Raw genomic sequence first — 72089 nt, forward strand, 5'->3', positions numbered from 1 at the left:
CTCACCAGTCACCACTCTCTACTGTATCCCCTCTTTTTCTTTTTCTTCATTTGGTAAAGTGAAAACTCACAAAAACTTCTCTTCTCAAACAAAAATTGGTGAGCTTTTTCTTCAATTCTATTGTATTTATGTATATCTTATTTACCAAGTTAATCACTTTGCTTTTTTTCTTGAACAACAAGAATGGATAATATCACCATTTTTGTCTCAATCTGAGTTTTGGTTCTTGTTACTGTTTTCTCATCGATTCTTGGAGAAATTGATTAAAGGAATGGGGACTTCTTGATTTAGAATTAGTGGGTACAAGTAAGTGTAATTGTTTTTACAAGAAGTGGGTTTTTTTTCCCACTTTTGGAGAAACAGACTGAGGGAATGGGTTCTTGTTAGCTCAAATCTTCCATAATATGGATTTTTTTTTGTGTGTGTTTCGGACACCCTTTTCTTGGTTTGTGCTACCTGCTCAGCTTACTTTATTTATTACTGTAATTTTTATCCATTTTTGGTGAAACAGATTAAGGGAATATATAGTTATTTGGTCATAACTTGCATAATATGGAAAATCTTTTTGGGTTTCAGACACCCTTTTTCTTTCTTTATTTTCTGGGTTTAGAATTAAACTGATGTGAAAGAAACAAAATTGACCCAATTAGTTTGTAGTTTTGAAGTCTCCTCGATTGATGTTTGGGAGTCTTTTGTTTGCTGTTAGTTTCTTAAGAGATGGGAGGTAAAGTTTGCAGCATTTACGATGCTGACTTCCTAAACGATGAGCTTCACTAGCATTTTCTTGGAAAAGAATTCATCCGTTAGTTTATGGAAAAGTCTGTCTTCTTCTTTTGGTGTGGATTCCAATGAAACCCTAAGATGGGGGACCAGAACTTTCCAAACAAGTACCAACTACCCCTCTCTCTACTCTTAAGAAAAATATGTGTTTTTATTTTTCCTTTTCATAGATATATTAGCTGAAGAGATAATGGAAAAAAAACATACAAATTATGAAGTATTTCATGTCTGTAAAAAGGGTGTCAGTAAATCTGTCACAATCAAGAAAACAGAATAATTAAACTTGCATATTTATTAGACTGAGTCGTCGGCAAGCATTTGTTTGTGCCATTTGTATGTGGGGTTGATGAACCATTTAATGTTTGGTTATTTATTTGGTTTCATTGATTAGGTGATGAAACAAGTTGCTGAAAATGATGTTGTGGAGTTAACAGATGGGAGAAACATTTGTGGACTTGGACTGGAAGGGATTGAGCTCTGTTTCTGTATTTGAATAGTTATCCTTGTCTACTTATAGTTTTCTCACTGTCTTAATCAGCTTCGTACTAGTTACTGGAATCATACAGCTCTGTCAAAGAGGTGAATCTCATTTTCTGCCTTGAAATAATTGAAGTTCATGTAGTAGTTAGTAGTATGTGTGTGAGCTGCTTTAGAGTACGAGACGGAGTAATTACAATACCCTTTTCTTTCTTTTCATTTCTCTCTCTTTTTTAAAAAAAATTCTCCCTTTAGTAAATGGTTTGGGAAGTAATTGGTTGAGAAGCTGCTGTTTGTTAGATTATGGCTATATGAGTGGGAACTAGCAGAGGAATAGTTTCAGACATACTATTTATTGTCTGTATCATGGTGAGTCTCTTGATTTCAAGAATTCAAGTAGTATATGTTATGCGGCTTGGGTGTTTGACTGTTGATTTGTGGGACAGTACTTTGTCATAATTTAGTTCATTTTGCTCTGAGCTGTTCAATTAGTCTGGAAAAGAAGTTGGATTAGGAGAGATAATAATATCCTGCAAGTGAGAAAGAGAATTAGTTACAGTTTTAGAGGTAGAACAGCAAATTTGTGAACCAGCCAAGCTCTACATCATTGGGTGAGCCTTGATGGGATGGTCTCCATTTCTTTTCTTCTTGTCCTGAATTTGTGTACTTGCACTTTGCTTCTTGCTTCCCTGTTGTCCGACAAAATGCTTGTTTTGCCTTTTGTGAAATTACGTACTTGTTAAACTAGGAATAAATATCAGTTAACTTTGAGTGTAAATATTTGGCAGATTCAAGTCTTAATTACTGTTTTGCATTCCATGAGTCTGGAAATTTGGTAAAGCCATCGCATAGTTTCTTTCCCAAGATGGAGTGGAATGTTAAGTGGGACTGGGGAAATCTCGTAATGTTTGGTTCAAAGGCCTCTAAAAGTCCAAAAGAACTACAATTAACAGATTGGGGAGTTGAAGAAGAGGGAGAACTTGATGGGGGATCTTTCAATCTGTCAAGTGGCGGTAGTGGCACGGGTGGTTATGGTTCTGATGTGAAGTGTGGTTCTTCCATCAAAAGCTCAATATCAGCTTCTACCGACTCTTCACCAAAGGAGGGCTTTAAAGCATCCAACTTTGCTTTTGAGGCATTTAATGCCTCTCCTGAGGATCCTAGTAAGAAATTGGAATCCTCCAAAGCTGAGGTCTCTAGAAACTCACCACCCATGGAGGCTTCAGTAGGCTCTGTTGAACCAGTGATAGGTCTAAAACTTGGTAAGCGGACATGTGAAACCTTTGGTGGTGGAAGCAGTGCTAAGGTTTCATCCTTCCCCCCGAACCCCACATCATCTGCTGCTGCAACAAAGAAAGCAAAATCATCTAGTCAGAATGCACCAATTCCTCACTGTCAGGTTGAAGGTTGCAACCTTGATCTTTCTTCAGCTAAAGAATATTATCGGAAGCATAGAGTTTGTGACAGTCATTCCAAAAGCCCAAAGGTTATTGTAGCAGGTGTAGCACGCCGCTTTTGTCAACAGTGTAGCAGGTAAATGTTTGATGAATCTAAGGTTTCTTTGTATTAGATCTTTGATGTCCTTAGAATGCACCATCTGCCCCTTTAGCAATAACTTCTATATGTAGCACTAGTTCATCTCTCATTCTTTCTATTTTTAATCTTTAAATTAAGGTTCCATAGCGTGTCTGAATTTGATGAAAAGAAGCGAAGCTGTCGTAGGAGGCTCTCTGATCACAATGCACGGCGCCGCAAACCTCACCAGGAAACTATCCAATTCAATTCAGCGAGGCTTTCTTCGTTGTTTTATGGTATGTTGTTTATATTGGGAATTGTCCTTTCCCTTCTTGCAATGTGGCTTTGAGTGCTCAAATGACATGCTTCAGTAATAGTTATTGAGATTAGAGAATAAGTTAACATTTTGTCTGACTAATTGACAAAAATCTATTCCTAATGTTTCTTTGCTGGTGTACACCAGTTGTGTACTGGCATTAATTTTAATAATCCAGATACATTTAAGATGCAAACATCACTTTTATCTAAAACAATAACGTGTACATAAAGTTGATAAGAATTAGTTGTGATTGAGCAATTGTCTTCTGGAAAGTGGGTTTTTTATTGGACCATCTGCTTATCCATAAAGTCGTTGGTGTGAATTTACTAATTATCATCTTATGTGGTTTTGTGTTTACAGATAGCAGGCAACCCATGAATCTTGTGCACAACCAAGCACAACTCATTCACTCCAGAGCTGCTGCAAACTCTACCTGGGAGAGCACTCAAGACTCTAAGTTCAGTATCACAAGAGGGTTTACTCCAAAGCCTGAAAGAACTAGCAGCACAACTGGGAAGTCACTACTGGAGGGGATCCAGTTTTCACGGGCTGTGGGTGCACAGAGTAATGCATCTAGCTTGCTCTTGCCCTCCAAGGGCACCGCAGCCGAGGTTTTTAATCGAGGTTTGTTTCACTCTATTGCGAATGCAAAGCCGTTGTTCATTGCAATCTTTGAATTTTGTGTGATTGTGCAAAGAAGATCTCTACTGTTGCCTGCCTCTATTTGTATCTTTTTTAAAAGCAGTTATATCAATTTAGTTGCTTACTGGATTAATCAGTAGTTACAGACTCCCAAATGCAGCAGTTCTTATTAAAGTATATCTCCCTCCTAATTAGTACTCATCCTTTTCTTTTGATAAGGCCAATTTGTAGTCAACAATAGCTGCATTGTATTTGCATTATGGATTACAGAGTACGATCTTATCTAGAACCCAACAATAAATGTGCCATAGTCTACTTGTGCCTTTTCTGCATCTGGCCCATGTGTGATGAAGATGGTAGCAAGCCTTTTGGTTGAGAACTCAACTTTTACATCTAGAAGACCTTTATTTTTGCTTGAACTACAGTTTTAGATGTTCTGTAACACTTGTGAATTAGACTTTAAAGGCGTTTTCATCCAGGAGTCGATTATGAAATTATGCAAGAGTGCTATCAATGAGACTTCAATGTGGTTGAAGCAGAACTAGACTTGCTATACTAACTATGCATTGGGGGTTGGAGATCATGACTAAGTTTCTCTTCGTGTTTCATACTTGAATAAATTGAAAGACTAAGCTGACAACATACGGCCCATACCTAAAACTGAAAGACTTTGTTAGATATGGAAGATACAAAAAGTATCATATCCAATATATAACTGATAGTAGCAGTAGAATTGACTGATCTTCTTCAAAATGGAAGAAAAAAAAGGAGATTGAAAATTTGAAATGCTGCTATGCATGTCCTCTTGAATTTTGAAAAGTTGCTCTTTAATATGTTCACTACAAAGAATTGTAGAATTTAGGAAAGTAGGGAGGAACTTGAGTGGTAGGAAACTGATTGAAAGTGCAAGATAGTAGAATTCCATCTAAGTATGTTAGTTTTTCTTTTCTCTATCAGGTGCCAAGGAATCCATGTTCAATATGGTTACAGGACCGGAATTTCCTCGTGCTCTCTCTCTTCTGTCAACTAATTCCTGGGGTTCATCTGAGCCTGAGACTGTTTCACTCAACCATGCAAATCAAACCAGCATGCCTGAGCAGCAGATGATGCAGGCAATTCCACAGGGTGTGCCGCATATGTCCAGTCAATACTGGCAGCAGGCTGGACAGCATTCATCCGATACTCGTTACCATACATTGGCTGCTAATAGTAACAGTGGCGGTAGCTTTCAGGAAATGGGAGTGTTCAAAGCTCCATTCGACACAGACTTTTATCTCAATGCATTGAACTGAAGCCAACATCTGATGTGTTGGTGTATTTTCAGGATTTGGCGACCTTCCCATTTTGCCTGTTTGACATGTCAAAACTTGGATGAAGCAGAAGGTCTGTTTAGTACTGGTATATAATATATAGGTTGGGCTTTTAAACTATTAAGAAAGTCTAATATTATGAATTATGCAGTAAATTTTTGTTTTGCCAGTGACATGAATTCCCAAGAATTGTAATTTCTTGATTCTGCAACTTTGGAACATAACTGCACAGGTTCCACCTATGAATGACTTTTTCATCATGTTCTACAGTGTTCAATTATTATATTAACAGTATGTTCTATTTACGTTATTAGTCTTCATGACCTTACGTTCATTGAATGATGAATATGACTATTTTACCAAGTCATTTTTGTTTTGTTTTTAGGAAAACTAAGTCATTAGCTTATGGGATATGTTGCCAAGGATCCCGCGTCATTTTATTTCTCCTCTTCATTTTTTCTAAATTTTGCAGAATTAATTAGTTAAAATAAATCTCCAATTATGTTTAAAATAATTGACTATTTTTATGTATTTGCTTTCACAAGTTAGTTACAATTTCATAATTGTAGATCACGTTATATTTATTTATTTTTACTTTTTTGCCTTGAGTAAATTTTAGTCATGCATAAATTTTCTTCCTTTTTCTTTTCTTGATATAGGTTAAAAGTTTTATTTTTTCCCAATCGAGTAATCTTGAGAACCACAACTCATGTAAGGTAATAGATCCATTTTCTTGGAGTAACAAAGAATTTAAGGTTGATTGCTTATATTTAGCTTCTAAAACTAAAAATATATATTAGATTGACACTTGATTTTTTTTTTATTTAGCAGATAATATTTTATTAATTCCTTTAATTCGTAATACGATCAATTGTAATTTTTCCATTTTTGAATGTATGTTAGTACTTAGTAGGGCAGGCGCTTGGTATTCGGTTCAGAAATCATTTCAGGTTTGATAATTCGGTAATTGATAGTTAAAAGTAGATATCAAATATCAAAGTTTGAAATTTTGGTTCGGTAATCGTTAAATTAAATTTCGATTTGATATGATATTCGATAATACCATATTGAAGTTATAGCCGATTGTATAACAAAGTTAGTTTTATTTTTCCAATCATTTCGATTTTTTTATGTGGAGGCACGATATACTAAAAGATCAATAAGAAAGAACACATCAATAAAAATAAATTGATACAACTAAAAGACATGTATTTGGATTGTTTATATTCATTCTTTAACTTTCTTCTTTGGACTTGCACTAATGAGTAATGGACATATTAATACACGATCTTCACCAACATGGGTTGTGGTGCACTGGTAGGAGTGCTTCACACTTAACCAGTGGTCTCGAGTTTGAGCCTTGAGTATGAAGAAAATCTTGTTGGGAGAGCCACCCCAAATGGACCCTGCAGTGCGCCATCCGAATTTAATCGGAGCTCTAATGTGGGCTTCCAGACACCGGGTGGAAAACCAAATAAAAAATACATGATCTTCATTAAGTAAATAATTCGGTATTCGAAAAATATCAAATCCAAACTCGAATACCATAATTCTAAAATTTTACTCTGAAATACCCAATTACCGTATACAAAATTACCAAAAAATCCCGGCTCGGTAATTCGGTTTTCAGATCTAAATGTGAGCCTATCTAGTACAATATATTGAGAAGTGTGTTTACATATTTAAGAAAGCTATATGGTAGATCTAAAATTATGTGGTAGTAAAAATATTTTAGATCTAAAATTATGCGATTTTAAAAATATATGAAAATAATTAATCATGATTAAGACTTTATTTTAATTAATTGAATCTGAATCATTAATCATAAAATATGATGTGTCATCAATTCCAAGTAAGAACATTATAAAATAGAAAGAGAGAAAATATGACCCTTCACCCTTGTTTTGTTTTATCATGTAATGATTACATTTACCCCCTTCTTCTTTTTTTGCTGTAACAATTTTACAAATCCTTTAAGTTTATTCCCCAAAAAAATTAGCCAATGCTCCACCAAAGATTTAACTCAAATTCTGAACCCCTTCGTTGATTTTGGAATGCAGGAGTACTAAAGATTACTGCACATATTGTGATCAAGGAGCCGTTTAGAACGGTATCCAACCATACTACTGTTGACTCATCAAATCTACTAAAGAAGACTCATTTCTTATTGTAATCATAATCAATTTGGACACACCTTGACTAATGTTATTGAATACGAAAATTTCTATAATGGTAAAGGCCCAATCAATAATAGTTGTGTGACCCTCCATTGATTAATTGACACTTGGATAATGTGTCTACTTCTTTACCTTTTTACCATCTCACCCTTCTTTCCATTCATTTTCTTACTCCTAATAAATATTTTTTAACTTCATTTTCTTAAGATGTTGATATATTGAATAAAAGAATTAATAAACATTTTTTTTAAAAGCGTTTTTAGGACTGAGTATTTAAAATACTCATATCATTCAATATTTTTAATAATATCAAATTAACTCAAAAATATTTAGTGTTTTCTCAATTACTAGCACCTAAAATAAAATTAATTCAAATTTAGTTTTCCATATTTTTTTTAATTCTGTTTTAGTTCATATATTTATAGTTATGAATTTTTTGTTTTTTTGCACTTGAAAAAATATTCTGTTTTAGTTCATATATCAACTTCGTTCTGTGAAATCTTCAATTTATTTGTTTAATATATAAATATTAGCTATCAAATCAGTTTATATGTAATTTATAAGATTATTTTTGTTTTGATTTTTGATCTTATTTTGAAATTACACATACTTTTTCTTTCACCATAACCATATTTAAATATAAGAATGACAACGAGATAGAACAGGACAGGGAGTGGCAGACGCATAAACATTTTTTAAAAATTTATACAGGTGAGACGGGTCATAGAACGAAATTTAAGTCTTTTAAATTAAAACTTACACTGCTTAATTTATTTTTAAAAATCAATCAGTTCCATATAATTTTAAATTAACTACTCATTATATTATAATATCATTCAGCCTTAATATTATTAGAATTCATTTTTCGTTTCTTTACGTACATTCAGTTATAATATGTTTTTCCCAACGTTTTCTATTAAGTATTTTAAAAAATTATAACTTAAATTAAGAAAAATAACGGATACTCTATGTTAAGAGAGTGACTATAAATATATGAACTAAAACAGAATTAAAATAACAATGACTATGAATATAATCATATATGAACTAAAACATAATTTAAAAAAATATGGAAAACTAAATTTGAATTAATTTATCTTTTTAGGTGCTAGTAATTGAGAAAACATTAAATATTTTCGAGTTAATTTGATATTATTACAAATATTGAATGATATGAGTATTTTAAATACTCAGTCCTAAAAACATTTTTAGTTATTGTGATAAAAAAAATATTTATTAATTCTTTTATTCAATATATCAACATCTTAAGAAAATAAAGTTAAAAAATATTTATTAGGAGTAAGAAAATAAGAATGAATGAAAAGAGGGTGAGTAGGAGAGAGATAGTAAAAAGGTAAAGAAGTAGACACATTATTAATCAATAGAGGATCACACAACTATTGTTGGTTGGACCTCTACCAATACCTAATACAAATATCAAGTAACTATGTCTACCTATTAGGCCAGCCCCGGGTGCTACGAAAGAAAACACATCTTTCTTAGGCTACGCTATAATTCAAAAGACCCCACGAAAGAAATGTTTCAAACAGGATGCAAGGATGTGATATCGATGAAATATGTTCATCCTTAACTAGATGTCTCGAACACATTAGAGTGAAGAAAATAAAAATCACCGAGCTTATATAACACAAATATGAATTAAACCTGTAAATATATTTCAGGGACCAAATTGACTTATGCCATTAAAAAAAGCAAGGCATAAAAGGAAAAAAAAATAATTTAAAAGTTATGCCGCGCAACTGACGATCTAATCTAACCAGCCTTGGTGATGAATCTGTCGCATCCCTTCCAGCAGGAAGGAATAAAGCGACTTCAAAAAGGTTGGTATAACGAAAGTAAAACTTGCAACTTTGAGTTGGAAACAAAATTTTGATCAATATAACTATCAGTGATATCTTACTTCATAATAATACACTTGATTAAAGGTAATATAAGATACGATAAGCAAATTTTAACAAGCACTTATCGAGGACTGATAGGCAAATAGCGACACATAATCAGAGGGAGTGTTCCCAAACATACAAATAGGAGCATCCTATAAGTGGATTAGCCTGCATTTGAGTCACCAGATCAATACTCGCCTCACCTATTGTTTGGTCAAAATGAGTTTATATATCTAGAATAAACAGTGGACAATAACTCCAACCCACTTAACTCAAAATCAATCATTTTATTTCTTCTACAATTATTTGTTACCAAATTAAAATGTGCTGGGATTATAAAATCTATAAGATAGAGATGACCCGTTGATGAATATTTATTTACCTCAAAACAACCCGCTAAGTCAGACTCGCTTATAATTTCACAGGCCAAATTTGACACCCCTATGTAAAAACATAACCTAGGGTCTTTTAAATTCTTAACAGTAGATCAATGTGATGTGACAAGCTACATTAGGCGCTCATGAGCAATAAGACTGCTCATATAAAACAAATTCTCTGCCCCACATTGTTTTGGGAGAAAACCAAAAGATCCTACACCATGGAACTTAGTGTGGTGCAACCCAGACATGTTTACTCTGACAGTCAGACACATACTGAATACATTTGAAACAAGATAAAAGACCAGGATAAACAGGCTACATTAGGCTTTTTATATTACCACCCAACACCAATGGATGACAACAACCCGTCTAACATTTTCATGCAGCAAATACCAGAAGAAATCCTATTGAATATTTTAACCAAATCAACCTCAATAGCATCCAGAATGAGCTGGTAGACACCTGATGAAACTCGACAAGTATCCATAAGGACCAGAAAATACCAATTTCAGTTTAAGTACAACTTTGACACCACATTAAGAAGGCACAGTAACTTGACAACCGCTGCAACAGGAAGATGACATGACTGACTTTCAGACACCCACACTGAGCAATGCTGGACGACAACTCTGGACCTTCTCAACCCTTAAACAAGCCCTAGTACTCACTGGAACAGTAGACAACTTTGAATTAATAGATGCTGGATAAAATAGATGCAAGCAAACACAAAAAGAAAAGGCTAAAGTAAACAAGAAGAATAAGTAACATATGAAATACCCAAACAGGTGAAAAGAAAGAAAACTAGACAAGATAGTACCCTTTTGGTGCTAGAGGGTATAATTCCAACACAGAATTTCATACTAAGAAAGTTTCTTGAGCATAATATGCATGAACTGTGCAATAAATACATAGATGGCTCACAAGCTATTGACAACTTTACGCAACAAATCATCATACAAATCAAACTTGTCACACAACAGACCTGATCATTCTCATCAGCTGATTGTGAAGGAGACTTCTTGGCTTCAGATGGTTTTTCCGCACCACAATTCTGTCTGTTACACTTGGTCCGAAAAGGATAGTTTATGTTGTTGCATTTCTCACATTTCCAGCTTCCATCTGGCGTATCTGGTTCTGAAAAAGGGAAGTTGTTAGAATGTTAATGATAATTAGTACAAGGCAGCATGCTAGAGACTGAAAACTTACTAGTATTCTTCACCGGTTTGGGAACCTGCTTAAATACAAATACATCAAGAAATCAGAACATAGTTTCAAAACTACTTCGAGATTTTTAAAAAGTAGGAAGGCAATGAAGAGGCCAACTTGAATTTCAAAATTAGATTTAATGTAAACTTAGCACATACAGACACTTTTAATAGCAAATCTTTTTTTTTTAAATGAGACACTCAACATTTTTAATCCAAGATAAACTGAGTTTTCATTCAAAATAGTTAGAAAGTTGGTGGTGGATATTAAAAAGGAAACAAAATCATCTATTATTATTAAGTGTAAATCCTGGAACGTGTCAGCAAGTCAAACCTGAGAACCAGGCTTTGGAGTGTTGCACTTCCTCATGTTACAAACTGTTCTAAAAGAAAAGTTGACATTTCCACACTTGGGACATGTCCAGTCATTATCACGTGTTCCATCTGGGAAATTTATAGAAAAGAAGGTAATAAGTACAAATGCCATGAAATTAATTCAGAATACACAAGTAGAATATATATACTGCAGAACTTTCACCTTTCTTTTGAGAATTATCATCAGGATAAAATCCTGGCCTCGGTGCCTGCAATAAGAATTAAAGTTACCCAAGTACTTCTTAACTGATCAGAAAACCATTATGCATAGTGTGATAAGCATGTCTCCAAGGGTGATCACATCTATTCTTTATTGAGAAATATCAAAAAAGTGAGTATTGAATCAAAGATGATGGCGAAGGGGAGATATTTTAGGTGGTGTTTAAAGAAACACAAAAGTAGTCAGTTAAAATGTAAAGAACTAAAACTTTAATGACGACTGTCTAGTATGGTAAAACAAGATAATTATGTCCAAGGAAAAGCTGAAACTTAATCCTACCATGGCAGCAGGGGCCATTGGCAATGCTAGACCATATCGGTCCATAAGTGGTGGCACACCATACATCCCACCTGTAAGCCAAAAAGGTACAGTCACAACATCATTATGGAACAACTGAAACTATATTGACTGCATAGTGCTGTTTGGATGAGTGACATTAACACAAAAATAGGAACGGACAAAATGAACACTATATTATGCAATATGTTAATGACCTGGAAACTGCACTACATTAACAAAATATAAACATGCAAACAGCATTCTTCATTACCATTTCCCATCCCACCAGTGTACGGAGGTGGAGCAGAGAGATGTACAGGGCGGTATGGGCTCCCCCCAGAAAGGCGGCTCCCAAAATTGTAATGATAAGCTGAACCTCCAGCAAAGGGAACGTCATAGGCTGGCATGGATGGTCCATTGAACAAAGAACCACCATATGGTGTTACGCCCATATACATTGAAGAGGGAGCACCAGACCCAACATATGCAGCTGAGGGTGAATAGCTCTGTGGAGCATGCATGGGCCTAACGGCAGATTTCTACAAAGGCAAAGTGCTATTACCAAGAGAAACTAAATCAAGGCTACTGAAAATCAGTAAAAGGATACAAGATTTGCAGGATTTGTCAAAATCTCTTATATCTATAATTTCAAGACAATTGATGGGAAATGAGAACACCGGATACGGTCAGACTAGAAAGTTAAACTGTCAAAGAGTTCATACTAGAGGAATATTCCACCAAATTCAGATATTTTTTGAAGGACACAAACACCATATAAATATGCTCGGTCAACATGAGTTGAGGAATATATTCTCTTAGATATTATGATTGCGTGGGCATGTAAAACTTCACATTATCTCTACATCCTTGACACCACTTTTATTCATTACATCATATTCTATGCATCCACAATAAAACTATTCCAGGATAACCCAAGATACATCTCAAAATTATACCCCAGCACTCCGTAACTCCATGCATAATTAAAGTTGAAACACCTCTAGTTAATGTCAACAACTGAAGAAAGTGACCACAATAGTTTCACATGTTCAATCACATAGAAGTTCTAGCATGATTGTTATAAGCTAATTTTTATACTAAGAAGTAGGTGTCAAATGTGAGGGTTGGAACAGTTCAAGCAAAAGTTGGGGCCCATGATAACTTGGGCGGGGAAATATGAGTTTCAACTGAGCCTGCCCAACTCTTTGGAGAAGTAACAATCCTTTTTAACCAAGCCTACAGTTAATTTCACTCATTTCTGACATTTTTTCTTGATACTTGTTAGAAAAAAAGCTTTTCATCTTTCATCAGCAAGAGAAAAATAGAATTCAATAAATCCAGTGTCTTGAGCACAGTTAAACTGAAAGCATAAGGAGAGGCACAAACTTCATAATACTATTATGGCCACTACTAAACCCTGTCCTATATTCCACAACGCTATAAATGTACAACCATCTTTCAAAAGAATTCAGGGCAACCTAGCAGGCTAAGAAAATGGGATGAAGTCTCTGCTTGGATCATTGGAAAATTTTAATCATTAACAAAGAAAATAATTGCAACTGAAAGAGAGAGAGAGAAGGAAAGAAAGTTAGAAATCAACCATAACAATCAAATTAGATAGAATAAGATGTGGAGATAAGATGTAAGAGAAGTCCCTGAATCAGGGAGTGGGTGATTGAAAGATTGGGGCTCTAAATAGTTAGAGAACAAGCTCAACAGACAGAATTGAGCAAATATTAAGGGTTTTGAGTCTTGAATGAAAATCCAAGTAACACCCATGGCAGCAGCTGATTGTTGAGGCTAGATAGCAAGAACTGTGTTTACCAAAACATGCCTATGGGTCAAACTGGTTGGTCCTCTAAGTGACACCCCATCCCACAGCCCTTAGAAAGCATACCAACCCAACTCTCAAACTCATGGATATGTTGGGTGAGTTGCATTACATTCGCAAGTCAGTTTTCGATGCCCTTATACAGAAGATCATCCACCCTCAATTTGGAATGATGAAAGGAAAGGACAACATTTTCTTTTACTCAGTTTCTAGCATAATGAAGACAGATGTATTCTACTTGAATCATATCAAGATACAAAATATATATAATGTAATTGCCAAAATGATGCAGTGAATGGGGAGAAAGTGTGAAATAGCATGATATGACTAACTTTTATTTGGTTGAAAATACTAATCATACTTTGTTCTTATCAACTGGAATAACAAAATTAGACAAACGATTAGGATTATAGGTCTCAAATGAAAAAAAGTTTTTTTGTGAACTTTGTGTGTGCGTGTGTGTGTGTGTGTGTGTGNNGGGGGGTATAGAAATGAAAAACTAATGTTAAGAACTGCAATTCAGAAAACTGATGTCTGTACATACACAAACAAGCTTTGCACAACAATTGACTACACGGCTGGAGGCTAAATTACAGAAATAAACAGCACAAGTTACTAATAAAATCATGTAACAGTATACACGTAGCTCTCCCAAACTATATTAAGAAAGTAGATGAAATCTTACTGAGTTGTGATCTGCAGGCCTGGACTGAGTACAGTTGCGCATATTGCATGTAGTTCTGAAGGAGAAGTTGACATTCCCACAGCTCGGGCAAGTCCAGTCATCTTCCCTACGGCCACCTACAATGTCAACAAATTAGAAGCTTTTAATAGGAAGAAAAACTCAGGAGCCCTCTCCATTGATTATATAAAACGGAAAAAACAGAATGCAACAAAGAAGTATAGACTATAAGAACATTAAAGATCCCATACTGTTCCCTCCTCTTCAGGAACCAGCATACATACCATCAGTTCGGGCACGTTTGGCAGCAGAAGAATTTCTGTTATCAACCTGAAAACATTTAAACAGCATATCAATACACGCCTTAAAACCTATTATAAGTCAATGACTAAACTACTCATGAATTCAAACTAATCGGGGTCTCCTATATGAATCAATACTCTAAATCGCATCATCTATTCACGCACATTCCGTTCCAACACTAGTAAATAAGCCAATCACAAGTAGAAAATAGAAAAGCTTAATTAGTTAAAAAAAACCCTTCGACTCTTCATTAATTATAGGTACAGAAAAAGGGTACAACTCATACATAGTAAATACAACAGACTAAATTAAGTTAATACAAACCCAAAAACCAAAAAAGTAAAACCCTAGCTCCTATGCATCGACCCAATAACAGAAGCAAAAGTTACAGACAATCTAGAAAACACATTTGGAATCTAATAGAAAACAATTACAGGCATAGAGACGGAGATCCTACGCCGCGAAACATAGAATTTTACAGAAATTGAAATTTCATCAAATCAATTATAAAATAAGAAAGGTAAGATTATTGAAAGATGAGAAAAATCAATACCTGAGACATGGCAGCTTCAAATTAGAGGTACCGAAAATGGAGGAAAGACGGCGATAACTCCTTTGCTCTTCTGCCGGAGCTACAAAATTTTGTCGGAGAAACGGCGGAGCAAGAGAGGGAGAGATGATTTTGTGGTAAGAATTAAATAAGGGCTAGTGAGTAAAATGAGTCAAGGAAGTCAAGCTGATTCGATGGGCCTAGGCCCCCTCCTCGTTTTTATGCCCACTTAGTTATCTCTTGAAGCCCATCCTCGAAAGCCAATAAAACAAATATTAGATTATTCATTATTGGGTAAATTTGATAAAATATCTAAAAAAATTTAACTTTTTTTAAATTATATTGAGGGGTGTTTATCATTCGAGATATTCCCTCTTATCAATAAAATGTTTATTAGGTTGTATTTCTTATAAAAAAAATAGCCCATTTATTATTATGAAAAGATATCTTTTTCTTCTCGTTTTTTCTTTTTTGAGAGCTTCAAAAGTTTCTCTCTTCTCATTCTCTAGCGTAAACTTCTCTATCTCTAAACGAGAAAGAACATTGCATAGGAGTGGATGATTAAGCACAATGCAGTCTGTGTCCGTGTAGCCTCTATCTTTATTTTATTTTCGAGGGCAGCTTTATAACAACAATCTATATCTTGCATCTATTAAAATTATGGGAATATGAAAATCTTTTTAATTGATTGAAAGAATTTTTTATTGAATGGAAGAGAGCAATCCTACCCCGACAGTTCATTCATTTTTTTATATACAAAATAGGCTTCCACTTTTGTTTTAGGTTTTCGTTATTCGTCAGGCTTTTAGTTCCTTCCTGTTCCCAGGGCCGAGACATTGTAGTGCGGCCTTTGCAGAAGGTTGCTTCTATTTAGAAGATCTGGTCTTGTTGTTGTCCTTTGTTGTCATCACTTATCATTTTTCTTTGATCTATATTTCTTGATTGTTCACTCAAGAGACTGATTTTCTCCTTCTCTTTATTTAAACGCAATCCTGAATTTTCAATTTTTATTTCTTGATCACAAAACTTATATCTAATCAATTATCCTGAATGCAGTATAAATATGTTGTGTTCATGAATAAGGAAAAAATCTCGATTTCTCTGTTCTTATAATAAAGGGGATTATTCCCTTATAAGGTTACAAGAAAACTATACATGATAAAATAATATATATGGTAAATACTCTTCTTTTTTTGGATTTTTGATCACTTAAGATGCAAATATTCTTTTTCAAGAAAATAACAAACTTTGAGAATTTCTTTTGTTTTTATGAACTTTATATTACCAAACAAAATTCTGACCCCACAAGACCCATTTGAGGAAGTTTTGTAACAACTTCAATTTGCTATTAGGCTACAAAAGCAAAAATTATGAGTGTTTTTGTTAGGTTGGGAAAATCACTTTTTAGAAAAAAAAATAATTATGGAGAAGTCTTTTTTATTTATTTTTAATATGTTTTCGAAGGCTTCTGTTTTCATGTGAATGTAAAATCTTTAAATTTATGACTAATCTTTTCTTTAGTAATGTTAAAGCAAATACAAGTTTTTTCATTGTAAATTTATAGGAAGCAATCAATGAATTTCAGTAAAAAAAAAATCATGTTAAAAAAAATAAGATTTTTGTATTTGGTATGACGAAAATATTTTTATCAAAAAGAAGGAAAACATTGTTATTAATTTCTCATAAACAAAGTTTCATCAAAACTTTAGGCTCTTTTCATAGATTAAATCGCCATTTGTTTTTTAATAAATTATACTTCGAAGTATAATAACTATGATACGTATAACTATTATTTATTAATATAATAATTTTAAAAAGACATTTAATATAAATGTCTTTATAATTTTTATAATCAGTCTATGCAAATTAGTTATTGAGAAATAGTCATTTAATATATATATTATAATAAAAAGACATCTAATATAAGTGTCTTTATTATTTTTATAAGGAGAAATGGTCTAATGGACCCATGTATTTGTACTAGTTTGTAGTATGAACCCTTCTATTTAACTCTTTATCAATTGAACCTTTTGTAACGACATGTTTCCGTCGTTATAGAAAAGCCAATGGGGAAAGATTTTGGGTCAGAAAAAGTTTTTGTAGTAACTTGGAATTTCCTAGCTTAGTCCAGATTTGGACGGAATCGGAGTCACGAAAGTCTAGGGAAAGTTGGTAATGAATGTGAAATTCAATAGTGAATTTGGTTGCATGAATAGATAGCTAAGACGTTAAGGAACCCGTACAACTTTACGAAATCGAATTCGGGCGAGTAGAACTTCTAAAACTGATCTTAGCGTGAGCATGTAGTTTTTGAACGTCCTGATTTAAGGTGTGTTGTGAAATGGTGGTTTGGAACTCAAATTTTGAGGTTTTGTCTCCGTGTAAGCCACCAGGGCGGGCCCGATGTGGCGGGTTGGGTCTCGCTACGGTGGGCCAGTCGCGACTTAAGTAGGAATTAAACCCCAAAAATGTTATTTTCTGCAAGTTTCGTTCTTGAGAGCTAGGAGACGATCCCAGGCGATTTCTTGACAGTTTTCACTATTTTGGGTGCAAAAGGTAAGGATTTTACTCCCCTAATCCATTTTTCAATCCGTAGAACTTAGATTCTTGGTTAATTATTATTGGGGAGGGTTTTTTGACTGAAATTGATGGTGGAAAAAAGCCCTAGTTGCACCTTAAGATCATGGGTTTGGTCTTGGGTTATTGAGTTTGTTATAATCCGAATAATTAGACATTTGATTGTTTAGCATTGCGTATATTAATTATTTGTAAACCTAGAACAAGCGGAAAGAATCCGGAAAGAGAAGATTCAAGTGCCTTAGAAGGATTCAAGCTTGGTTTCGAGGTAAGTAATGGTTTGATTTCATGTTTGTGTGATGTATGTGGGCATTTGCTTCATTGTAATGCATGTGTGTATATGAATGTAGCACTATTGAACAAACCTAATGTAAATAAGTATGAATGGAAGATTATATGTCATGAATCAACACTTGATTGTATGACTTTGAGAATGTACATTGTGATTGTGATTGTGGTATGATGAATGGACCGGGTGTCACGTTTCGACATACTAACTGGATCGGATGCCACGTTCTGGCTCATATATTGGATCGGGTGCCACTTCCAGCACATCTATTGGATCGGGTGCTACGTTTTGGCACATATATTGGATCAAGTGTCACGTTCCAGCACACTAATTGAGATCAAGTGTCACGTTCCGGCACACTAAAAGTTTGGGTATGGGTTCCATGAGAGGACCATTGAATTGTTATATCTACTTGTATTATGAATGTGAAATTGTACATTGCTCATGAAATGATAACCAATGTGTATATTTATTCTGTATATGTCATGTTTACTATGCTGTAACTACTTATATATGTTATGCTTACTGGAATAGTCGTGTGATCCTACTAGTACAATGTGATTGTGTATTGATACTACACTTGCTCGTTCTTTGTTGAGTACAGGGCATCTTCAGGCGGCTACTGACATACCTCAATTAGGTGACTATTGAGTGTGACCAAATTCAAGGGTAAGCCAATTTTTTCAGGCTGCCATGGATTTCTCTTTGTTTAAGTCCACTTTTTTTGGACTCAGACTATTTGTTTAGGGTGTTTTGTTTAGTTTTCGAGGTTGCGCCCCCTTTTCTTAGACTTGTTAGTTAATCAGAGTTTTGGTACAATGACTTTTAGGTTCAAGGGGTTGAATTTTCCTATTAGTTATGTTTCGTTGTTTTAGTTGAACCACTGGAGTTTATGGGGACTCCATTTTTATTGTCATTTAAACCGGATTTCGTATCTTTAAATGCGTAGTATTTTGATTTAGTTGCTTAGTTGGGTTGTAGTAATGGTTCTCCCATCGAAGGGTTAGTGTGGGTGTCAATCACGACGGTCTGAATCGTGACAAAATTGGTATCAGATCATTAAGTTTGTTGATCTCATTGTACCAAATCGAGTCTAGTAGTGCCTTGCGAAATGGTACAGAGACGTTTGTACTTTTCTTCGAGAGGCTATAGGACTTTAGAAAAAACTCATTTTTTTCTCTACTCCTTTTATGCTATGACTTGAATCCAATTGGTATCTAGGTGATACAAATTGGTATCTAAATTCCTTCACTGTATTTCGCATCTGGTTAGTAATTGAGTTGTAAAGGTGGAAATAACAACACCAGCAATAGAAAATGTGTCTTTGGAAATAAACATGTTTCCCCGATTCGATATGGGCATGTAATGACTAATAACAAACATGAGGGTTTTATTAGGTTCTTAAGGTTGAAACATTCATTTTTCATGGGTACTGAATCTAAAGATTCTTATGATTTTCTTGTTGATTGTCATGAGCTGCTTCATAAGATGGATAAGGTAGAGCGATTTGACGTTGAGTTTATGATATACTGGTTCAAGGGAGACACCAAAATGTGGTGGTGGTCTCATGTTGAGTGCTGACTAGTAAATGCACTACTCATGACTTGGGAAACATTTGATAGCTATTTGTATGGAAAAGTATATACTCTGAACTTTGAGGAATAAGATGAGAGATAAGTTCTTGAATATAGAACAACATAATGTATTTGTTGCAGCCTTTAAGGCAAAGGGTTGTGTTTTATCCAAGTATGGTACTCCACTTTGTTTCAGTCTAGAAGAGAAAATTCGTTGTGTCGTGCAGATTTAAGCTTATAGTTGGTTGCTTTAGCAAAAATCTTTTTAGGAAGTGGTTTATTTGGTGACAGAGGTAGAAGAGGGTGAAGTCAGAAAACTTTGCCAAGGTGACAACATCCAAGAAGTTTTGTAAGGGAAGGCTGGATAATGAACACCATTACATGGAAAATGCATTTAGTGTTGTTGTCATATCATGTATGGGTTGCTTAGTAAATGGTGAATCATGTTACGACAATTGAAGTTAGAATCTCTACTACGATTTCCTAGATTGAGTGTATATCAAAGAGGATCATTATACGACTACTACAATAGCAGCAATGCTTACTTGGTTAAGTTATTAAGTGTGTTAAAATTGTGGAGAACCTGGACATATATGAGGAATTCAACGTGGCCTTGGAGGCCGGGGAAATGGTAGTGTAGGTAGGGCAGTGCCGCTAGGCAAAAAGGTTGTCCGTCAAGATAACTGGGCTCAGTTTTATGCCTTTTTGGGTAAGACCGAGGCTGAGGTGTCTGATGCATTATCTTGTTTGATCTGGGTTCTACTTATTCATATGGTTCTGTTTAGTTTGCCTTGGGATTTGATGCGATTTGTGAGGTGCTTGATGCCCTCATCCATGTTTCTACCCCAGTTGGGAAGGTCGGTCATAGTCTCCCAAGTATATCGTGCTTGTCTTGTTCTGTTTATGGGTTTTCAGACTTGGGCTGATTTGGTTATGTTGGATATGCCTGACTTCGATATAATCTTAGGCATGACTTGGATGTCCCCCTATTAGGATATGCTTAATTGTAATGCTAAGTCTATGACTACAGAGATCCCAGGTAGGGAAAAGAGAGTGGGAAAGGGTGTACAAGCCTAAGCCAGCTAAGGTCATATCTTTCATTCGAGCTAGGAAACTGGTGAGGCAGGGATGTTTGGCATATTTGGCTCATGTTCGAGATGTTGAGGTTAAGTCTCCCTTTATTGAATCTATTCATGTAGTGCCTGAGTTTAAGGAAGTGTTTCCTACTGATTTGTCTAGTATGCCTCCGGATAGAGATATAGATTTCTGCTTTGACTTAGAATAAGATACTCGCCCCATTTCCATCCCTTATTATCGCATGGCTCTGGTAGAATTGAGAGAGCATAGGGTTCAAATCCATGAGCTTCTTGATAAAGGTTTCATTTGTCTTATGTATTTTCCCATGGGGTGCTCCTATTTTGTTTGTTAAGAAAAAAAATGGTGTATGAGGACTGATGATTTTAATTTAAGCCATAAAGGAGTGAATTGATACCAAAATGACAAGCTTATGGCTTGGGTGAAGGCAATTGAAGATTTTAGTAAGAAAGCACGTATAAAATTGGGTTAGTCCTTTGAATTTGATGGGTATACCTGCATTGGAGGTGTCATGTCGATGAAAAGGTTGACTTCGTAGCGATATCCAGGGCTAACCGAGTGTAATGGTAGTAAGAGTTCGTGATGGATTGTGATAGAATGCAACTATATAATAAGATTGTTAGTTAAGCGAATTTGGTATAGTAATTACGACTCGTGAGTATCTAAGGTTGTGGTTTCCTAATATTTGGTGAATAACGTGGTTGTATGGAAGGTTTTAAGAGATGGTGGGACACCACTCGAATAGAATTTGAAAGAGCTAAAATCATAATGAATAAAAATAGTGGGATGTAGTACAACCTTTAGAGAGAGGCAAGAGCAAGAATATTTTATTTAAATGAAAAAGCTAAAGAGGTATCTTCAGAGAGGTAGATAATTGGGTTCAGAGACGCGTGATTTCATTCATTTTGATGTGGCTATGGTAATAGTGTCATGGGTCTATCAGATTGGTTAAAAACTATTGAAAAAGACTTGAGAAAAGAGTGTACATACATTAGCTTGAGTGTGATGATAAGTGCTTTGTTTTGTTTTTGAGTTTAGAAATGAGTACGATTGAATTTTTAGCGAAAGATATTGTAAGATCGATGAAGATGCGATCAAATGATAAGTGAAGATCCATGAATTCATAAAAATCTTCAAGGTACAAGCTAATATTGATAGATAAGGGGATTGTGTTATACAGTTGAATTTACAATTCAGATTTTTCATGTTAAGTCTACATTCGTGGTGATATATGTTGTCAAGGTAGGAGTTGGCAAGGTGAAAAATGATCAATTGTATTAGGTATTGAGCATTTGAAAGAACTTACACCTGGGTTGAGCCGTAAAGTTTAGTACTGTTGATTGTTAAGTACCTAAGAAAGGCTTTCATTTAAAAGTGTTGGTTTATAGTAAGGTAAATGGTCGGAGTGTTTATGATGGTTGTTAGTATTGAGAGTGTGGACTTCAGTGGAATGATGTGAAGAGTATGTGGAGTCAACTGAATGGAAAGGGTTGGTATCGTCTCTTCGGGAGAAAACCTTTACTGTTATTCAATAATTATCCGTAAATTCTTATGTGACCATCTATTTCACTTTGTACATGGTTAAAAGCATGTTTCACTAGCTAAACTACGTGTGTTTTCACGTTTGTGGGTGGATCCTTAGTGGTGGATCAGGTGTACCGATCCTGCGATATTCTCTTGGTAGAATGTGGGGATCATTGGGTCAAATTCTACTGTTATTAAGGGTAATCTACAATCGTAATTGCTAAATCTAGCATTTCGATAGTGTTGTTAGGAGGTTTGTATTCTTGGACATATCCTTCGATGAGTATTTGATGTCTAAAGATCAAATATTTAAAACTTAAGCTCATTGGAACTTATGTTGTGGAATGGAGATGTTGTTAAGAACTTTGATTTTGTAGGTATTATGAATGTGTGTTGGTTGGTTCAGGTTCACTTTTAATTGTAGCGAGTATTGATTTGGATTATCATGCTTAAGTGCGAAAGAATTTGTCCTGATAATTGTGTCAAGGTTTTTGATAACATGTTGCAGACGCGTGTACGATCAACTTTGATAGTTGTTGGGAATCACTTTTGTTGTTAATTAAGTTTACATACAACAATATTTATCACTCAGTATTGAGATGACTTCTTTGAGGCATTGTATGGGAGGATGTGTAGGTATTCAATTGGTTGGTTTGAGGTTGGAGGTGTGAAACCCTTAGGGGGTTGATTTGGTGAAAGATGCTCAAGATAAGGTGAGAAGCATCCAAGCAAAGCTTCTAGCAGTCCAAAGTCGACAGAAAAAGTATGCAGACGGTAAGGTGAGGGACATAGCCTTTCAGGCTAGTGAACAAGCCCTTCTAAAAGGTGTCACCCATAAAGGGGGTAATGAGATTCAGGAAGAAGGGCAATTTTAGTCCTCGATATATTCGTCCCTTTGAGATTCTTAACTGTGTAGGGTCAGTGGCTTATAGATTGGCCTTACCCCCTAGCTTATATGGAGTTCATCTCGTATTTCATGTGTCCATGTTGAAGAAGTATCATGGGGACGAAGATTACATCATAAAGTGGGACCAAGTGTGGTTAGACAAGGACCTTCAGTAGGAGGGGGAACCGGTTGCAATTCTTGATCGTGATGTCCGGAAGTTGAGGACCAAAGAGATTAAGTCTGTGAAAGTTCAATGAAAGCATCGTCCAGTTGAGGAATCTACTTGGGAAACGGAGAAGGACATACGAGACAAGTATCCCCAGTTATTCAACGATTACGGTACTACTCTAACCTTACTTTAGCCCATTTTTCCTAGTTGTCACTTAGGGACAAGTGATGGATAAATTGGAATCTATTGTAACGACTTATTCCCATCGTTATAGAAAAGCCAATGGGGAAAGATTTTGGGTCAGAAAAGTTTTTGTAGTAACTTGAAATTACCTAGCCTAGTCCAGATTTGGACGGAATCGGAGTCACGAGAGTCTAAGGAAAGCTGGTGATGAATGAAGGATTCAATAATGAATTTGGTTACATGAATAGATAGCTAAGACGTTAAGGAACCCGTACGACTTTATGGAATCAAATTCGGGCAAGTAGAACTTCCGAAACTGATCTTAGCGTGAGCATGTAGTTTTTAAACGTCCTGATTTAAGGTGTGTTGTGAAATGGTGGTTTGAAACTTAAATTTTGAGGTTCTGTCTCCGTGTAAGCCTCTAGGGCGGGGTCGATGTGGTGGGTTGGGTCCCCCTACGATGGGCCAATCGTGACTTAAGTCAGAATTAAACCCCAAAAATGTTATTTTCTGCAAGTTTCGTTCTTGAGAGCTAGCAGACGACCCCAAGCAATTTCTTGACTGTTTTTCACTACTTTTGGTTTTAAAGGTAAGGATTTTACTCCCCTAATCCATTTTTCGATCCGTAGAACTTAGATTCTTGGTTAATTATTGTTGGGGAGAGTTTTTAGACTAAAATTGATGGTGGGAAAAAGCCCTAGTTGCACCTTAGGATCATGGGTTTGGTCTTGGGTTATTGGTTTTGTTATAACCCTGGTAATTAGACTTTTGATTGTTGATCTTTGCGTATATTAATTGTTTGTAGACCTAGAACAAGCGGAAAAAATCCGAAAAGGGAATATTCAAGTGCCTTAGAGGGATTCAAGCTTAGTTTCGAGGTAGGTGATGGTTTGATTTCATGTTTGTGTGATGTATGTGGGTATTTGCTTCATTGTAATGCATGTGTGTATGTGAATGTAGCACTATTGATCAAACCTAAAGTAAATTAGTATGAATGAAAAATTGTATGCCATGAATCAACACTTGATTGTATGATTTTGAGAATGTACATTGTGATTGTGATTGTGGTAGGATGAATGGACCGGGTGTCACGTTCCAACACACTAACTGGGATCGGGTGCCACATTTCAGCGCATATATTGGATCGGGTGCTACATTTCGGCACATATATTGGTTCGGGTGCCACGTTTTGGCACATATATTGGATCAGGTGTCACGTTCCGACAAACTAATTAGATTGGTGTCACATTCCAGCACACTAAAAGTTTGGGTATGGTTTCCATGAGAGGATCATTGAATTGTTATATCTGCTTGTATTGAGAATGTGGAATTGTACATTGCTCCTTAACCAATGTGTATATCTATTCTGTACATGTCATGTTTACTATGTTGTAACTAGGGGTGTACATAAGTCAGTTTGATTTGGTTTTTCATTAAAAAAATACTTAAACCAGTTATGTCGGTTTATTAAATCTAAAAACCAAATCAAACCACATAAAGTTAGTTTTTTTGGTTTCAGTTTTTCAGTTTTTTACAACTATACGGTATTTGCAAAAGAGATCAAATATTTTTTCACTTACCTGTGTGAAAAGCTAAACTTAAAAAATCTTAAATGAATAGAAATTTTTGAAAAGACGGTAAAATTCACATGAGTACAATTATTTTTTTTTAAATATCAACGTTCATTATGTTAAATTAATAAGATTAAAGGCTAGAGGCAAACTGAATACAAAACAAAAAATTTACAAAGTAAATTGTTAACTTCGAATTTCAAAAACTATAACAATATAATTGTACCTTCGGATCTTAATACAAAATGAAATATTTACGATTTTTACAAGCCCAAATTTGAAATAAAATATATAAACATTGGAAACTATAAACTAACTAAAAATATATTAACAAAGTAGATTGTAAATAATATTTTTTATCTATAAATAAAATTATATATATATATATATATATATATATATATATATATATATATATAATATTTACAAAATTTTACAAGCCCAAGTGTGAAATAAAATATATAAACATTAAACTATAAACTAACTAAAAATATAAACAAAGTAGATTATAAATAATATTTTTTTATCTATAAATAAAATAAAATTCTCTCTCTCTCTCTAAATATATATTATGTCGGTTTGGTTTGGGTTCGATTTGACTTTTTTTCTTTTAATACCAAACCAAACCAAGATGGTCGGGTTTTTTTTCAACCGCCAAACCAACCAAACCAAACCACAAATCAATTTTTTTTCCGGTTTGATTTGATTCGTCGGTTCGGTTTGACTTTATGGTTTGGCTTGTACACCCCTAGTTGTAACTGCTTATATATGTTGTGCTTACTGGAATAGCCGCGTGATCCTACCAGTACACTGTGGTTGTGTACTGATACTGCACTTGCTCATTCTTTGTTGAGTACAGGGCATCTTCAGGCAGCTACTGACAGACCTTAGTTAGGTGACTATTGAGCGTGACCGAATTCAATGGTGAGCCAATTCTTTCAGGCTGCCATGAATCTCTCTTGTTTAAGTCCACTCTTTTCGGACTCAAACTATTTATTTAGGGTGTTTTGTTTAGTTTTCGGGGATGCATCCCTTTTCTTAGACTTGTTAGTTAATCAGAGTTTTGGTACAATGACTTTTAGGTTCTAGGGGTTGAATTTCTGCATTAGTTATGTTGCGTTGTTTTAGTTGAACCCTTGGAGTTTATGGGGACTCCATTTGTATTGTCATTTAAACTTGCTTCCGTATCTTTAAATGCGTAATATTTTGATGTAGTTGCTTAGTTGGATTGTAGTAATGGTTCTCCCACCGGAGGGTTAGTGTGTGTGCCAATCACAACGGTCTGGGTCGTGACTCCTTTAAACTCAATAAAACACAATATATCAAAACCCTTCTGACCATTGACCAAGCTTATATGACATTAAGTTGGATGAGTATGCGAGAGTGTGTGACTACACATAGGGGTGTCAATGGTACGGTTCAATTGGTTATTTTAAAAAATTATACCATCCCAAATTTTTGGGTATTTTTATAATATATATAACCAAAATTTAGACTTATTAAAACCATTCCAATCAATATCGGTTTCTCTTCGGTATCGGTACAGTTCGGTTAATTTTTTATTTCTTTTACTTTTAAAATATCGGGAAAAAGGACGAATTTACCCCCGAACTTTGATAAATGGTACGTCTATGCCCTCCGTTATACTTTGGGTCCATCTCAGCCCCTGCCGTCCAATTATCGGTACACACATGCCCCTCTCACTAACGGTCCCCTCATCATGTACACGTGTCTTAATCCTAATCAACTACTCGTTTGACCATTGTTTTTAACCCATAAACTAACAACCCGCCCCATAAACCCATACCCACCCGATTCCCTCTAAAATATCTTAAGTCAATTAAAAGACCCAAATCTTTCGGGTCTCTCGTTCCTATCTATAATGCATTGTTAAACAAAATTAAATACAATTTTAATACAAAATTTATCCATTACAAATTTCTATTTTTTTTAAATAGTGTTTTGAGCTAAACTTACAACAAAAACAGTTACTGAATTACACAAAATGGAAAACAAAATTAGATATATAAACACATAGTTACGATCCTCCTCACTAATAACAACAATATGAAGAAGAAAAAAGAAAAATAAAATTTGATTTTTTCTTCGATTTTTTTTTTAAAACTAAGGGATAATAAATAGATATAGAAACTAAAACGATGGAACGACGCCCTATGATGCATCGGCGGCGATGAGTGAATCGATTTCAATTTCAGTACGTTTAGCGAATCTCCCTTAGATTCTGGGTCGAGTCTCAGCATAAGCTTCTCTAGAAGAATATCGAATCGTCTTCTCGAACTTTATATTCTTCCTCTTCTCTCTATACCTCATTACCCATGCTTCTGTGTCTGAAGCGGAAACTGCATTCGGTACAGTGTCGGCGTCGGCACCGGCAGATGAGTTCATCACAAAAGTGTTTGAAACCTGTTAGTTAAACAAAAGAAAAATGAGATCGATTCACGTGAAGGAAGAGGAAGAAGGAAATAGACGAGAGAAGATACAGATGCATACACTTTGGCTAATGGATTGAGAGGTGAAATTGTACATGTAAGGTTTAGATCCAGCGAAATCGATTTCGTAGGTAGGGAATCCATCAACGACTGGACCTGGTAAATGAGTACTTGTTTCGTTGTTGTTCTGCACCGGCACAACTCCGTCGGAGCTATAATGGCCGTGTTGATGCTGTTGATGATGAAGAATATGCGGTTTTTGCTCACATGACATTAGATCTATATCTAAATACAAATTCATATCATTAAACAAGTAATAAATCTGATCATTCCCTTCTTTCGGCGTCGGAAGGATCCACGACGCTGCTTCAGCTTCTTCCTCCGGTTGAGAAAGATTCTCATCAGTACTATCAAAGTACTTCTCATCATCAATAGCATCAGCATCAACATCATCACCGCCGTGAGATTTTTCAACTCTATTGTGAGAGGAACGAGAGATCCGGAAGATTTGGATCATTTAATTGATTTAGGATATTTTAGAGGGAATCGGGTGGGTATGGGTTTATGGGGCGGGTTGTTAGTTTATGGGTTAAAAATAATGGTCAAACGGATAGTTGATTAGGATTAAAACACGTGTACAGGATGAGGGGGCCGTTAGTGAGAGGGGCATGTGTGTACCGATAATTGGACGGCAGGGGCTGAGATGGACCCAAAGTATAACGAAGGGCATAGACGTACCATTTATCAAAGTTCGGGGGTAAATTCGTCCTTTTCCCCTAAAATATCACCTCAAAATATATTACTATTAATATATTTCTTTCACAAATATGTTCTTGAAGAAGCACTTGAATTCTACACCAAAAAGACAAGAATGTAAAATCTTGTTGCCGTATTGTTTGATCTTAAATATTTAATAGGAGTGTTTGAATAGATTTTGTTGTATCGTTTGATAGAGTAGATATTACAATATTTTTTTAATTTCAAACCTAATTAAGTAAAGGCTAAATTAAAGAGCAAAGACCCAAAGTCATTTAGTCACCGGAGGCTTAGGTCCTAAGTTATATTTATATTTGAAAAATGTTATAAAATATATTTATATATTAAATTTAACGTATTGTTAATATACAAAATATATTTACATACATGTAAGGTTATTCGGTTCGGTTTGGTTCGGGAATTTTTTAGTTTTTTACATAAATTATAAAGACCATCCCAATTGTTGGGACAGTTATACACTTAAATAAAGTCCACTATTTTATTGGGAAAATAGCATAAATCGGTTCGGTTCGGTTAGGTTCGATCGGTTCGGTCGATTTTTCATATTCTTTTGACACCTCTAACTACACATATTTCAAGGCAAGTGATACCATATTTAAATTTTAAAAATATTAAAATTATAAACGAATAAAATAATAAAATAATAAATTTTCAAAACCCTTCTTCTTCCGCCACTTCCACCTACTTTTGCAACTATCCCTATCCCTGCCCAACCCCTTTTTCCTTTCTCCCACACCCAATTGTCATCTTCTTTACTAGACTTTGACATAGGCACCTCCTTGACATCATAACTATTATCAGTGAAGGGGGATAGCGGCATTGGTTTCATGGTGTTGCTTATCGAAGTCCACTGATTCTCAGTGGAGTTAGAGAAAGAAGTGACGCTGGTCTATTTTTCGTCAAAACGGAGGCGGCGAAGGAATTCGCTACTGCTGATTTTGTGAATATTGGAGAAGGAGGAAAGAAAAATAGTGGGTGGTTGTGTGGAGTTAAAAGATTATTATTTTACCTTACTAATATATTTAGTTAATAACTTTTTAAAAAATAGTTAATGAATATAATTATGACATGTTATTACAATAAAATTTCATTAAATTAGTACTCTATAAATTAATAATTTTTCTAAGATAATATTTTTCTCCGATCCCGACTTGGGCTAATGGATTATCCACTTCAATAAAATAACAAGATACTATATTTTTAAAAGACCCCTATATAAATATATGGTCTCATTAATATTATAAATTAATAATTCTAAAGACAAATATACCTAAGACAATTTAGTGAAATATCATTCAATTGTGTTTTGTTCTCTGTTAAATTTTAAATCTAGTTGAAACTCATCTCTGACTTTTCTTATTATACCCAAGAGCTCTGGTGTTGCTTTTTGAACTGCACTATAAAACTGTGAAGAGTTTGAAATGCGATAAGTGCTTCTTTACGCGTAACTAGTTTCAAAGGTATTGTATCATCTTCAACTTCATCATCAACATTGGTGTATTCATTGTACTCTTTATATATAATGAAATTATTTTCTATGTTAATTCAATAAATACGATACATAAATTAGTAAGATACAATGATTTTGATTTAATCAAAATTAACCTTCATTGAATCTCAAAAACTCTTTAAATTAATAAATACTAGTTTATCGATTAAATAATACCTCTACAAAATAATAATACTTCATGGTCTCACATATATTAATTTAGTGATGTTTTACTGTAATTTATATGGCATGTCATCTATTTAAGGGCGAGTAAACTACACACATGGTAAGAAGAGTTTAATAATCTTCTTTTTACTGAGTTTAAGGGCTTAGTTGGTAAAAAGTTAAGTAGAAGTGTCCATAATACAACCTCCTGCAAGTACAGGGATCCATTAGACCATTTTGGCCTTTTATAATCAGTCAATGCAAATTAGTTTTTGAAAAATACTATCTCCGTCCACTTTTAATTGTCATAGTTTCCTATTTAGAGTCAAACGATAATAAATTTGACTAACATTTTACAATGTATTTTTTCATCATATTGATATGCAAAAATTGGAATTTATAGCACTTTTCGTATAGTTTTTGAATATCTATTCTTTTTTACAAAAATATCAAATTCACGTAATCTAATTTAACTTTGAAATTCAGTCAAATTGACTTTTGAAAAGCACAACATGACAATTAAAAGTGGACAAAGGAAATAGTCATTTATATTAAATGTCATATATATATATATATATATATCTTTATAATTTTAATATCAGTCAATGCAAAATAGTTTTTGAGAAAGAGACATTTAATATAAATGTCTTTATAATTTTTATAATCAGTCAAAGCAAATTAGTTTTTGAGAAATAGTCATTTATATTAAATATACATGACTATTTCTCAAAAACTAATTTGCTTTGACTGATTATAAAACTTATAAAAACATTTAATAGTTGAAATTTAAATAATGAAAATTCAGATTTAAAAAATAAATACAATTAGTAACGTAAATATGAATAAATTAAAACATTGACCGTCATTAATTTCCATTCAATAACTAAGATGAGAATAAGTTGAAATCCATGCCTTCATTAATTGCCCATAAACTACGCCTAATATATAATTTGGGTTGTACCTAGAAATAATGCATATGCATAGTTGGATATTAAAATAATGGGTGCCAATAATTATAGGATATATCTATATAATCCATGACTATTCACGTCGATAACGTGCAAGTCACTATTCTCATAAAATTACTCTTATAAAAGCCTTTTTTTTCTCCTTAGAGATTAACAATTTTCATACTCCAAAATCACATATCAATTTTTCATCCCTTCAAAAATATGCAAAAACAAAATCATAGCCATTTTAAGCCAGAGAGATCATGGTGCCTTGTTATATCATTAGTAGGTTTATTAGGAGGTGCACTTTTCATTTCTCTGTTTCTCAAAACATCAAACAATTTGATCGGTTGCAACAACAATAAAGCTCAGGAGAAATTTCTCGTTGATAATCCACAACAACTTTTGTTGGATGCAATTTTACACTATGCTACATCGCGAGTGATACCTCAACAAAATATCAACGAAATCCGGATATCTTTTGACGTTCTGAAAAATCGTACTCCTTGTAATTTCCTTGTATTTGGTTTAGGCCATGATTCACAAATGTGGGCCTCATTTAATTCCCGTGGAAACACATTGTTTCTAGAGGAAGATCCGAAATGGGTCGAGACTATACTAAAAGACGCCCCGTTTCTTCACGCGGAGACCGTGAAATATCGGACGATGTTATCGGAGGCAGATGAGTTAGTTGAACATTTTCATAAAGAGCCAGATTGTTCAGCGAAGAAATCATTTATACGTGGCAATCATGGCTGTAAATTAGCATTAGATATGTTATCGGATGAAGTTTACAATAAAGAATGGGATCTGATTATGATAGATGCACCAAGAGGCTATTTTGCAGAAGCACCAGGTAGAATGGCAGCTATTTATTCGGCAGCAGTTATGGCGAGAAATAGGAAAGGAAAAGGCGTTACACATGTGTTTTTACATGATGTGGAACGGAAAGTAGAGAAGATTTATGCTGAACTTTTCTTGTGTAGGAAATATTTGGTCAAAGGTGTAGGAAGGCTTTGGCATTTTGAGATTCCTCCATCTTCTAATGTGGGAGATAGTTTTTGTTAGAATTTATTAATGCACCTATCCTTACTTTATAATTTTCTCCAGTTTCTTTCCATTCCCAATGTTATTTAAATATTGGTATTGATTTTTCCAAATTCCCAATTTTCTTTGTTTGCATTGACTCAAACTATTTAGACTATTCTATTTATTTACTTTGAGTATCACTTAAATTATCTATATAAAATATGTAGTTTTTTCTGTTTTACTTGAACTCTTCAAAAATTTCAAGAATGAGTGTTGAATTTGTGTTTTTAGAGAATTCGACATGGATGCGACATTAGAAGTGAAGAGTCCGCACAATTTGGCCCTTCCAATAAAAGTAACTCACATATTCAATAAGATATTTTCTATATATGGCAAAATGGTCTAGTAGACTCCTGTACTTGTATCAGTTTGTATTATGGACCTTTTACTTAACACTTTACCAACTGAACCCTTACACTAAATAAAATACAATATATCAAACCCCTCAGACCATTGACTATGCTTATGCGACATTAATATGGTTGAGTTGGCAAGAGAGTGAGAGCACACGCCTATTAAGGCAAGTGAACATCATATTTAAATTTTAAAAATATTTAAATTAAAAGAGTAAAATAATAAACTTAAAAAAGAAAAAAAAAACCCTTCTTCTTCACCCATTGACCTAATTTTTTCATCCATCTCCATTTTTGTCCAAGCATATGCATCGACTTGGTACCTTGCTTATATGTTGCTAAGGTACATGAAAACTCTAACCTTAGCTCCCATGGACTTTGGTGGCAAATTGGACTTGAACTTAGATCTAACAACACCATTGTTTCCACGAGGCCTACAAACTTTTCCCCAAATACAACGATAATGTGAGTTATTCTTCTTTGTTTTCGCCTTGTATACATAAGCCATACATTTCCCCAAGTACCAATCTACTTCCTCCTTAGTGTTCATTCCCTCGATCTGAACCAATGAAGTGTTTGGATGCTGATTCGATCGACCTCTTGTATCTGAGAACTTTTCCTCTGGTATAGAGTCTCACACGCTCTCCTTGGCGTCCCTTCACCATTTTCGATTATGGAGCTGCAAACTGAAGAAAATCCCTTCTAGTGGAAAGCCTAAATTAAAATTTTAATTTGAATCAAAACTTTATGATTTTTTGTCCAAAAAGAAATTATTATAAAAATAAAAAATGATGTGGCAAATTTTATCTGACATGGAATGTGACATCAGCGCGATTGAGAGTCACGATGAGTTGAAAGGGTTCAACAAGTTGAGTTTAAATGAGTTCGGGGGTTCAGATGACAAATAGGTAAGTAGAATGGTTCACAATACAAACGGGTACAATTACAAGGGTCCACCAAACCATTTTGCCTCTATATATTGCTGCCGATAAAAGTTCTTCATTCTCATTTTTTCTTATTTTCCAGGAAACTATGATAGGCAAAAGGAGTACGGATTAATTGAGAGTTGCTATTCGGCAACAAAAATTTTAGCCCAACTATGACCCGACATATAGAAAATACATACTCGTAATATCCTTACAAGAGTTGCTAAATGGCCACAAAAATTTGGTCGACCACACACGTAGAAAATACATAATATCCATATGAGTTATGAGAGGTGCTAAATGGCCACAATTATCAGAAAAAGAACTACACTTCCCTTTAAGAAGTCAAATCTTTATACTATTTTCTAAACTCTAAACATAAGTGTGAACGAAAACTTTTATGTTTAATGAATTAGAATTACTAGTAATTGTGTGAATGAAATTAATTAATTGGCATTACAATATGGAACCCACCATAATTTTACTTCACCTTTCTTAATTCTTTCTAATCCACTCTTTTTTTTTGGTTGCATAAAGTACAGAAATTTCATATATTTATGTGGGAGCTAATTACATCCTATTCTAGTAGTTCATTCAATTACAAAAATTCTGAATTTTTTATTCCTCTCAATTACATTCCTTGATCGTTCGATAATTTTTAAATGATTCATTATTTAATGGGATGGATGTATCCAAGAGAGGATAGGAATGTATCCGGAAAGGGGAGGGATGTTCCTCTTTTTTTTTCATCTTTTCTCTCGTCTTTCTTTTTTCATTACCTTTAAAACTAATTTTGGATAAAGTTTATCAATAATTATTTGATTTTGAACTTATAACATAAAATTTATTTATTTTTATTATATACAAATCATCCAATTCTAAAATGAAGCACACAAAAAAAATAATTTTAAAAGTCATTCAACTTTAAATTAATCACACAAAAGTCAATCTTTTATATTTTTGTCACTTAAAAGTCATAAAAAATTTCAAGTTGACTAAAAAGTAAATCTCACTATTTTATATTTTATAGAGAAATTATGAACGCTCCAAAATAAGTTAATTATATCCAAAATAATTTTAGAAATCTCCGATTCCCTTGATATTTTGCTTCATAACACAAAACTTGTTGGGAGTATACAATATTATTGCAATTGCTTTCGTTAGTTTGATTCTTTATAATAATTTTAACTCTCTATCATTAAATTGACAATTTTTTATTAATAATATACTAATTGTATAGTAAATTTAGTAAACAATTTTTAAAAATTAAATCAACTACTTTTTGTGTAATACTCCTAACTTTTATGTGATGCAAAAATAGAAAAACATAATGTTTATACAATAAATTTAAAATTAGATGACTTTTATATGACAAATTAGCTACAACATGATAGTCAGAGGTACTGTTGTTCTTTCCATACTAAAGAGTAAGACGAAATTAGCTTCAATCATTGCCAGTAACACTACATAAAACTTGAATGGCTATTGCTCCTTCCTTGATGCTATTTGTGATCCCAAGTCTTTTAACTTCAACATATACTAGATTACCATTAGCATCTCTAATATAGAAAGCTGCAGAGCTCTCACCAGGATTTCTTCTACAAGCCCCACCGTCTTACATTTTAACCATCCTATTTCAGGTTTTTCCCAAATCACCACCTACGATTTTATTATGGGTCTGTATTGTTCAAATTGTTGAACCAGTTGAGGCCACTAGTTAGGAATGACCTTTATATATCCATGCCAACTATCTGGACCTTTTTAGATTAATAAATGAAATTAGTGCCTTAGACTAACTCATCCTTATCACTTAATCCAGAACCCATCACAAAATCAAGTTGATTATTATTAATATTAGACAACTAGAAAATTGAGTCCCCATAAACTCAACCCAAAAATTAAGACAATTATGCAGAAAAATCCGAAGTATTTAGATGCGATTGAACAATTAACTTACCTCCCCCATCACAAGTGATACATATCCCTAACTCCCAAACCTTACCATGACTTATCGGAACATGGTTACTGTCCCATATGATCACATACAATCAAATCTGAGATCAACTACATTTTCAAGTAATTCAGACCACTTAGGGATCCAGCATGCAACAATTACATCAGGTCCACTCATGGAACCGTGAACACATAGTTGGTCCTCTCGAAAAATCCAAAGCAAATTGTTAGTGTACCGGCGTGCTCGAGCTATCCTTAATTAGTGTACCAATGTGATATTCAAGCCAATCATTTATGGATATATTTGTACCAAGCGTGGTACAAAAGCCAACCGTTAGTATATGCCATGTGTGGTATCCGAGCCAATCGTGAGGATATTCTATACTAAGCGTGGTACCCGAGTCAACCAACAAATACAGATAATCATGCATAATAACATAGCACAATGAACAAGGCCACTTAAAAACCACAAGTCACAATCACAAGTTCATTGCATGAAATTACCTACCTGATGTTGTTTCATATATATCCTACCATGCATTGTTGAAATGATACTACAACCAATAGAAATGCATCCATACATAAATCAAAAAATATAGCCATCGCCTAACAATATATCTCAAGAAAAATCAATTACTAGAGAACCTCCCCCTAGTCATTACTTCATCTTCACCCTAAAAACACATAAAAACAATATGTAACCATCCACACTCCATGTCCAAAGGCCTATGCATGCAATCTTTGTATATTTACAAGATATAATGTGATAAAAACAGGACTAACTACTCAATTGTAAAAAAAAAAAAAAACTACCGTACCTGGCGCCAAACAACTGTTGATGAACCTTGCCCATATTTTGACTCCGTATAAGCAACCTTTGATGAACAAACATTTCAAAATCCATAGAATTACAATTCTCTTGTGCAAAAATTATCCATTTCTCCGTTGCCCCCTTGTTTCGATTGCTTTTGGAGGGTTTTTGGAGTAATCCTGATTTATTTTCTCCCTTCAAAAGTGAAAATAATAATAAAAGATGACGCGTAATTAAGTTGCAGATGTTTTGACATCCCACTATAATTGTCACGATCCGAGTATACAACCCGAATACGGTACATGAAACCACGATTGCTCTAGGCTAACCCTTGGCATACATATTAAAGTATAACATAAAGAACTAAGCGAAGGTTGATATGCATGACTGAATAATAAAATTTAAAAAAATTATGAAACTACATATCTACTATTTGAAATAAACCTCTATTAGCTTAATTGAAAACATAAGTCTGTCGGGGCATGACCTCAACTACCTCAAAACCAAAGATAACATGAAGGAAAGTGTATTCACCTAAATTAATGGAGTCCCCAAATGAGGAGGGATCACCAACTGCTAAAGGGAAATGTTGCAACCTTACTAGCCACAAGTTTGAGTACGAGCACCGAAATCTAAATTATAAAAGGATACAGCGCAGAGAAAAGTATGCAACAATTTTGATCAATGATATGCATCAATCTAAGAAGAGAAGTTGGGCAGAAATACATAAAAGAAAAGAACAAATTCAAGACTAAATAAAAGATATTAGAAGACCCTTAAGCAAGGAAGATATCAAGTGATTAATATTAGCCTTATTTACAAAGGTTTTAAAGAAGATAATTAAGGACGAACAACTCCTTAATTATTGTATACAAGGAAGGATGAATAACTCCTTTAATAGTTGTCTAGAATCAAGCACATTCAAGATCAAGAAAGATTCTCAAACGGTTGGAGGATATCAAGGTTGATTGAGACCTTGCCTTATTCTTGGAAACAAGGATTCACCTTCCTTTCCAAGGATCAAATCTCTTGGGTTGCTCTCTTCATTTCAACATTCCACCAAATGCCTATATAAGGACCGAAGATCGAAGGAAGAAGATATACAAAACAATTGAACTTTCTGACAATCTATGTTCTACTCTTAGCAAATATTGTTATTCTGTGTGAATTGTTGTGTAATAAAAAAGAGAGGAGATAATACTAGATTGGTGAGGTTTTGTATCAAAAAGTGAAAAGAGATAACAAGAAAAGAATTGAATGTATATTTAGGATCTACTTATGTAGTGTCACAAAATCACGTATAAGCTAGAAAAGAACACCCTTGCAACCCGATGAGACTGGAGTAAGACCACATTGAATCTCAACCAGTATAAAACAGATGGTGTCATTTACTTATTGTCTTTAATTTATTGCTTGTCTTTCTTATATTGTTCTTAGTTGAGTTAGTTACCGATTAGTCGACTAAAGAAAATTAAAAAGAATCAATTCACCCCTATTGCATTTTCAATAAGTATGTAAGGGTACCACCATACTCATATAAAGTAACAGAAGAAGGAAACAATGGAATAAGGTTTCTAAAAAGTAGAGTCATAATCGTAATAAAGACACTGAAAAGAAACAATTGTAATCCATGCATAAATATTAGTTTTAAGATCTTCTTTTAAAAACATATACATAAAAATGAATCTAAATAGGTATCTTTCATAATCATAACGTAAATTAGCATACTCAATATACCTCAAATGAAGTTAAGGGCATATCGTAAAAGATGCATAAACTGGGGAATTTCTTATAATCGGGATACACCATGTGAGCATGATGTCCAATAACTAACTAAGTTGGGAGGGCTTCCCTATACCTTTTCAGAGTATAATACCATACCATATCTAAGTGGATTCACTAATCTGAGCCTCTCAAGGTTAGAAGGTTAACCGATAAAGCAGTGAAACATAATCCTACATTGGCACATAGTTATAAAACTTGAATTTTCTCAATCTCCATTATCTCGGTACTAATATAGTCCTTCCAAAATAACATATATTCATATAATGCTAATAGGTATGAAAACCACTTATCGTCTTGAATCAAATATGAGGCTAAGCTCAAAAGTCATATCTTAATATAAATTGTTTTTAGGTTGTACTTCATATCATGCTTATATTCATGTTTGAAAGTCATAATAATTTGAATGACCATAAAAATCATGCTAAGTCAGTACCATAAAATTTCAAAACCAAGGTGAAACAATGAAAATATAGCTTATTGAAGAAAGATCATAATTTCGTAAGAACCATAGCTTTCATAAAAAAAAACCTTGCTTTAGTCTTAAGAATCAAAATACTTTAGGCATGAGAGTGAAGCGATACTATCGTTGAAGCCTTACATACCTGAGAAGATAAGACTTAGAAGTAAGAACTCACTTTGATGCTTTAGAACCTTATAGCTTGAACTTGAGAAATCCTTATATATATGATTTTCTTGGAGATGTAGTGTGGAGTTGAAAATCTTAGGATTCTTAAAGAGAATCTTAAACTTCAAGCCTTTAGATCTTGTGAAATTGGAGAATTCCCTTTCATAGAGTTCTTGATCTTTGAAAGAATGAGAATTAGGGATTTTGAGAATTGGTGTATGTACAATGATGTTATTAGGTTATAAGATGGACTTAGAGAAGTTGACTTAGGATAAAAAGTCAAGAATACCTTTCTGGAAACATAAGAAACCCATAAAAATAAAAGAAAATAATCTTTTAATGAATCTCGTAGTTGTTATTACCCCCTCACCCCCCCCCCCCCATTTTTTTAATTTATATATACATGTTTTTTTTAGAATTCAATTTGCTAGTTTGTTTCGAGTTGTGAAATCAATTGAAGGTGATTTCATCTTTCAATCCTTGTGGTTGGATCCCAACCTCTAAAGTTGGATAATTGTTTTGCATACGACTATCTATGCTCTGATAATGAGACATAGTTAAGCGTTTATTAGACTCACATAAGCTTTAGACGCTTGATGGCTTTGTGCTTGGTTTGATACGTGTTCGAACGTTGATTGCACTCTAGAATTATATATCCAAACTTCTTACAATAATTGTATATGTTTCTCTTCTTGAAATGTGACACAATATTGTCATACTCTTTACACTCAAAGCAATGTGGTCTGAACTTTTGGTGAGTGTAGAATCAAATCACAGAAATTAAACAACAATAAAGAAGCAATTTCTATAGAAAACAAATTAGATTATTGATACCACGATAACTATTGATAAATCAAAAATAAAAAAGAGTTGAAAAATATTTTATGTTTTCTTATCTACAATTGATAAACTAGACACTATTTATATACAAAGATCCATAAACACACGCATGATTTTAGCACTATATTTTGCACAATATCATGTCATTTATAACACAATATCAAGGGTATGATTGTGCATAGTTATAACATAATATTGTTTCCAATCTTATAAAATTATATCAAATATTTTGAAATCATATTTGATATAGTCAAAAATTTGAACCTATAGAAAGATAACATCTCAAATTTAACAAAATGAGTTCACAATTTATAACACATTTCAATGAACCAGCCCCATAAAATTAGACCATTGATTAAATATTTATTAGACTTTAAATAAATATAATTTAAATAATAAATTTCATAGTGTTAAGAGCTAATTACATTATTTCCCTTATCTTTTCTAAATTTAAAAAATTCCTTAAAATTTATGGATTTCGGATACGTCATTGGACTTCCGGATATATTAGCAGACATCCGGATACATATGAGAGATGTATCCGAGAGGGGAGGGATATATCCGAGAGAGGATAGGACATCCGGATACATCACTGGACTTTCAGATACATCAACAAACATCTGGATACACAAGTGAGGGATGTATTCGAGAAGGGAGGGATGTATCATAGAGGGGAGGGACGTATCCGAGAGAGGATAGGGATGTATCAACTAGAGGAGATTTTTGAAAAAAATTTAAATAGTAGAAAATTTTAGAGATTATCGTAAAATAAGGTGTGTATTTAGGTAATTTTTCCTAAATAATTTTTTCAATATATTAGCCCATTAATGCATGTTGAATAATAATTTTTATTACTTTATAAATTTAAATAAACTTAAATTCTTATAACTCTATTTGAAGTAAGTTTCCATGGGCAGGCAAGTCGATGTAAAATGTACAAGGAAAGCGTTTTTGATTATAATAGCTATCACCAGTACCACTCCTATCATTTTATCTCAACTTTTATGGCATCATTATATTATTTGATCCTACAAAGTAATAATGTTTGTTAGTAATCTGTATTTGATAATTAAAACTACAAATAGAAATAGAGAAAAATCAAAATTAATTCGAGTCCTCTAAATTTACAGCATATTCTTAAACATTTTAATTTCTTTTTAATACTCGAAATATTTGATTATTTATTTTAGGAAAAACACATAAACTACATTGATGTAACAATATTTTTAACCCTGATATACATCAAACATAAAAAAAACAATCAAATCATAGTTACAAACTTACTTCTTATTTTTGACAAGTAAAATTATAAATTTACTTTGCAAGTGCAAGAAGGAGAGTACTTAAGATATTTTGCACATAGAGAATTTGAATATAACGATGTATATATATAGTCAGGTGTGGCAAAATCAAATCCAATTAAGTTTGGGTTGATTATTGACCCGCTCATTCATTAACTCAATCCATTTCAATCCATTAGAATTTGGATTGATATGTAACCCGAATTGGCTCATGACAAATCTTATCAAAATATTTTTAGAAAACTATTTTCTCAATTTAATATGTTAAGACGAGCTTGAATAGTTTCAAATAGTTCTTGATATTGCTCAAGGACTTCATATTGGAGAAGATGAAGAACTGATACAGTGTTCTTCAACCTTCCACTTTCTTTTTCTTGTTTTGCTATTCTATTTTAATATTTTTCTTAGTATAATTTTTTATTTTCCTTTTTCCTTTTAGTCTTTTCATTTTTTGGTGGGTTGTGCACTTTGGGTCAACTCACATGGCTTGTATATATTTTTTCAATTTTAATAAATTCTGATCCATGTGGTCTTTAATTAAAAAAAAAATGTTAGGATTTTGTCCTGGTTTTTTATCTTATTTGAAGTTTATTTTTTTCTAAAAGAAAAGACAAACATTACCATAAATGTTTTTACTTTTCATGAAAGGAAAATATATTTTTCTTCCATATTTGTTTTATTCTTTCCTTAGAGGAAAAGTTTGGAGATCTATAAATTAAAGATTTATATTCTCATAGTATAACACAATAGAATCCACAATGTAGTCATTTAAAAAATTTTGTTTTTGGGAAGATTTTACTCTTTACAGTTTTAAAGTTTTTTTTTTTAGTTTTTAAATACGTAGATCAATTGGCCAAATCATATAATAATATTTTCATTTTTAGTATAAGTTTTTGTCATCTGATTTATCAATCATATGATATGCAATTATAAGCTTCCACATGACGCTCTAATCACTTTCGAACCCAACAATTGGTATCAGAGCACATGGTTCAATGATCCAATGATTGAACAAGAAAAAAGACAGACTCAAGTGGTTTCAAATAAATTTGCAATCAACGTGATGATAATGAAGATTTTTGTGCTACTACTTGTGGAAAAAATTTCAAATATATTTTCAATAATATCCTGCTGCTCTATCTTTTAAAACAAAATAAATTTTCAACTCATGCTTACTTTAGAGCATGAGCTCCAACTTTCCCTTGATGATTGCGTAATCAACTGACACTAGTTCGGTTCAAGTGTCATATGATCGCGTGTAGTGATACAACCCAACCAAGGGTTGGGATCGCACAAGTGTCATACGATCGCATGTAGTGATATAACCCAACAAAGGGTTAGGATCGTTCCCACAGGGAGTGATTTGGAGAATTAATAGAAAAATAAAATTTAATTCTAATTAGTCGTATCTAAAGGCATTAACGAAGAAAAACATTTTCAATCAAAACCAGGGGTGACACAAGCGTCAATTAACAATCTGGGGTTTTTGTCACAAGTAAGCAAAAACAGTGAAAATAACAAAGAGATCTAATAAATTAGAGGGGGATTCTTGGGATGTGATTAGGAACACGGGATAAACAAGATTATTGAGTACATGCTTTTAATAGAGAACTTATAGAGTAATTGTGACTAGGCTAGACTTCAAGGGGGATAAGCTCTCTCTCGAGCAACTTACCCCGTTTCAAATGGGTTCCTCTCGAACACCCACTTAGCTTGCCGCATGAAGAACAACCTTCGCCTTAAACTCTCGAGCTGAGTGTGTGGACATGGGACTAGGGTTCACTCTCTCGAGCTGAACCTCATGTCGATCTACTCACACTGGCCATCAATTTAGTGGTCTTAGTTTTACGACCTCTCTCTCGAGCAAGCCGAAAACACATATATGAAACTATATTTGCAACTACAACCTCATTAAGTTCATCCACAACCACTAAACGAAATCACATTTAAACTACAAATAGATTATTAGCAAGCAAGACCCAACAACTAATCTAACCCATATTCAAAAAATCACACCCTAAGAATTGGGATTTTTAGCCACACATCAAGAGATATAAATTTATACCTAAATGAGCTTGCATTTAAATGGGTATGAAGATTTAAGTCTTCTTACATGCCAAGAATGAAGAATCCAAGAGACCCAAGTCCAAATCCTAGGAGATGAAACCCTCTTCTTCTTCAAGTCTTCAAAACCCTCTCAAACTCAGAGCAAAAATATGAAAAACTAATATTCTCTATGAAAATTATAATAATTGTTCGACTCTTAAAACTACAACTCTAACTAGTATTTATAGTTTTTACAAATTTGTGTTACAACGGATCATTCGGCGTTGTTAGTCGAAATCGTCGATCAACTCGGCGATTCGCCCTTTGGTGTAGTTCATCGCCGTCTTGCACCAGCCTTTAGCATCGTCATGCTCTGGGTCATTGGGCGACATGGTACTGCTTCGCGAAACTTCTCAGCAATGCGCCGACTGCTCCTATTTTCCGCCGACTTGATCCTTTCCTTCAGGGCTCAGTACACTGAAACAAAAGGCGAAGTAGGACCCTTCGGCGACTCACCAAGTGGACTCGGCGATCCTCAGGCCTTCATTTCATCGTTCTTTTCAGCCCTTTCATTCCTTTTTGCGACGTAGTGTCTATACTTTCCTTCAAACTTCAAATACCTGAAACTTCAAGGTTTTCATCAAATATTGAGATAAAATAAGCATTTGAGGACACAATTTCTATTAAAATATAGCCCTAAATGAGTTCAATTTGTGGACTCATCACCCCTGCAAACTTTAATCCTCGGGCTCCACTTTTAACTCATGTATCTTTACTTTTAACACATGAGCTCCATTTTAAACTCATGCATCTTACTTTTAACGCATGAGCTCCACTTTAAACTCATGCATCTTACTTTTAACGAATGAGCTCCACTTTTAACTCATGCATAGTACTTTTAACGCATGAGCTCTACTTTCAACCCTACTCATAACTTTTAACACAGGGCTCCATTTTTTTTACCCATATTAATTTTTAAATCATGGTAAGCAGTAGTGATACATGAATATTTTGTGAAGAACAAGATTATCAAGCATATGAAGAAGGCGGATCAAGTTTTGTCAAGAAAATCCAGCCAAAAGGGGGGATTTGTTAGGGTTTTGCCCTGATTTTCTTATATTATTTGAAGTTTATTTTTTCTAAAAGAAAAGACAAAATATTATCATAAATATTTTTACTTTTAATCAAAGAGAAATATATTTTTCTTCCATATTTGATTTATTCTTTCCGTAGAGGAAAAAATTTGGAGATCTATAAATTAAAGATCCATATTCTTGTAGCATAACACAATAGAATCAACAATGTAACTCATGTATCTTTACTTTTAATGCATGAGCTCCACTTTAAACTCATGCATCTTACTTTTAACGTATGACCTCCACTTTCAACTCATGCATATTACTTTGAAGGCATGAGCTCTACTTTCAACCCTGCTCATAACTTTTAACACAGGGCTTCAATTTTTTTAACCCATATCAATTTTTAAATCATAGTAAGCAGCAGTGATACATGAAGATTTTTTGAAGAACAAGATTATCAAGCATATGAAGAAGGCGAATCAAGTTTTGTCAAGAAAATCCAGCCAAAAGGGGAGATTTATTAGGGTTTTGCCCTAATTTTCTTATATTATTTGAAGTTTATTTTTTCTAAAAGAAAAGACAAAGCATTACCATAAATGTTTTTACTTTTCATGAAAGGGAGATATATTTTTCTTCCATATTTGATTTATTCTTTCTGTAGAGGAAAAATTTGGAGATCTATAAATTAAAGATCCATATTCTTGTAACATAACACAATAGAATCCACAATGCAGTCGTTTAAATAATTTTGTTTATGGGGAGATTTTACTCTCTACAGTTTTAATATTTTTTATTAGTTTTTAAATATGTAGATCAATTGACCAAATCATATAATAATATTTTGATTTCTAGTACAAGTTTTTCTCATTTGATTTATCAACCATATGATATGCAATTGTAAGCTTCCGCATGATGCCCTAATCACTTTCGAACCCAACAATATATAGTCATAAGCAAATAATTTTATTAGGTACTAAAATAGTTTGAAAGACCAAATAAAATAATTAAGCTTGGTAAAAATGGATTGGGTTGGGTCTTGACCCATTACCTAACTGTAACGACCATATTCCGTTGTTAGGAAAAGGCCAATGCGGAAAGAATTGGACTAGAAAAACTTTTGAGTAGTAATTTGAAATTTCCTTGCCTAGTCCAGATTTGGACTAAATCGAAGTCAGGCGAGTGTAGAAAAATCTGGTAATAAATGAAAACTGTAATAATAAAAATTTATTGCGTGAGTGGATAGCTAATACGTAAAGAAATTCGTGGGACTTTACGGAATTGAATTCAGGCGAATAGAACTCATGAAATTAATATTAGCGTGAACGGGTGTTTTCTGAGTGTCCTGGAATGAAAGAGTATTGTGAAATGGGGGTTTGGAGCACTTAATTCAACATTCTATTTCCGTGCAAGCCATTGTGGCGGGGTGAGTGACGCTACAGCGGGGCAGACACGACATAAAGTCGCAAATAAACCCCAAAAAATATTTTATTCTGCAATTTTCGAACTTGAGAACCAAGGAACGAACCCAAGGGTTTTCTTGACAGTTTTTCAACATTCCTAAGACTAAAGGTAAGATTTTAACTCCTCAAATCCATTTTTTAATTCGTAGAACGTAATCTAATGGATAATTATTGATGGAGAAGGGTTTTGATCTATAAATTATGGTGAAGAAAGCCCTAATCTGGGTATGGGATCATGGGTATGATCTAGGGTTGATATAATTTTTAGTAATTTGGGTAATTAGTTATTATTTATTGATTTCCGTGTTAAATTAATTATTTGTAGACCAAGAACAATCGGAATGAATTCGGAAAGAGAAGATTCAAGTGCCTTAGGGGATTCAATCTTGGATTCGAGGTAGGTGATGGTTGTGATGTCATGTTGGCGTGATATATGTTTGTACTTGCTTTATTATAATGCATGTATGTATGCGAATGTTCCATTATTGATCACCCTAATTGTAAATGAGGATAATTGAATAATTATATGTCATGAATCACCTCTTGTTGTATGATTGTGAGAATATACATTGTGATTGTGATTGTGGTTTGTTGAATGGATCAGGTGTTACATTCTAGCATAAATACGAGATCGGTTGCCATGTTTTGGCATAAACATTAGATCAGTTGCCACGTTCTGGCATAAAAATGGGATTGGTTTCCACGTTCCAACATAAATATTAGATCGGGTACCACGAATCGGTACACTAATAGTTTGGGTTTGGGTTCTATGAGAGGACCATTGAATTGGGTTCCATGAGAGGACCGTTGAATTGTGTTGTGTATCTACTTGTGATGATTACGTTCATATCTAATGGTGATTGAGATTGAAAGACTATTTGTTGCTCTAAAATGATAACCAATATGTATTATTGAGAACGTGGAATGGAACATTGATTCTGTAAAGATGACTAATATTGTATATGTTTGGGATATGCATGTTTATAATGTTGTGGTTACTTGCATGTGTTTCACTTATTGGGATAGTCGCGTGATCCTACCAGTACACTGTAGTTGTGTACTGATACTGCACTTGCTTGTTCTTTGTTGAGTACAAGACATCTTCAGGCTGCTATTGATAAACCTCAGCTAGGTGACTATTGAGAGTGACCGGATTCAAGGGTGTGTCAGTTCTTTCACGCTGCCATGGATCTTTCTTGTTTAAGTCCACTCTCTTCGAACTCAGACTATTTGTTAAAGGTGTTTGTTTAGTTTCAGGATTATTCCCCTTGTTCTTAGACTTTTCATTCATAGAGTTTTGGGACAAGGTTCTAGGGGTTGAATTTCCGCATTAGTTGGTTAGTTAATTGTTTAAACCTTTGGAGTTTATGGGGACTCCATTTCTATTATCATTTAAACCTGCTTCTGTATCTTTAAATGCCTTAGTTTTTAGTTAATTTGTTAGTTGACTTGTAGTAATGGTTCTCCCACCAGAGGGTTAGTATGGGTGCCAATCACAACCGTCTGAATCGTGACAAAGTTGGTATAAGAGCTTTAGATTCGTTGATCTTATTGTACCAAAATGAGTCTAGTAGAGTCTTGCGGAACGGTACGAATACGTTCGTACTTTTCTTCTAGAGGCTATAGGACTTTAGGAAAAACTCACTTCTTTCTACTCTTTCATGCTATGACTTGAATCCAATTGGTATTTTGGTGATACAAATTGATATCTTTCCTCCTTCATTCTATGGTCCGAACTAGGGCAACAACAGTGGTGACACCATCACTAGCAAGAGAGGATGTGTATAGACTGTCGACAGTTGAATATGGTCACCATTCGAAATAAGTATCCACTACCTCGGATAAATGATCTTTTGATCAATTGCAGGGTGCATCAGTTTACATTTTGATCTTGTACTGGGAGGCCAGTAATGGTCATCATAGAACAAACTAATTTAGGAATCGGGTTTGTCTGTGAGTTGTAACTTGAAAATTGTGAATGTGTGTTCCTTGTTGCCTGAATTAACTGTGAATGTGGAAGTTATATTTGCTTGGACATGATGATATGATCATGTTCACAATAAGTGTGGGTCTGATTTTTTATGTGTGTGCTGGCTGAATTGATTAAAACTATGCAAGTTGTAACTGTTGAGTATCGTGAAACTTGTTGTGAAAAGAAGGTCACAACTAAGTTCGATGCAAGGGTCTAGATAATGTACGAGGTGCTTCGTAAGAAATATCTGAACGTGTCTTGCGCTTGGGGTAATAACTGTGTGAGTGTCTGGGTGTATCTTGGGGATGTGTGAGTTATGGTGATGAATTAATGAGAATGAGTTAGATTGTGTATCGTTGGATTGACTCGGGGTAGACAATGATTATCCTAGTTCAGTGGATTATCCTAAATTGCTCAATAAAGCTGAAACCCGTTGGGAGATTTAGAAAAGAGAAAAACCCTAGAAAAACTCATTGCCTGGGTACTGTTTTCGTCAGAGCTGCTGGGGCAAGATTTTTTCCGCCAAAGCGGGACAGGGTGAGATAGAACCTCAGCCATGTCTCCTCTATTTTTCCTAGGTCTCCTTATAGAACCCAAATCGAATCTGAATTAACCGCTGCAATCCAATAAGTGTTCAACAATCGAGGATAGACTATAAAACCTTGTAATAAAACGAATGTTGTCAGAAACAGCAAAAAAATTGCCATCCATGTGATTACAAAAACAAAAGGGGTGTGCAAAATTTTTTAAGTGTGAATTTTGGTTGACTTCGGTTGCCTTTTGGGGCATGTAATTCGAGGGAATGGGTAATGATAGATCCTCAAGAGATTGAAGCAGTCGGAAATTGGGTCTGACTTAGTTTTGTGACTGAAATTAAGAGTTTCGTGGGGCTCGCTAGCTACTGTCATCGTTTGTGAAGGGATTAAGGTCTGATTTGCAGATTCAAGTTTATAGGTGACAATATTCAAGAAGTTTTGGTAAGGGACGGTTAGATAATGAACACCATTACTTTGGAAAATGCATTTAGTATTGTTGTCATAACATGTATGGGTTGTTTAGTGAATGATGAAATTAAGTTATGCCAATTGAGATTAAAAGCTATACTATAATTTCATGGATTGATTGTATATCAAGAAGGGTTAGGATACGACTGCTCCAATAGCACTGATGTTTACCTGGTTAAGTTATTAAGAGTGTTGAAATTGCGGAGAACCTGGGCATATGAGGAGGAAATCAGTGAGGCCGTGGAGGCCGGGGAAATGGTAATGCAGGTAAGGGAACAGTGCCGCCAGGCAAGAAGGTTGCCCGTCAAGATGACAAGACTCAATTTTTATGCCTTTTCAGGCAAGAACAGGGTTGAGGGGTCAGATGCAGTGATCACATGTACTATTATCTATGACCGGATGGCTACTATTTGTTTGAATCTGAGTTCTACTTGTTCCTATGTGTCAGTTCAATTTGCCTTGTGATATGATGCAGTTTGTGATGTACTTGATGCCCCCATCCATGTTTCTACCCCAGTTAAAGAGCCAGTCATAGTCACCCATGTATTTCGTGTTGTCCTGCTGTGTTTATGAATTTTCATATTTGAGTTGATTTGGTTATGCTGGATATAACTGGCTGGATATAATCTTAGGGATGACTTGGTTGTTCCCTTAATATGTTGTGCTTAATAGGAATGCTAAGTTGGTAACTCTAGAGATCCCGGGTAGGGAAAGGTTAGAGTGGGAAAGGGGTACAAGCCTAAGTCAACTAAGGTCATATCTGTCGTGCGGGGTAGGAAACTGGTGGGGCAGGATTGTTTGGCATGATTGGTTCATATTCAGGATGTTGAGGTCGAATCCCCCTCTATTGAGTCTATTCCTGTGGTGTCAGAATTGAGAGAGCTTAAAGCTCAAATCCAGGAGCTTCTTGATTAAGGTTCCATCCCTCCTAGTGCTTCCCCATGGGGTGTTCCTATCTTGTTTGTTAACAAGAATGATGGTAGTATGAGGCATGTTGATTTTATCTTAAGCCATAAATGGGTGGATTAATATCGGGATGACAAGCTTATGGATAAAAAAAAGTCCCATTGAGTATACTTGGCTGAAGACAATTGAAGTATTTAGTAAGAAATTGTGCATAAAAATTGGTTTAGTCCTTTGAATTTGATGGGTATACATGAGTTTGAGGTGTCGTGTTGATGAAAAGTTTGACTTTGTGGTGATAGTTAGGGCTGACTGAGCATAAGGGTAATAAGAGTTTGTAATGGAATGCAACTATATAATAAGTGCTTGGTTCTTGTTTTTGAGTTTAGTAATGAGTATGATTGAAATTTTAGCAAAAATATATTGTAAGATCGATGGAGATGCGATCAATGATAAATGGAGATCCATGAATTAATAAAAATCTTCAAGGTACAAGCTAATGTTGATAAAGAAAGGGATTGTGTTATACGATGGGAATTACAATTCGGATTTTTCATTGTAAGTCTACATTCGTGGTGATGTATTTTGTCAAGGTATGATTTGACAAGGTGAGAAATGATCAATTGTATCCGGTATTGAGCATTTGAAAGGACTTACACCTGGGTTGAGTCGCAAGTTTACTATTATTGATTGTTAAGTACTTAAGAAAGGTTTCATTTTTAAAAGTGTTGGTTTATAATAAGGTAAGTGGTCAGAGTGTTTATGATGGTTGTTAGTATTGTGAGTATGATTCACTAGCTATGCTCTAGTGTGTTTTCACTTTTGTGAATTGATCCCTAATGGTGGATCATGGGTACTAAATCCTGCGATGTTCTCTTGGTTGAGTGGGAAGATTAGGAAGATTTGGTTATTTCGAATGACATAATTGGTGTTGTCTCGGAGTTGCTAAAGTATTTTAGTGGTTCGACATGTACCATTTGCTTATGAGAATTCATTGAAGAGCTACCATGTATGATCATTTTTGTCCGACAATCTTAATATTCGTTTAGTCGTCGAGGTCATATATTGATTATGTGTGGATGAATGTAGGAATCATTGGGTCCAATTCTACTATTATTAAGGGTAATCTACAATCATAATTGCTAAATCTAGCATTTGATAGTATGGTTAGTGGGTTGTCTGCTTGGACATATCCCTCGATGAGTATCTGATGTCTAAAGATCAAATTTTGTAACTTAATCTCATGGAAATTTATGTTGTGTGAAGGAGATGTTGATAAGAACTACGATTGGTTGAGTATTATGAGTGTGTGTTGGTTGGTTCAGGTCCACCTCGAAAGGATTAGTCCTGATGATTGTGTCAAGGCCCTTGATAACAAGTGGCAGACGTGAGTACGATCAACTTTGGTGGTTTTTGAGACTAGCGTTTGTTGTAGTTAAGTTTACATACAATAATAATTATCACTCGAGTATTATGATGACTTCATTAAGGCATTGTATGAGAGGATGTGTAGATCACTGATAGGGTGATTTGGGGATGAAGATGTAAAACCTTTGGGAGTTTATTTGGTGAAGGATGCTCAGGACAAGGTGAGAAGTATCCAAGCTAAGCTTCTAGCAGCCCAGAGTCGATAGAAAAAGTATGTGGGACAAGTATCCCCAGTGATTCAACGATCCAGATACTACTCTACTCTTACTTTAGCCAGTCTTTCCTAGTTGATCACTCGGGGACGAGTGATGGGTAAATTGGTATCTATTGTAACAACTTGATTTCGTCGTTAGGGAAAAGTCAATGGGGAAAGAATTGGACCAGAAAAGCTTTTGAGTAGTAACTAAAAATTTCCTAGCCTAGTCCAGATTTGGAGGAAATCGGAGTCAGGAAAGTCTAAGGAAATCTGGTAATGAATAAGATGTGTAATAATAAAATTGATTGTGTGAGTGGATAGCTAAGACGTTAAGGAACCTGTACGACTTTACGAAATTGAATTCAGGCTAGTAGAACTCCTGAAATTGATCTTAGCATGAACATGTATTTTCTGAGTATCTGGGATGAATGTGTGTTGTGAAATGGGGATTTGGAGCTCTTAATTCGACATTTTGTTTCTGTGCAAGCCGCTGTGGTAGGATTATTCCCACCAGGGCGGGGTCGCTGTGGCGGGGTGAGTGCCACCATGGCGGGGCAGACACGACTTAAAGTCGGAAATAAACCCCAAAAAATGTTTTATTCTGCAATTTTCAAACTTGAGAGCTAAGGAACGAACCCAGGGGTTTTCTTGACAGTTTTTCACCATTCTTGAGACTAAAGGTAAGATTTTAACTCCTTAAAATTTGTTTTTCGATCCATAGAACGTAATCTAATGGGTAATTATCGATGGGGAAGGATTTCGATATGGAAATTATGGTGAAGAAAGCCCTAATCTGGGTATGGGGATCATGGGTATGATCTAGGGTTGATAGAATTGTTAGTAATTCGGGTAATTAGTTATTGTTTATTGATTCCTATGTTAAATTAATTGTTTGTAGACCAAGAACAAGTAGAACGAATCTGGAAAGGAAAGATTCAAGTGCCTTAAGGAATTCAAGCTTGGATTCGAGGTAGGTGATGGTTGTGATTTCATGTTAGTGTGATATATGTTTGTACTTGCTTCATTATAATGCATGTATGTATGTGAATGTTGCATTATTGATCATCCTAATCGTAAATGAGGATAATTGAATAATTATATGCCATGAATCACCTCTTGTTGTATGATTGTGAGAATATACATTGTGATTGTGGTTTGTTGAATAGATCGGGTGTTACATTTCAACACAGTAACTTGGATCAGTTGCCACGTTTCAGCATAAATATGGGAACGTTCTGGCATAGATATTGAATTGGTTGCCACGTCCCGACATAAATATGGGATCGGTGCCACGTTCCGATATAAATATTGGATCGGGTACCACGAACCGGTACACTAACAGTTGGGGTTTGGATTCTATGAGAGGACCATTGAATTGGATTTCGTGAGAGGACCATTGAATTGTGTTGTGTATCTACTTGTGATGATTATGTTCATATCTAATGGTGATTGAGGTTGAAAGACTGTTTGTTGCTCTAAAATGATAACCAATGTGTATTATTGAGAATGTGGAATGCTACATTGATCCTGAAAAGATGACTAATATTGAATATGTTTGGTATATGCCTATTTATAATGTTGTGGTTACTTGAATGTGTTTCACTTATTGGGATAGCCGCGTGATCCTACTAGTACACTGTGGTTGTGTACTGATACTACACTTGCTTGTTCTTTGTTGAGTACAGGGCATCTTCAAGCGGCTATTAATATACCTCAGCTAGGTGACTATTGAGCGTGACCGGATTCAAGGGTGAGCCAGTTCTTTCAGGCTGCCATGGATCTTTCTTGTTTAAGTCCACTCTCTTCGTACTCAGACTATTTGTTAAAGGTGTTTGTTTAGTTTCGGGATTGTACCCCTTGTTCTTAGACTTGTCGTTCGTAGAGTTTTGGTACAATGACTTTCAGGTTCTAGGGGTTGAATTTTCACATTAGTTGGTTTGTTAATTGTTTAAACCTTTGGAGTTTATAGGGACTCCATTTTTATTGTCATTTAAATTTGCTTTTGTGTCTTTAAATGTCTTAGTTTTTAGTTAAGTTGTTAGTTGGGTTGTAGCAATGATTCTCCCACTGGAGGGTTAGTGTGGGTGCCAATCACAACGGTCTGGGTCGTGACACTAACCCATTTTGACCAAAGCTATTTTGACCAAAGCAATTTTGGATTAAATATATTAGATCTTGACCCAATTATTATCTTAACCCATTATGACTCGGCCAAATTTAACCCAACTCATCTAATTGCCACCTGTAGTCAGAAGTACTCTAACTAGTGGCCTTTCACAATTGTTTACGAAATAACAACTATTTGTGCAAAAGATTTAAAACAAGAAAATAAAATATGAGGGGAGATAATTTACCTTTACGAAAACGTTCATAAATATGCTAATAAAATATTAATATTAATGTATACATTTGGTCCAAAAAATATATCAATAAGATTATTCGATCAAAATTTGATGTTGAAGCCGAATGAAGACAATTTTTTTAAAAAATATCCTTTACATAAGTAGTGGAAAGGAGGTGGAAAAGATTTTTTGGGACAATTATATCTTTAATCATGCTAATGCATGTAATAAAAATATTTGCATTGCTAGTATCATGATTTTTCATGTATTAGTTATACCTAGCATACGACTACCATAAAGTGTTCAACTAATATTAAAAAAGGGAAAGGTCCCGATAAACCCCTCAACTNATATCAATAAGATTATTCGATCAAAATTTGATGTTGAAGCTGAATGACGACAATTTTTTTAAAAAATATCCTTTACATAAGTAGTGGAAAGGAGGTGGAAAAGATTTTTTGGGACAATTATATCTTTAATCATGCTAATGCATATAATAAAAATATTTGCATTTGCTAGTATCATGATTTTTCATGTATTAGTTATACCTAGCATAAGACTACCATAAAGTGTTCAACCAATATTAAAAAAAGGGAAAGGTCCCGATAAACCCCTCAATTTTGTCATTTAGAGCTGATATACCCCTAATTATGAAAGTGACTCATATATGCCCCTATTATTATACAAATGACTCAAATATACACTTTTTCTCTAATGGAAGTGAAAAAATTAATTATTTTTTAAAACTATTTTAAAAAAGAGATATATATATATATATAATCCCATATGGGTATAATTAATCATCCTCACACATAATTTTTTTAACTTTTTTTATTTTGTTTCAACGACTAATTTAAAGTTATTATTTTGATGGTCAAATTTATTTATGTTTCACTAATTTTGTTGTAAAATCTATTATAGATTATCCAAAAAAAATTCAAATATAAAAACTAAATGAAATATAATGGAAAAAAATATTTTAAAATTATAATATAGTCACAAAAAAATTAGTTTTAAAATGTTCTCTTTACACTAAGGAACGAAAGAAAAAAATAAAATAAAAATAAGAAACTCAAATAATGATAATCAAATACCTCAAAAAATAATTTATGTATAAAAAAAATTAAAATATACGTTGAACTTTGCTAGAAGGATTATATATACCCCTACATAGTTTTTTTAAAAAATTAAAAGTAAAAAATATAAATTTAAAACTATTTTTTTTTACTTCCATTAAACTAAGAGTATATATGAGCTCATTTTATAACTGTAGGAATATATGTGAGTCATTTGTATAACGGTAAGAATATATATGAGCCATTTTTTCTAATGCCATTTTACCCGATCCGGTTTATCGAAAAAGTCTACTCGCATAGTAATGAACGGATGAAAACCCTCCAACAGAATCAGCGGGAAATGAATTAATCATATACAATACAGATACGACAGCTTACTTCATTTAAGACCATCCCCGTTTCACATGCTGACAACCAGCCTATAATTCACTACGTTCCCAACTACTCACCTTTATTATTCATTCACCCCATTTATTCCTATTTATAACACTTTATGCTTGCTCCATAAATATATCACACAACAAAAACATCTACATTTTATTACTACAACACAACACAAACCCTAAAAAAGAAATGGCAAGTGCATATAATTTAGTAGTTTTACTAATCGTTTGTAGTGGAATAGTATTAGCTAATGGTGATGATAAGAGTCTGGGTGACAAGTGTGGTGCGGAGTTTCAAAAGGTGGCTGCATGTTTGACATACGCGACGGGGAAGGCCCCGTCGCCATCGAAGGAGTGTTGTGATGCGGCGGAGGATATAAAGGATCATGACCCGGTTTGTTTGTGTTACATAATAGAACAGATCCATAAAGGATCAAGTCCTCAGTTGAAGAGTATGGGAATTCAAGAAGAAAAATTGCTTCAGCTTCCTTCTGCTTGCAAGCTCACGAACGCTAGTATTTCTAACTGTCCTAGTAAGTTTTTTTTAAAATTATAATATATACTATAAATTTATATATATTTAGCTGCATTTTATACTCTAATAGTGTATAGAGAAAAATTTGTTATGTGACATATTTAATTTTCATGTGAGACGTATAGTTCATGTCATACCATATATAGTCAATAGTTGACTTATAAGCTATGTACACTCTCTGATCCTTTTTAGACATGACTGGTTTACTTGACACAATTCTTTAAAAATTATATTATATCTATATTATTAATAGAAATAGAAGTATTGGAGATATTTTTAAATTCGGCTTTGATTATTAGTTTATTTTCAAATTATTGATACACTTAAAAATATATTTTTATTTGATTAACTGGACATAAATATACCCTCGATTTTACTATATGAGTGAAATACATCCCTATATTCTCGTCAAGTTTAGAGGTGTTTTTAACATTTTTCTTGATTTTTTTATTAAGAATCTCATGCTCGTATAAGAGTTTGAGATCACTTGTTATATCATGTTGCATATCGGGGTGTATGTAAATTTAGTTAGTCAAGTAGAGATGTGTTTTTTTTCTATTTATTTATTATTTACTAAATAAATTGATAATTTATTATTCTCTTTGTTTAAAAAAGAATGATGTTTGTTTAAAAAAATGACCTCTTTCCCTTTTTAGCAATACTTTAATTTCAATTTTCCACGTGATATATTTAAAATCCCAATATTAAAAGACATTCAAGTACATTTGACATAACTTTAATTTACGACTAGACTAAAAAATCTTCTTTTTAAAAAAAATTCAATATCAAGCGAATTAATTAAATCATTCCTTTTAAAATACAAAGAGAGAATTTTGAATTTATTTTATTTTCACTATTATATTATAATTATTACCAATTCATTTTTCAACATATAATAATTCAGGATTTTATTGTAACATTTTTTTTATTATTATTTCTTAAAAGGTGTGTCAAGTTAAACAAATACGCAAAATGGAGCATTTGTAAGGAGTTTATTTTATTAAATTATATTTAGTAATTATACTTTTGAAATCTAAATTAAATTATTAATATTTTATATAATTATTTAATAATAACAAAATACTAGAGAATAATTTTTTCTTAATTTATCAAAATAGATTAAAAAAAAAAAAGTTTTCAATATAAGACACTAGTAAAAAGTAAAGAGGAGTGATTACATGAACTACATACATAAAACTTAGAAGTTACTCCTCCGTCCGTGATACTTTTATGAGAGTTAAATTAACTAATAGTAGATACAAAATTGAATAAAAATAAATTCAATATTTTAAAATTTAAATATTTAAATTTTTTATAAAAAGTATTATTATTATATGAATATATTTTTAAAAAACTTATCAAAATATTGATCAAAATTTATATAATTTATATAATAAGTAGTTGGGACAGAGAGTAACATCTGTCAAATGCATTCATACTATAATCAACTTGTTCGTTTTGAACAGTGATCGAATTTAAGAAACAGCTGGACCACTTTGGATTGGGAGAAATACAATATTTAGGCTATTTTTAAAAAAAAATCAGTTTTTTTTATTTTATCAAAGATCTATATTTTTATATCTAAATTGAAAAATAATTCTTTAATTTATTTTAAATGACCATAAATTCTTACTTCCTCTTCTTCTTTTGAAAAAATTCTTTCGTTTATTTAAGGTTGCTTTGGTTGTGATGACAGTGACACAGATATTTAGGCACCCGAAAATGACTTTTATCTACCTATCTAGTCAAATTTAGCCTCTTTATTAATTATGGACTATCTCATAATGTATTCAATAGTACAAGTCCTAATTATACATTGATGAAAATTGATGATATAAATAGTCTTTTATTAAAATCATAAATTATAAATATTTATTTTTTATATATCAAAGTATAAAATATATTCAAAGATATTTATTGATTATCTTCTTAAAATATGAGATTTAATATTTTTTTTAAATATATTCTTTATTTTATTATAATAAATAAATATAACTTGATGAGGTAAAATTTGCGTATATTGAATAATTTTGACTCTAAAGTTTGTAATTAAAATGAAAGGAAGGTAGATGACTAGATGGGGTGTCTTCTACATGTCCCGGAGTTTTGAAAATTTGTGTCAATTTGGGCTACCTACTCTATTTGCTTCATTTTACTTATTGAGCTTATTAAACATAATTGGTCTAAAATAGTACAAGTCCTATTTTATCTACCTATCTAGTCAAATTTAGCCTCTTTATTAATTATGGACTATCTCATAATGTATTCAATAGTACAAGTCCTAATTATACATTGATGAAAATTGATGATATAAATAGTCTTTTATTAAAATCATAATTTATAAATATTTATTTTTTATATATCAAAGTATAAAATATATTCAAAGATATTTATTGATTATCTTCTTAAAATATGAGATTTAATATTTTTTTAAAAATATATTCTTTATTTTATTATAATGAATAAATATAACTTGATGAGGTAAAATTTGTGTATATTGAATAATTTTGACTCTAAAGTTTGTAATTAAAATGAAAGGAAGGTAGATGACTAGATGGGGTGTCTTCTACATGTCCCGGAGTTTTGACAATTTGTGTCAATTTGGGCTACCTACTCTATTTGCTTCATTTTACTTATTGAGCTTATTAAACATTATTGGTCTAAAATAACTTTTATTTTCACAAGGATCGTTTTTTTTCATTTTTGGTCCATCAACCAAAATTAATTATGGATGCTAACAAAAAATATACACACTATAATGACTAATTATGTATATAATATATATCTTATGGTATATTTATATTTATATTTAATATACAAAAGATACACATTTGCTCGATATATTTTTTAGGGTGGCCCAAAAAGATAATTATTCCTCACTTTTACACTTTCTCTAATAAAAATGGAGAGAGATTAATGTGGTAAACATTAAACAAAGCGTATTATATTGAAATTAAAGAATAAATAAGAGTCATTTAGTCAAACTAGTATTTAAGGCGTTATATTTTGTTGAGGGACTACATCACAAGTAAAATGGACCACACGAGTAATTTATAGAGTTTTTCTTTTATCAGAAAAAGAATATGTTATTTAGGAGTGTAAAGAAAATACTAGTCTCTATTTCTCAATTTTATGTGAATAATTTCATTTTTAGTTAATTTAAAAAAAAATGACACTTCTATATTTAGAGGGTGACAATTTAACTTTAGGGGTAAATTGTACATATGGTTGATCACCTAATTATCACTTGTGTTTACAAAAATCATTTAACTATCTTTTCTAACACAAAAAGTCATTAAACTTCTAGATACTAACTTAAAAGTCATAAAACAAAAAAAATGCTAATTTTTCTATGTTTCAAAGATCTTTCTTTTATACTTAAACGCAAAAGCGGATCTAAAATTTAATTTCTAGGGTTTCAACTTTTAAGTATTTTAACATTGATCGATTATGAGTTATAAGTTCTTACCTACTATTTGTTATAATTTTAGTAGATGATCTTTATGCATAACATTATGTTTCACATTGGAAATAATACTAGATTTAGATGAACACAATATTGTCACTATGCATTGGCCTTTGCATAAATATCGTGTTCAGTTAAACGCCTTCACATGAATTTCTTTTTTTGGTGAACGCAGAGTTACTCAACATTCCTCCAACTTCTCCCGATTATGCGATCTTCACCAATGCGACCAGCAAATCGCCTGTATCCACCACACCTTCATCATCATCATCATCATCACCGGATACTAACAAAGACGTCTCGAACGGATTCAAGAACGGACCCCAACTTTCAGTCACCGGAACAGTTGTGGCTGCTGCACTTGTTGCAATCTTTTTAGCTGTAATTCCTAGGGAGCTACTAGTATTTTGATTGTCAAACGTACTTTTGCCTTTAATTTCCTTAAAGTTTTTGGTTGTAGCTCGTCTTGTCTTGTTTTAATGAATTGATGTACGTTACGTATGGATTTAGTTTGCTGGTACGCACGAGACTAAGGAGCAGTTTGACCATGTGAATTATTCAACTTTATGTTTTTTGCTTTATTTCAAAATCAATGTTTAGTTATAAATTCTCTAACTCCATTTTCATAAATTTCTTATAATTATCTTCGCTATTTTTCCTTCTTATATTCTCGATATAATAAANTCAAATGGAAAAAATAATTGAATGAATGATATAGAAAGAATTAGATAAATAAAAGTCATGACTAAGATAAATTGATGTGAAAAATTAGATGAGATAAGAACTTTTGTTTAAAAAAAAAGGGATAAGGGTCTGAAAAATATCTCAACTTTGGTCGAATTTGCTGTTGCGATACTAAACTTTCATGAGGACCTATTACCTCCCAAGACTATTTAATACCGTATTTTAAACATATATATTTGCCCACGTGGACATAAAAAATAATGCAAAATTATAAATAATAATGTGTCCACGTGGACACATATATACCTTTAAAATACACTATGAAATAGTTCAGGGGGTAAAAAATACGGTATTAAATAGTCTAGGGAGGTAATTGGTCCTCATGAAAGTTTATTATCGCAACAACAAATTCGACCAAAGTTAAGGTATTTTTCAGACCCTAATCCAAAAAAAAAAACTGAGTGAAAAGGAAAGAAATGGGAAAGAGGAGGGCTGTGGAGAAGAGGGGTAGGACCATACACTTTTTTATTTATATAATAATTCCTCACATACCAAGTAAAACTTATGTTTCTTTCACCATAAAAAATTGGTAAATTAGACAAAATAATTATTATGTTGTATTTCTTATATAAAATATTACCATAAATGACCATTCATCACTTTTTCCTTGCAAAATTTGGCCTGCTTCATTCTTCTTCGTCTTGCTGCTGCTGCTGCTTTTTTAAAAATGAATTTTGACGTAGGGTAAACGTGAATCATTTCAAGTAAATTATATATCAAAAGACACAAAATATCAAGAGGATTTCATATCTATAATTTAGAACTGTTTAGAGGTGATTATGAGTTGACCGAGATTGAATAGACAATGTATACTTCATGTATAATTAAGCTATATTGAGTTATTGAATGTGGATGATTGTAGTAAAGGAAATCCTGGAAGTGCTGGAGGTGGAGGAGTTCTTAGGAACCTTGCTGGACCAATGATTATATCTTTCAGTGCCTATTTTGGTTTTTGCTCAAATAATTGAGTCAAGGCTCTAGCTCTAAAGACTGGTCGAAGATGGTGTATAGATCATGATTTTCTGAGTTACTGTTGAGTCAGACTCCATCTTGATTATTCAGATGGTTAAAGGTATGATCAACCCCCTTTGGCAGATCAAATATGATATTAAATAGATTCGATCCATGAGTTCACTTGGTCATTTCTCTTTTATTCACACATTCAGAGAAGGTAACACTACAATGGATTTGCTTGCGAATATGACTAAACATTGCAAAACAACTACCTTCTTGTACCGAGGCCATAAATCTTCCTTCTAAGATTACATCCACCTTGAAGAATGATGTAGTTGGCAAGCCCAATATTAGATTCGAGTGAAGAAGGGCAACTTCATATTCGACCCTGCTTAAATTTTGTTTGGTTGCTTCTAGTTTTATGAATTCTAGATTTTTTTGTAAGCTTATGTAATGATGAACAATCCTTAGCAAAAAAGCTATATTGAGTTTTTTTTAGTGTATCATAATGTATAGTCCGTGTATAGTTCATGTATAGTGTATAGTCATGATATACTTTCGTTTACTTTTGATAAGCTATAGTGTATAATCAATATATACTTTTATGACTTTTAGCTAAATAAAATATGACTATATTTATTTTATATATTTGGAACTATCCTAAAGAAACTATTGAGCTTACTTAAGTTAAGATAAGAAAAAATAATACCACACTTTTCTAATCAGTCCCTAAAGAAATCTCAATAAATATTCCCATATGTGAATTAGATCATCCACCCATAAAGAAGTTTGGCAAGAAAATGTAACATCTCAATGATGTATAATCATATTCAAAGCAAATGAAAACTAGTAGAAATTGTCTCTCTTTCCAACAGAAGTAAACAGATAATTGTACATGCACAAATTTTTATAACTTCTTCCCTAACCTTGAGTAAATATTTATTTTTTTTCCACCCACCCACCCACCACATCACCCCGTCATAGGATCAATAGTGTTTCCACTTATCATGTATAGTTACTCGGACCCTCAACTTACCAGATGATAGCAGAATCGCTTAACCACTTGAGCAAGTCTGACTTGTCAACCTTGAGTAAATTAATTTGCTGAAGAAGCTGCGGCTTCAAAGGACTGTTTCCTTACAAGAAGGCAAGTGATTTTAGAGGGCTGAGCATGTGTATTATCAACTGTACACAACACGAAATCGGGTCGATGTAATGCTAAAGCCAATCTTTCCTTTCCTGCATCCAAACAAGAAGCATCTAACAGAACATGCCATGAATTTCTATGAGCTTCTGAGATCCAATGCATTGAATAGCGCGTTTCTTCTACATAAGCAGGATAAGCAAATAGCCCTTTTGGACTATGCTTTGATTTCCTCCGAAAATATTGACTTAGTTGTGATCCTTTGATCCTCAAATCAAGCCATGTTTCTGGTGCTGCAATCACTTTTGAATCTTTAAAAGTAACGAATTCGCGTATACAATCATACTCTTCACCAAGAATTGTCATGTAGTAATTTCCCCTGAAGAAAGGGTAACATTCTCCAATCATCATCATGGCTTCTTTCAATGTAAGTGCAAAAACAACTAAATACTCCTCTTCACTTAGTCCACATTGTTGCAATGCTCGATTACGGACTTGTATTTCTGGGATTGAAATGAAATTCCCTTGGTACGAAGTTTTCTTTGTTAGGATATCTAGCAATCTTGATGGCTCCAATTGGATTTTTCCCAACTCTGAATTACTACTACCAAAAGAAGGCGATGAGGACTCTTTCCTCGGGGATTTTCCCTTTTCATTAGACGACGAATCATCGTTCATACAAAGTGCATAAAGATCGATTTTATCCCCTTCTTCCACAAGTCCATTGCAATATTCAGGGTACTTAGCCAAAACATATTGTTGAACATATTGCATTTCACTTGGTGTAATTGGACCTGACCATCTTAAATCAAGCCCATGGAGTGTTGATATTGCTTCTGCCACCAAATGTGCTGGAATTACAGTATTTGCTTTCTGTTCATTTATCAACAACTCCTTTTAAACATGAGGTGTATTTGGTACGACAAAAAAACGTCTTCCAGAATATAATTTATATCACGTTTGATTATCAGGAAAAATGACTTCGCTCAACTTTAGGTGAAAGTCATTTTCCTTCACAATTATCTCAATTCTCAACTTGACATCACTACTTTAACCAACAAAAACATTGGTATCAATATTTCATACTCGAAGATTACAAAAACCATCAAGTTAACCAATTTTACTATAAATCTTTAATATATACAATATTTTTTCAAAAAATATTTTACACTCTTCAAATAAAATGTTTTACATAAAACAAGAAAGAAGACTAGTATTTTCATCAACCATATATAGGAACAAAATTATGATTAAAATTAGCATATGGATAGAGAGAAATTGAACTTGCCTTAATCACCATGCTGTTTGGTCTGCTATTAATTGGTGATTTTGGTACAGGAGGTAACAAGGAATATTCTACAACTTCACCATCCTAATCATGAAGTTAAAACCTTGATTAGTACAAAACCTTCATAATTAATCAGAAGTTATAGAAGAGGTCATACCTTGTTATCTTTGTTTAGGCTTAATTGTTCTTGGGCGTCTTTTCCCATGTTGTGATGTTTTTGCACTTTGATTTAAATTAAACCAAAAAAGCAGGAACTGAAATAGGGAGATTTTTGAGAAAAATAATGGTGCACAAGAAGCTAATTAATTTGCACAGACAAATAATTAACGTTAAATCTGTTAATAATTAAAGAGGGAACACCAAAACGCCGACAGTAATATAAGTAGGTAAGGCATTTTTCTTCAGAATAAACAAGTAATTCTTCAGGTTTTTGACTGGAGAACAGATTAATTTTTATTTTTTTAGAATTTATTGTACTTATTAAATATGCATTAACATACATTTTTTCATTATAAATTAAATTGTTTTTAAATAAAAAATGTATCACCCTATTCTTTTTTGAATAGATAAAAAATGGAGTGTCATATAAAATGAGTAGATAGTACTGCTATTTTCGATCCAATTAATCTTTTCTACTCTTCTGATCTATGTGAAAGGAGTATTTTGACCGTGCATTATGCCACGTAGGATGTGTGTGTCTTATTGTTCAATTTTATATAATTTTAAATGTCTACATGTGCACATTCAAAGTTGGAGAACATATATGCCAACTGAAATCAAGTTAAATGATCGTATTATACCTTTTTTTTTTAATCAAATTAAAGAATGCTCAGAAGACCAATTTAGTAAGATGTTGAAATGACCTTTCAGAATGTATTTAATTTACATAGTACTCCATAATATGAAGATTCTTATGTTGTTAATGTATTTAAACCTATTAATAAAGAAAATTATACTATGTAATTAGTCTGTTAAATGTTCAGACAGTGTAACTATTCTCTTACATCGATAACGTAGAAAATAAATTTCAGATGATTTTTAGTTTTCATAAAGTTTATGAATTAATTAGCGAGGGACATAGTTAGTAATAAAGCTTCAACAAATCAACTACAATATATTGTATTGTTAATTAGTTGGCATTTAGTCATTAAATAAATTGAAAAACTGTCATTGATCTTGATGTTATTGGTTTCTTAATATAATTTCATTCAAGCAGACACATAAATCAATCACAAGTTGACTAAAAGCAATACGGAGAGTGCAACAACTCACTAAATTAATTTGTTAATGCTAATTAACAAAAATATGGAGGAATCAATTGAAAAAATTTAGCATATACTTATTGTTAGAGATAGCGACCCTTAAAGCATTTAAGAACGTTGCCTAGGTATCAAGATTGTTTGGTCCTACTATGTGAGATCATCTTGAATTGTTCAGTACTAATTCAACCAACAATTCTTTTAATTATAATAATAATATAATTATCCCACCTTTGGTCTCATCTCCAGCTTTATTTAATAATTTAAAGTGAAAAGAAAATTTATTTGAAGCAACATATCATCTAGAATGTTCACATTTGACCAAAAATCAATAGTGCAAAGGCATCTTTTCTATGCTCTTATGGGTATTTACATTGCACAAAAGAACAATTAGCCAAGGAGTTCTCCACATAGAATATGCAAATGATGATATCTGATTTTTTTTAAAAAAATTTGTTCATTAAAATAGATCTAGTGTTTAAAACTTGTTCATTAAAATAGATCTAGTGTTTTATGTAGAGCGAGGTCGAATCGAGACAGTTAATACCTATACACCCATGTGTCCATATTTGATCAGCCAACTTTATTTTCTTTCCTCCAAGGAGTAAGCCATACACACCATCCTCCTCCAACTTCATTTAAGGAATTATACCGTGTATATTATTAATATTATTATTATTATTTGTATAAGGTGAAATTCAGGCTACACAAGAGGACCAGTTTCCTTTTGACACGTGAAAGCATGAATTAAGCTAGAACTATGCCGACAATAGAAACCCCAATCCCGAAACAATATAATGACCTTCCAGGTCATTTATGTGCTTGTGCCTTCTTTCCATCGTTTAGAGCGTTTCTATAGTGACCCCAAGTCATTTATGACTTGCTGGGACTTATAGCTCGGTCACTTGGTTGTTTGTTTGATTTTTATATGAGTTTTTGTGTTATGGAGCTTTTGAACCTTAAACGGATGATTTTGATCAAAAGTTCATAAAAATGGCCTTAAAATGCAATTCTAACGATTCCATCAGCTCCGGAAGAGGTAGTATAGGCTAGTGGCATGGCCGACTCGGGTCCCAAGGCTTTCAGTACGAGTTTGTGCCGTTAGGCATTTTATCATTTAAGCTTTGGGCCTAAGTTTGACCTTCGTCAACATTCTGAGTAAACGTGCCCGAATGAGAACTCTGCCAGTGTGGTAAGCTCTAAAATGTCAAGTTTTATCTGGCTGGAACGACCCTTCGTGCAGAGGCTTCTAAGTTAATTTTGAGCCCCCTTGTAGATTTTGGCTTAAAATAAAGTTTGGGTGTGGGTCCCACTTTTTGTCAAGATGACCTTGAATAGAGGTTTTGACTGCTCTGTTGAGTACAAAATTTCAAATTTAATCGGGTTGCGTATCCCGTTTGCATGCACGAAGTTCTGAATAGATTCTAAGCCCCCGAGCAGAGCCGGGAGGGCTTAGCTGAAAATTTTTGGTGCCTGATGCTAGTGCACCCTCTTTTGCAATCCTAGGGTCACTTAAGTGGTCGGGGATCCGCTTTACCGGGCTAGGCCAGCCAGACGACAACCGCTTTAGCGAGCCTGGCTAGCTTAGGATTTGTTGCTTAAGAAGCTATAGCCTTGCTTAAGCGATGTTCGATTTAGTGGCACGGGGGACGCTTTAGCAAAGCCCACCCATTGTGCCTAGCTGCTTTTGCAGTTGTCTTAAGACCAGCTCGATCAACAATTATTTCATTTATTCCAATTGCAATTTCTTCTTCATATTAGCTCCAAATTCAGTGATTCGAAGTCCTATGTGTTTTTTGAGCTTGGGACTACTTAGGTGTGTGATCGAGGAGCGTCGAGGAAGCTTTGTTGGAGGTAAAATGGTTGTTTTTGGGCCTTCCTTAGCTCAATTCTTGTCCTTTAAGTGTGAATTGTTGCATAAGTTGATTCTCCTTGGTTCGAGCCCCAAATTGTGTTCCATTTTGAAAAATAAGTTCGGGGAATTGAATTAGACCTTGAGATGGTGCCATTTTAGGAATTTCTGATACGGGTTCCATAATTTATATTTTGACTCCAATTTGGATCCATCTCTGTTTTATGTAATTTTAGTGTCTAAATGACCGCATTAACATTATGATCCTATTTTTGATAGCGTGACATAGTTTGGAGGTCATACAAAAAGGAAAATCTCTGGAGACATGATTTGGAGCACACATAGTTGATCTAAAGTAGGCTACAACTTCCCTTTCCTTAGATTGAGATGGATTATGTGAAATCGTGTTGATTTGAGTGAATTAGGGGCGGGTACCAAGTTGATCATGCTACTTTACTTAGAAACCATGTTTTAGGCTTATATCGGGATTATCGAGAGTAGAAATATGTTAGTTGTGTTATGTGATCATTCTTACCTTGTTGTTGGCCTTGGTTGATTCTATTATTGAATGTTTGAGCTTGTTTGGCCTTAGTCTAGGCTTAGACTAGTGCTTGCCATAGACTTGCAATATTTGGAGCCATTTGGCCTTAGTTTTTCCCCGACGTCATTTCAGAGGGTTTACCTCCTTGTAGACTGGAGTAGGAGACTCAAGTCTAATAGAATGAGCCTTAGATTAGGTGTTGACTTAGATTTGATGACCTTCTATCAACTCTCCCTCTTTCTATGGCCTCGTGTGCTACATTTTAGATTTTGGGCTTCGCTTGGCAACTTGGGACTGAAGTTGGTTCGAGCTTGGAGTTTATATTGATTACCTAAGAGTGTACTTCATCCCACATTAGTTCTATGACAATGCTTTGACATGAGATCCTTCAACATCCCTTTATAGTCGCAAATTCAAGTTCGGGTCATGCTGCTCATTATCCTCTACGGAGTTCATTCCTACTAGTCGCAGATTTAACGTCTCGTCATGATGCTTTATATCCTCTATGGAGTCGATACACTTTGGCTATAACCTATTGCTCCTTTAGGGACCATCTGTCACGACCAGGGGTACACCCTAGATGTTACATGGTGTATAAGACCCTGAGAGGCCTTATACAAGCCACTTAGCATATCATAACATAAAGTAATATAAATGAGCGGGAATTTAAAACATGTTCAACAAGATCAAAGTTTTTATAAAACGAAGCGGAAGTGTATTACACTTGTCTCAAACCATCTAAACCAAGAATATCTTTGGGACAGAACCCATACAATAGTTCAAAACATAAAATGAAAAGACATAAGGAAATGACAGTCAAATCCTCATACGTTATAAGGACTCACCAATCTTCAAATCTTGCTCTATTATGATCCTAGACACGGGGATGAGAGCCGATATCGCCGGACCCTACATTTGGATAAGAAATGTAGGCAAGAGTATACGTTAGTACAAACATGTACTAAATATGATAGCTTGCATAAATATCAATATAGGCATAACATAGACATTAGTCAACATAAGGCATATACCGTAAGAATAAGAGATAACAACCCAAGTCATAAGCATAATCTATGCACATAGATTATCATAATGTAAGAGGAATGCTTCTCAAGTAACCTCACTTATCCGTAGTCAAGACTTGGGTCATCCACCTCTAGTCATACATATCAAGAAGGCAACTCAAGCAACAATCCAAGCTAATCTATCATCACAACAAGTAAATCTCAACTTAAAACATACTTACAATACTTCCTTGAAGTAACCTTGTTTCATCATAACTTTGCTAATTTGATTGGGGACTAGTCCCTCCTTAGCTATTTCTACTATCCATGGAAGAGTACTACTTTACTAATCCAAGCTAAGTCATTCTCCATGAATGGTTACTATTTACCAATTCAAGGCTACCAAGGAAAAACACCTCATTATGCTAGACCAAGCTATCATGGAAAGCACCTCATTATGCAAGTCCAAGCTATCCAAGGAAGGGTACTATTTCTCAATCCAAGCTACCAATGAAATGGTTTGGCCTTACCAAGTCAAGTTACCATGCAAGCATCTTATCATGCTAGTTCAAGCTAACCATTGGAAGGGTACTATTGCTCAATCCAAGCTATCCATGAGATCTACTAACTCAAGCTACCATGAAATGATCTTGTCTTACCAAGTCAAGCTATCATGAAGGGATCTCATATCACTATATCAAGCTACCATGGATAAAACATCTCATTATGCTAACCCAAGCTAAGTCTTATCTATCATAGTTAATAAATTATTTGATTCATTTTAGGTGAGCAAGTCTTTCAACCTAGAATCATTCTATGTGAGAAAACCTTTCACATTTATACATTCATACATTCATAGAGTAAATCATGTGGGTAAATCGTTCCACAACAATTCTATCTATTAATCAACATTCATCATGTAAGCTTTACTCAAAAAGCCCTGCTAATCATAACTCGTCATACATGCCTTAGTCTCAAGACAATTCTAATCTCAAAGCCTACAAGTCATAATTAATCATATATACTTTGATCTCAATCAATTCATGTCTATATGTTTACTCTTAAGCAATTCATGTCTATATGCTTCAATCTCAAGCAATTCATGTCTATATTCTTTACTCTCAAGCAATCTATAATGTATCTCATCAATCCTAGAAGAATATATCTAAATCCTCAATTTTCCCTTTCATGGAGAAAACCCATATATATCAATTTCATCTTAGAATCATGGGTTATGAATGAGTACATCTAAATTCATCCTAAAATCATGTAATTCTATCAATTAAATCATAAACAATCATAATCTACTTAGTTGGATCAAAACCCATAACATTAGAAGAAACCCTAACTATAATTGGGGAATTATTCTTCTAAATTGGTAACACCTCAGAAATTAGTAAACTAAGTTAGAGCTTAACATGAGGGTTAGAGTCATGAATGTAACTCCCCGTACTTAAAATAGAGGGTTTCGTGTTAGAACGTCAAGGTACTACCCATCAAGGACCAACCATGGGTCCTTGAGGAGGACCCTTAGAAAAGTGCCTGGGTAGTGACCAACGGAAGGACCTACGCCCCGTTGGTCAATCCACGCCCTGTGGATAGAGGGTCATGGTTGAAGCCCCAGATTTCCAACTCCCAGTAACCAAACCATGCTTGACCAGGATAGTCCATGGTTCTATCCATGGTCCGTCAATGTGGCCTCGTGGATGGTGACCTGGGAGCAATTTTGGTGGTCAATCTTATGTGTATTTTGGGATTTTCCAGTTTTAATTTGATTTTAAGTGATGCCGTTTTAGCGTAATTTAGACCACCTATATAAGGATTTTAGACCACTAAATTAAGTCAAGCATCTCATTATTTCTAAAACCCAAATCAATTCCCTAACTTCATCCTCACCAAAAAAAATTCTCTCTCTAGAAAACTCAAAGAAGAAGTAGAAGGATGTAAGAGCTAGGGTTGAAGAAGATAAGGTATTCACATCAAATTCATAGGGATTTGTGATCAAGATATGGTAGTCTTTCATCCATGGATAAATTTCATCCACGAAGTCCCTTCAAAATTCCAATTTCAAAGATAGAAATCCCTAAAAGCTAGGGTTTGATTCCAAAATCAAGGTTCCTTTCAAAAACGATTATAAGGCTTGAATTACTTTATATTATGTATGAATTGATGATTTCTTATGTTTTTTATGTTGAAATCCCCAAGAACCCATGAAATCCCCATATTTCCCAATTATGATCTTGTGATGTGGGTTTGTTGATGAAAGAAGAATGTTATGGGGTTATGCATGTAGTGATTGGGTTACTTGAATTATGTTGATATACATGTCTAATGTAGTGAATTAATCTAGATTTGCTGATTTGATATGAGCTTTGACCTTTGAAAGGGCAAATTATGATATTATGCATGTTTTATGAAGTTTATATATATGCTTTAAGAACACTTTGAGAGTGAAGTGTCTATGATTATAATCTAGTTGTTGTGTTGTTGAAAGGGTATTCTCATATACACACTTATGCACCAATATGATATGATGTGAAAGGTTTTCTCACAATATGATGATTCTAGGGTTGAAAGGCTTTCTCAGCTATTGAATCTATATGTACACATGGACGGTGAAGGGTTATTCTCACGCATGATCTAATGAGATATTTTAATGAATCAAGTTATGACTTACTATGCATTCCATGGGAATTAATGCCTAGCACTGAGTAGATATTGTATATGAGATGAAAGCTTTTACACTAATTGAGTTTGGCTTCCAAATGGGATCCTTTTACACTAGTTGAGTCCGGGTTCCCAAAGTATTTCTCATAAGATGGAGACCTTTTACCTTAGTTGAATCTGGGTTTCTAGTAGCAATCTCCTTATCCCATAAACTACGTTCCCCCGTAGGTTACTTAGCTAATGGATCTACCTAAGCTAAGAGTATGGTTCTACCTTAAGCAAGTAGGACAACCCTTTTCTGTGTGGGTAACACCGGGGGATCATGTATAGCTCACATGGTTTCATGTCGGGTAAGGCTTATTCCCACAACAACAAGAACAATAATATGAAATATGAATTATGGCCTAAAGAGGTTTACTTCGCATGGGTGAGATTTATGGGGTCTTATCCATGCATTGCACAAGTATACTTTGAGGATATTCATAAAGTGTTTCTCTTATATTATGATGATCTATTTTTATGACTTATGTTTTTCCACTAATCTTCATGATGATGTATAAACTTGGTAAATAGCATGCTTTTAAATAAAATTTCCCTTTTAGCATGATTTCTATGGTTTTATACATGGCTATCATACTTAGTGCATTTTTGTACTAACGTCTACTTTTCGTATATTTTCCCCAAGTGTAGGGTCCAGTTCTCGAGGTGATCATTCTAGTTGCTAGTGCTTGGACCTTGCTATATTCCGAGCTTGTTGGTGAGTCCTCATGGTTCTAGGATGGCTATTTCTCATGATGTAGTTTCCTTTATTGTATTTCCCTTTTTGGACATTTTGAATGGGCTAGGCCCTATTTGATTCAAAGATTGTAATAGATGTCTATATTGAGACTAAGTGTCTAGACTTTCGCTTTCGTTTATGAAAAGTTTAAACTTGAATTGTGTTTTTACTCTTATTGTTCTATTGCTTATGTTATGAGGACTAAGTGGCTTGTATGGAGTCCTTCGGGGTTCTATAGGCTATGTTACATCTAGGGGGTATCCCTTGGTCGTGACAAACTTGGTAATCAGACCACAAGATTTAGAATGATCTTAGGATGATGTCTCATAAGACACGTCTAGTAGAGTCTTGTTCATGAGTGCGAATCACACCACATTTATGAATGAGAGGCTACAAGATTATTAGGAAACTCCACTTCTTTCATTATTCTTAAGTTGTGCCATAGAGTTTAACTCTATAAAGTCTCTTGCCTAATCCATGCCCTATGTTCTTCAGGATATGAATACTAGAAGGGCTAATGCTAGAAGGATGAAGGGTGACAATGTGTAACAAGGAGCTCATCCTCAAGATTCGATAGATTCTTTGGTTGAGAATGTGACATATGCGGAGTTTAGGGCGACTCTTCAAGTGTTGGCTCAAGCTGTGATGGCTCAAGCCAATAGAGAGGTTGTAGCTCCGGAGAATCCTAATAGTAATTTGATGGCTTCAAGAGTGAGAGATTTTGCAAAAATGAACCCCCTAGAATTTTATGGCTCCAAAGTGGAAGAGGATCCTCAAAGGTTTATCGATGGGGTCTATAAGGTACTTGCTATTATGTGGGTGACTGCGAAAGAAAAGGAGGAGTTAGCCGCTTACCAATTGAAAGATGTTGATTAAATGTGGTATGATCAATGAAAGGGTGAGAAACCGTAGAAGCGGGTCCCGTAGAGTGGGAAATATTTAAATCGGCATTCCTTGATAGATATTTTCCCCTAGAGTTGAGGGAATCAAAGGTTCAAGAGCTCATTAACCTTCGTCAAGGAACTATGAATGTGAATGAGTATGCCCTAAAGTTCACCCAACTATCCAAGTATGCTCCAACTATGGTGGCAGATTCGAGGGCTAAGATGAGTAGGTTTATGTTGGGAGTGTACGACTTGGTTGAAAAAAAAATGTCGTACGATAATGCTCCTCCATGACATGGATATCTCAAGGCTTGTGGTGTACACTCAACAAATTGAGGAATTAAAACTTAAGGAAAAGAGTAGGGAGGTGAAAAGAGCTAGGACTGGTGAAGGAAATTCTCTAATGCTAGATCCAATGGACATGGTCAACCTAGAACCCAACAAAGGCTTTCCGATCAAGTTTACCCAATACTCATAGGTATAATCAAGAGAGGGTGTCCAACCCTCAACCTCAAGGAGGTAATGGTAGTGACTCTTATGTGACTAGGCCTATTTGTGCAAAATATGGAAGGAAGTATGATGGTAAGTGCCTGGTTGGCATAGATGGTTGCTTTGGATGTGGGAAGAGTGGTCACAAGATGAAAGATTGTCTGATGCTTAAGGTTCAAGGAAAAGAGGGTAAACAAGCTCCACCTAGCAGTTCTAATTCCAATGCTCCCAAACAAAACCATTTCTATGCACTCCGATTGAGAG

At 33.9% G+C, this 72089-nt stretch overlaps 5 protein-coding genes and 2 pseudogenes across 9 annotated transcripts in view; 3 read left to right on the top strand and 4 right to left on the bottom strand.

The window, feature by feature from the left end:
- The window catches only part of LOC125868063 (squamosa promoter-binding-like protein 12), a 5390-nt gene extending 52 nt beyond the window's left edge, over window positions 1-5338 (top strand). The window contains exons 1-6 of one of the 3 annotated variants that reach the window (XM_049548663.1): window positions 1-98; window positions 1172-1359; window positions 2046-2790; window positions 2932-3068; window positions 3452-3715; window positions 4691-5338. The exon at window positions 1-98 is cut by the window's left edge and continues 24 nt beyond it. In XM_049548663.1, coding sequence (XP_049404620.1) covers window positions 2123-2790; window positions 2932-3068; window positions 3452-3715; window positions 4691-5025 — 1404 coding nt within the window. In that variant the 5' untranslated portion in view covers window positions 1-98; window positions 1172-1359; window positions 2046-2122 and the 3' untranslated portion in view covers window positions 5026-5338. Of the gene's footprint in view, window positions 99-973; window positions 1360-2045; window positions 2791-2931; window positions 3069-3451; window positions 3716-4690 lie in introns of those variants that run through there. The other 2 variants (XM_049548665.1, XM_049548664.1) reach the window with 2 other exon arrangements.
- A 4475-nt stretch (window positions 5339-9813) lies between these two features.
- LOC125868066 (ranBP2-type zinc finger protein At1g67325) lies at window positions 9814-15135 on the bottom strand. Of its 2 annotated transcripts, XM_049548668.1 has the most exons (10): window positions 14953-15135; window positions 14381-14426; window positions 14100-14215; window positions 11855-12122; window positions 11584-11654; window positions 11248-11293; window positions 11044-11153; window positions 10711-10735; window positions 10487-10638; window positions 9814-10171 (listed from the first exon to the last, which is right to left on the bottom strand). In XM_049548668.1, exons 1-10 carry the CDS (start codon window positions 14959-14961, stop codon window positions 10169-10171), a joined length of 846 nt encoding a protein of 281 aa, XP_049404625.1. In that variant the 5' UTR covers window positions 14962-15135; the 3' UTR covers window positions 9814-10168. The 2 variants fall into 2 exon arrangements, with proteins under 2 accessions (XP_049404625.1, XP_049404624.1); XM_049548667.1 differs by lacking the exon at window positions 9814-10171 and having other exon boundaries at window positions 10229-10638.
- An 11833-nt stretch (window positions 15136-26968) lies between these two features.
- On the bottom strand, window positions 26969-27784 carry LOC125868712 (zinc finger protein CONSTANS-LIKE 4-like; annotated as a pseudogene).
- A 2988-nt stretch (window positions 27785-30772) lies between these two features.
- LOC125868068 (probable methyltransferase At1g27930) lies at window positions 30773-31733 on the top strand. The gene has a single exon (XM_049548671.1). The coding sequence runs from the start codon at window positions 30871-30873 to the stop codon at window positions 31714-31716; it is 846 nt and encodes a 281-aa protein (XP_049404628.1). The 5' UTR covers window positions 30773-30870; the 3' UTR covers window positions 31717-31733.
- A 660-nt stretch (window positions 31734-32393) lies between these two features.
- LOC125868070 (60S ribosomal protein L35a-3-like) lies at window positions 32394-32755 on the bottom strand (annotated as a pseudogene).
- Window positions 32756-54355: 21600 nt separating this feature from the next.
- LOC125868069 (non-specific lipid transfer protein GPI-anchored 1) lies at window positions 54356-58836 on the top strand. The gene is made up of 2 exons (XM_049548672.1): window positions 54356-54753; window positions 58397-58836. The coding sequence occupies exons 1-2, from the start codon at window positions 54411-54413 to the stop codon at window positions 58630-58632; spliced, it is 579 nt and encodes a 192-aa protein (XP_049404629.1). The 5' UTR covers window positions 54356-54410; the 3' UTR covers window positions 58633-58836.
- A 2048-nt stretch (window positions 58837-60884) lies between these two features.
- Window positions 60885-62714, bottom strand: LOC125868067 (uncharacterized). Of its 2 annotated transcripts, none has more exons than XM_049548669.1 (3): window positions 62509-62714; window positions 62352-62435; window positions 60885-61936 (listed from the first exon to the last, which is right to left on the bottom strand). In XM_049548669.1, the coding sequence occupies exons 1-3, from the start codon at window positions 62554-62556 to the stop codon at window positions 61016-61018; spliced, it is 1053 nt and encodes a 350-aa protein (XP_049404626.1). In that variant the 5' UTR covers window positions 62557-62714; the 3' UTR covers window positions 60885-61015. The 2 variants fall into 2 exon arrangements, with proteins under 2 accessions (XP_049404626.1, XP_049404627.1); XM_049548670.1 differs by having other exon boundaries at window positions 60885-61932; window positions 62348-62435; window positions 62509-62633.
- Between the last annotated feature and the right edge of the window lie 9375 nt (window positions 62715-72089).

This window comes from Solanum stenotomum, chromosome 6 (assembly GCF_019186545.1).
Source record: "Solanum stenotomum isolate F172 chromosome 6, ASM1918654v1, whole genome shotgun sequence".
In the NCBI taxonomy this organism is placed as follows: Eukaryota; Viridiplantae; Streptophyta; class Magnoliopsida; order Solanales; family Solanaceae; genus Solanum; species Solanum stenotomum.

Coding starts and splice junctions, on each gene's coding strand:
- LOC125868066 (XM_049548667.1), bottom strand. Junction 14,216..14,380: donor CAAACGTGCCCGAACTGATG/GTATGTATGCTG, acceptor TTGACATTGTAG/GTGGCCGTAGGGAAGATGAC. Junction 10,736..11,043: donor CTCCAAAGCCTGGTTCTCAG/GTTTGACTTGCT, acceptor GTATTTAAGCAG/GTTCCCAAACCGGTGAAGAA.
- LOC125868067 (XM_049548669.1), bottom strand. CDS start 62,556: ATGGGAAAAGACGCCCAAGAACAATTAAGCCTAAACAAAGATAACAAG. Junction 62,436..62,508: donor GCCTAAACAAAGATAACAAG/GTATGACCTCTT, acceptor CTTCATGATTAG/GATGGTGAAGTTGTAGAATA. Junction 61,937..62,351: donor CAAACAGCATGGTGATTAAG/GCAAGTTCAATT, acceptor ATAAATGAACAG/AAAGCAAATACTGTAATTCC.
- LOC125868069 (XM_049548672.1), top strand. CDS start 54,411: ATGGCAAGTGCATATAATTTAGTAGTTTTACTAATCGTTTGTAGTGGA. Junction 54,754..58,396: donor TAGTATTTCTAACTGTCCTA/GTAAGTTTTTTT, acceptor TGGTGAACGCAG/AGTTACTCAACATTCCTCCA.
- LOC125868068 (XM_049548671.1), top strand. CDS start 30,871: ATGCAAAAACAAAATCATAGCCATTTTAAGCCAGAGAGATCATGGTGC.